This window comes from Podarcis liolepis, assembly GCF_965112155.1.
Source record: "Podarcis liolepis genome assembly, chromosome: 2".
NCBI classification, from domain to species: Eukaryota; Metazoa; Chordata; class Lepidosauria; order Squamata; family Lacertidae; genus Podarcis; species Podarcis liolepis.
In genome coordinates this window covers 10,190,739-10,262,827 of record NC_139555.1, presented here as the reverse complement: position 1 = coordinate 10,262,827, position 72,089 = coordinate 10,190,739, and positions in this window count along the sequence as shown.

Genomic DNA, 72,089 nt, shown 5'->3' with positions numbered 1-72,089 from the left:
CATTTCAGGGGATCACTTGCAACAGTTTGCCAACATTTTTGAGTGAATTGCAGAACGTCAGATTTTGAGCAGAACTCGTGACCGCGCGGCTTAGGGATTTTTTCAAAAAAAGTTGTTCAGACGTCGAGGGCTAATTCTCTTTCCGATGATAAAAACCCATCTGTTTCCACTGAAAAACATTTCAGGGGATCACTTGCAACAGGTTGCCAACATTTTTGAGTGAATTGCAGAACGTCAGATTTTGAGCAGAACTCGTGACCGCGCGGCTTAGGGATTTTTTCAAAAAAAGTTGTTCAGACGTCGAGGGCTAATTCTGTTTCCGATGATAAAAACCCATCTGTTTCCACCGAAAAACTTTTCATGGGATCACTTGCAACAGTTTGCCAACATTTTTGAGTGAATTGCAGAACGTCAGATTTTGAGCAGAACTCGTGACCATGCGGCTTAGGGATTTTTTTTAAAAAAATGTTCAGACGTCGAGGGCTAATTCTGTTTCCGATGATAAAAACCCATATGTTTCCACCGAAAAACATTTCAGGGGATCACTTGCAACAGTTTACCAACATTTTTGAGTGAAATGCAGAACGTCAGATTTTGAGCAGAAATTGTGACCGCGCGGCTTAGGGATTTTTTCAAAAAAAGTTGTTCAGAGGTCGAGGGCTAATTCTGTTTCCGATGATAAAAACCCATCTGTTTCCACCGAAAAACATTTCAGGGGATCACTTGCAACAGTTTGCCAACATTTTTGAGTGAATTGCAGAACGTCAGATTTTGAGCAGAACTCGTGACCATGCGGCTTAGGGATTTTTTCAAAAAAAGTTGTTCAGAGGTCGAGGGCTAATTCTGTTTCCGATGATAAAAACCCATCTGTTTCCACCGAAAAACATTTCAGGGGATCACTTGCAACAGTTTGCCAACATTTTTGAGTGAATTGCAGAACGTCAGATTTTGAGCAGAACTCGTGACCGCGCGGCTTAGGGATTTTTTCAAAAAAAGTTGTTCAGACGTCGAGGGCTAATTCTCTTTCCGATGATAAAAACCCATCTGTTTCCACTGAAAAACATTTCAGGGGATCACTTGCAACAGTTTGCCAACATTTTTGAGTGAATTGCAGAACGTCAGATTTTGAGCAGAACTCGTGACCGCGCGGCTTAGGGATTTTTTCAAAAAAAGTTGTTCAGACGTCGAGGGCTAATTCTGTTTCCAATGATAAAAACCCATCTGTTTCCACCGAAAAACATTTCACGGGATCACTCGCAACAGTTTGCCAACATTTTTGAGTGAATTGCAGAACGTCAGATTTTTAGCAGAAATTGTGACCGCGCGGCTTAGGGATTTTTTCAAAAAAAGTTGTTCAGACGTCGAGGGCTAATTCTGTTCCGATGATAAAAACCCATCTGTTTCCACCGAAAAACCTTTCAGGGGATCACTTGCAACAGTTTCCCAACATTTTTGAGTGAACTGCAGAATGTCAGATTTTTAGCAGAAATCCTGACCGCGTGGCTTAGGGATTTTTTCAAAAAAAGTTGTTCAGACGTCAAGGACTAATTCTGTTTCCGATGATAAAAACCCATCTGTTTCCACCGAAAAACATTTCAGGGGATCACTTGCAACAGTTTGCCAACATTTTTGAGTGAATTGCAGAACGTCAGATTTTATGCAGAAATTGTGACCGCGCGGCTTAGGGATTTTTTCAAAAAAAGTTGTTCAGACGTCGAGGGCTAATTCTGTTTCCGATGATAAAAACCCATCTGTTTCCACCGAAAAACCTTTCAGGGGACCACTCGCAACAGTTTGCCAACATTTTGGAGTGAATTGCAGAACGTCACATTTTTAGCAGAAATTGTGACCGCGCGGCTTAGGGATTTTTTCAAAAAAAGTTGTTCAGACGTCAAGGACTAATTCTGTTTCCGATGATAAAAACCCATCTGTTTCCACCGAAAAACATTTCAGGGGATCACTTGCAACAGTTTGCCAACATTTTTGAGTGAATTGCAGAACGTCACATTTTTAGCAGAAATTGTGACCGCGCGGCTTAGGGATTTTTTCAAAAAAAGTTGTTCAGACGTCGAGGGCTAATTCTGTTTCCGATGATAAAAACCCATCTGTTTCTACCGAAAAACATTTCAGAGGATCACTTGCAACAGTTTGCCAACATTTTTGAGTGAATTGCAGAACGTCACATTTTTAGCAGAAATTGTGACCGCGCGGCTTAGGGATTTTTTCAAAAAAAGTTGTTCAGACGTCGAGGGCTAATTCTGTTTCCGATGATAAAAACCCATCTGTTTCCACCGAAAAACATTTCAGGGGATCACTTGCAACAGTTTGCCAACATTTTTGAGTGAATTGCAGAACGTCAGATTTTGAGCAGAAATTGTGACCGCGCGGCTTAGGGATTTTTTCAAAAAAAGTTGTTCAGACGTCAAGGACTAATTCTGTTTCCGATGATAAAAACCCATCTGTTTCCACCGAAAAACATTTCAGGGGATCACTTGCAACAGTTTGCCAACATTTTTGAGTGAATTGCAGAACGTCACATTTTTAGCAGAAATTGTGACCGCGCGGCTTAGGGATTTTTTCAAAAAAAGTTGTTCAGACGTCGAGGGCTAATTCTGTTTCCGATGATAAAAACCCATCTGTTTCTACCGAAAAACATTTCAGAGGATCACTTGCAACAGTTTGCCAACATTTTGGAGTGAATTGCAGAACGTCACATTTTTAGCAGAAATTGTGACCGCGCGGCTTAGGGATTTTTTCAAAAAAAGTTGTTCAGACGTCGAGGGCTAATTCTGTTTCCGATGATAAAAACCCATCTGTTTCCACCGAAAAACATTTCAGGGGATCACTTGCAACAGTTTGCCAACATTTTTGAGTGAATTGCAGAACGTCAGATTTCTGGCAGAAATTGTGACCGCGCGGCTTAGGGATTTTTTCAAAAAAAGTTGTTCAGAGGTCGAGGGCTAATTCTGTTTCCGATGATAAAAACCCATCTGTTTCCACCGAAAAACATTTCAGGGGATCACTTGCAACAGTTTGCCAACATTTTTGAGTGAATTGCAGAACGTCAGATTTTGAGCAGAACTCGTGACCATGCGGCTTAGGGATTTTTTCAAAAAAAGTTGTTCAGACGTCGAGGGCTAATTCTGTTTCCGATGATAAAAACCCATCTGTTTCCACCAAAAAACATTTCAGGGGATCACTTGCAACAGTTTGCCAACATTTTTGAGTGAATTGCAGAACGTCAGATTTTGAGCAGAAATTGTGACCGCGCGGCTTAGGGATTTTTTCAAAAAAAGTTTTTCTGAGGTCGAGGGCTAATTCTGTTTCCGATGATAAAAACCCATCTGTTTCCACCGAAAAACATTTCAGGGGATCACTTGCAACAGTTTGCCAACATTTTTGAGTGAATTGCAGAACGTCAGATTTTGAGCAGAACTCGTGACCGCGCGGCTTAGGGATTTTTTCAAAAAAAGTTGTTCAGACGTCGAGGGCTAATTCTGTTTCCGATGATAAAAACCCATCTGTTTCCACCGAAAAACATTTCAGGGGATCACTTGCAACAGTTTGCCAACATTTCTGAGTGAATTGCAGAACGTCAGATTTTATGCAGAAATTGTGACCGCGCGGCTTAGGGATTTTTTCAAAAAAAGTTGTTCAGACGTCGAGGGCTAATTCTGTTTCCGATGATAAAAACCCATCTGTTTCCACCGAAAAACCTTTCAGGGGACCACTCGCAACAGTTTGCCAACATTTTGGAGTGAATTGCAGAACGTCACATTTTTAGCAGAAATTGTGACTGCGCGGCTTAGGGATTTTTTCAAAAAAAGTTGTTCAGACGTCGAGGGCTAATTCTGTTTCCGATGATAAAAACCCATCTGTTTCCACCGAAAAACATTTCAGGGGATCACTTGCAACAGTTTGCCAACATTTTTGAGTGAATTGCAGAACGTCAGATTTCTGGCAGAAATTGTGACCGCGCGGCTTAGGGATTTTTTCAAAAAAAGTTGTTCAGACGTCGAGGGCTAATTCATTTTCCGATGATAAAAACCCATATGTTTCCACCGAAAAACATTTCAGGGGATCACCTGCAACAGTTTGCCAACATTTTTGAGTGAATTGCAGAACGTCAGATTTTGAGCAGAAATTTTGACTGCGCGGCTTAGGGATTTTTTCAAAAAAAGTTGTTCAGAGGTCGAGGGCTAATTCTGTTTCCGATGATAAAAACCCATCTGTTTCCACCGAAAAACATTTCAGGGGATCACTTGCAACAGTTTGCCAACATTTTTGAGTGAATTGCAGAACGTCAGATTTTGAGCAGAACTCGTGACCATGCGGCTTAGGGATTTTTTCAAAAAAAGTTGTTCAGACGTCGAGGGCTAATTCTGTTTCCGATGATAAAAACCCATCTGTTTCCACCAAAAAACATTTCAGGGGATCACTTGCAACAGTTTGCCAACATTTTTGAGTGAATTGCAGAACGTCAGATTTTGAGCAGAAATTGTGACCGCGCGGCTTAGGGATTTTTTCAAAAAAAGTTGTTCTGAGGTCGAGGGCTAATTCTGTTTCCGATGATAAAAACCCATCTGTTTCCACCGAAAAACATTTCAGGGGATCACTTGCAACAGTTTGCCAACATTTTTGAGTGAATTGCAGAACGTCAGATTTTGAGCAGAACTCGTGACCGCGCGGCTTAGGGATTTTTTCAAAAAAAGTTGTTCAGACGTCGAGGGCTAATTCTGTTTCCGATGATAAAAACCCATCTGTTTCCACTGAACAACATTTCAGGGGATCACTTGCAACAGTTTGCCAACATTTCTGAGTGAATTGCAGAACGTCAGATTTTGAGCAGAAATTGTGACCGCGCGGCTTAGGGATTTTTTCAAAAAAAATTGTTCAGAGGTCGAGGGCTAATTCTGTTTCCGATGATAAAAACCCATCTGTTTCCACCGAAAAACATTGCAGGCGATCTCTTGCAACAGTTTGCCAACATTTTTGAGTGAATTGCAGAACGTCAGATTTTGAGCAGAAATCGTGACCGCGCGGCTTAGGGATTTTTTCAAAAAAAGTTGTTCAGACGTCAGGCCTAATTCTGTTTCCGATGATAAAAACCCATCTGTTTCCACCGAAAAACATTTCAGGGGATCACTTGCAACAGGTTGCCAACATTTTTGAGTGAATTGCAGAACGTCAGATTTTATGCAGAAATTGTGACCGCGCGGCTTAGGGATTTTTTCAAAAAAAGTTGTTCAGACGTCGAGGGCTAATTCTGTTTCCGATGATAAAAACCCATCTGTTTCCACCGAAAAACCTTTCAGGGGACCACTCGCAACAGTTTGCCAACATTTTGGAGTGAATTGCAGAACGTCACATTTTTAGCAGAAATTGTGACTGCGCGGCTTAGGGATTTTTTCAAAAAAAGTTGTTCAGACGTCAAGGACTAATTCTGTTTCCGATGATAAAAACGCATCTGTTTCCACCGAAAAACATTTCAGGGGATCACTTGCAACAGTTTGCCAACATTTTTGAGTGAATTGCAGAACGTCACATTTTTAGCAGAAATTGTGACCGCGCGGCTTAGGGATTTTTTCAAAAAAAGTTGTTCAGACGTCGAGGGCTAATTCTGTTTCCGATGATAAAAACCCATCTGTTTCTACCGAAAAACATTTCAGAGGATCACTTGCAACAGTTTGCCAACATTTTGGAGTGAATTGCAGAACGTCACATTTTTAGCAGAAATTGTGACCGCGCGGCTTAGGGATTTTTTCAAAAAAAGTTGTTCAGACGTCGAGGGCTAATTCTGTTTCCGATGATAAAAACCCATCTGTTTCCACCGAAAAACATTTCAGGGGATCACTTGCAACAGTTTGCCAACATTTTTGAGTGAATTGCAGAACGTCAGATTTCTGGCAGAAATTGTGACCGCGCGGCTTAGGGATTTTTTCAAAAAAAGTTGTTCAGACGTCGAGGGCTAATTCATTTTCCGATGATAAAAACCCATATGTTTCCACCGAAAAACATTTCAGGGGATCACTTGCAACAGTTTGCCAACATTTTTGAGTGAATTGCAGAACGTCAGATTTTGAGCAGAAATTTTGACTGCGCGGCTTAGGGATTTTTTCAAAAAAAGTTGTTCAGAGGTCGAGGGCTAATTCTGTTTCCGATGATAAAAACCCATCTGTTTCCACCGAAAAACATTTCAGGGGATCACTTGCAACAGTTTGCCAACATTTTTGAGTGAATTGCAGAACGTCAGATTTTGAGTAGAACTCGTGACCATGCGGCTTAGGGATTTTTTCAAAAAAAGTTGTTCAGACGTCGAGGGCTAATTCTGTTTCCGATGATAAAAACCCATCTGTTTCCACCAAAAAACATTTCAGGGGATCACTTGCAACAGTTTGCCAACATTTTTGAGTGAATTGCAGAACGTCAGATTTTGAGCAGAAATTGTGACCGCGCGGCTTAGGGATTTTTTCAAAAAAAGTTGTTCTGAGGTCGAGGGCTAATTCTGTTTCCGATGATAAAAACCCATCTGTTTCCACCGAAAAACATTTCAGGGGATCACTTGCAACAGTTTGCCAACATTTTTGAGTGAATTGCAGAACGTCAGATTTTGAGCAGAACTCGTGACCGCGCGGCTTAGGGATTTTTTCAAAAAAAGTTGTTCAGACGTCGAGGGCTAATTCTGTTTCCGATGATAAAAACCCATCTGTTTCCACTGAACAACATTTCAGGGGATCACTTGCAACAGTTTGCCAACATTTCTGAGTGAATTGCAGAACGTCAGATTTTGAGCAGAAATTGTGACCGCGCGGCTTAGGGATTTTTTCAAAAAAAATTGTTCAGAGGTCGAGGGCTAATTCTGTTTCCGATGATAAAAACCCATCTGTTTCCACCGAAAAACATTGCAGGCGATCTCTTGCAACAGTTTGCCAACATTTTTGAGTGAATTGCAGAACGTCAGATTTTGAGCAGAAATCGTGACCGCGCGGCTTAGGGATTTTTTCAAAAAAAGTTGTTCAGACGTCAGGCCTAATTCTGTTTCCGATGATAAAAACCCATCTGTTTCCACCGAAAAACATTTCAGGGGATCACTTGCAACAGTTTGCCAACATTTTTGAGTGAATTGCAGAACGTCAGATTTTATGCAGAAATTGTGACCGCGCGGCTTAGGGATTTTTTCAAAAAAAGTTGTTCAGACGTCGAGGGCTAATTCTGTTTCCGATGATAAAAACCCATCTGTTTCCACCGAAAAACCTTTCAGGGGACCACTCGCAACAGTTTGCCAACATTTTGGAGTGAATTGCAGAACGTCACATTTTTAGCAGAAATTGTGACTGCGCGGCTTAGGGATTTTTTCAAAAAAAGTTGTTCAGACGTCAAGGACTAATTCTGTTTCCGATGATAAAAACGCATCTGTTTCCACCGAAAAACATTTCAGGGGATCACTTGCAACAGTTTGCCAACATTTTTGAGTGAATTGCAGAACGTCACATTTTTAGCAGAAATTGTGACCGCGCGGCTTAGGGATTTTTTCAAAAAAAGTTGTTCAGACGTCGAGGGCTAATTCTGTTTCCGATGATAAAAACCCATCTGTTTCTACCGAAAAACATTTCAGAGGATCACTTGCAACAGTTTGCCAACATTTTGGAGTGCATTGCAGAACGTCACATTTTTAGCAGAAATTGTGACCGCGCGGCTTAGGGATTTTTTCAAAAAAAGTTGTTCAGACGTCGAGGGCTAATTCTGTTTCCGATGATAAAAACCCATCTGTTTCCACCGAAAAACATTTCAGGGGATCACTTGCAACAGTTTGCCAACATTTTTGAGTGAATTGCAGAACGTCAGATTTCTGGCAGAAATTGTGACCGCGCGGCTTAGGGATTTTTTCAAAAAAAGTTGTTCAGACGTCGAGGGCTAATTCTGTTTCCGATGATAAAAACCCATCTTTTTCCACCGAAAAACATTTCAGGGGATCACTTGCAACAGTTTGCCAACTTTTTTGAGTGAATTGCAGAACGTCAGATTTTGAGCAGAAATTTTGACCGCGCGGCTTAGGGATTTTTTCAAAAAAAGTTGTTCAGAGGTCGAGGGCTAATTCTGTTTCCGATGATAAAAACCCATCTGTTTCCACCGAAAAACATTTCAGGGGATCACTTGCAACAGTTTGCCAACATTTTTGAGTGAATTGCAGAACGTCAGATTTTGAGCAGAACTCGTGACCATGCGGCTTAGGGATTTTTTCAAAAAAAGTTGTTCAAACGTCGAGGGCTAATTCTGTTTCCGATGATAAAAACCCATCTGTTTCCACCGAAAAACATTTCAGGGGATCACTTGCAACAGTTTGCCAACATTTTTGAGTGAATTGCAGAACGTCAGATTTTGAGCAGAAATTGTGACCGCGCGGCTTAGGGATTTTTTCAAAAAAAATTGTTTAGAGGTCGAGGGCTAATTCTGTTTCCGATGATAAAAACCCATCTGTTTCCACCGAAAAACATTGCAGGCGATCTCTTGCAACAGTTTGCCAACATTTTTGAGTGAATTGCAGAACGTCAGATTTTGAGCAGAAATTGTGACTGCGCGGCTTAGGGATTTTTTCAAAAAAAGTTGTTCAGACGTCGAGGGCTAATTCTGTTTCCGATGATAAAAACTCATCTGTTTCCACCGAAAAACATTGCAGGGGATCACTCGCAACAGTTTGCCAACATTTTTGAGTGAATTGCAGAACGTCAGATTTTTAGCAGAAATTGTGACTGCGCGGCTTAGGGATTTTTTCAAAAAAAGTTGTTCAGACGTCAAGGACTAATTCTGTTTCCGATGATAAAAACGCATCTGTTTCCACCGAAAAACATTTCAGGGGATCACTTGCAACAGTTTGCCAACATTTTTGAGTGAATTGCAGAACGTCACATTTTTAGCAGAAATTGTGACCGCGCGGCTTAGGGATTTTTTCAAAAAAAGTTGTTCAGACGTCGAGGGCTAATTCTGTTTCCGATGATAAAAACCCATCTGTTTCTACCGAAAAACATTTCAGAGGATCACTTGCAACAGTTTGCCAACATTTTGGAGTGAATTGCAGAACGTCACATTTTTAGCAGAAATTGTGACCGCGCGGCTTAGGGATTTTTTCAAAAAAAGTTGTTCAGACGTCGAGGGCTAATTCATTTTCCGATGATAAAAACCCATATGTTTCCACCGAAAAACATTTCAGGGGATCACTTGCAACAGTTTGCCAACATTTTTGAGTGAATTGCAGAACGTCAGATTTTGAGCAGAAATTTTGACCGCGCGGCTTAGGGATTTTTTCAAAAAAAGTTGTTCAGACGTCGAGGGCTAATTCTGTTTCCGATGATAAAAACCCATCTGTTTCCACCGAAAAACATTTCAGGGGATCACTTGCAACAGTTTGCCAACATTTTTGAGTGAATTGCAGAACGTCAGATTTTGAGCAGAAATTGTGACCGCGCGGCTTAGGGATTTTTTCAAAAAAAATTGTTTAGAGGTCGAGGGCTAATTCTGTTTCCGATGATAAAAACCCATCTGTTTCCACCGAAAAACATTGCAGGCGATCTCTTGCAACAGTTTGCCAACATTTTTGAGTGAATTGCAGAACGTCAGATTTTGAGCAGAAATCGTGACCGCGCGGCTTAGGGATTTTTTCAAAAAAAGTTGTTCAGACGTCGAGGGCTAATTCTGTTTCCGATGATAAAAACCCATCTGTTTCCACCAAAAAACCTTTCAGGGGATCACTTGCAACAGTTTGCCAATATTTTTGAGTGAATTGCAGAACGTCAGATTTTGAGCAGAAATTGTGACCGCGCGGCTTAGGGATTTTTTCAAAAAAAGTTGTTCAGACGTCGAGGGCTAATTCTGTTTCCGATGATAAAAACCCATCTGTTTCCACCGAAAAACATTTCAGGGGATCACTTGCAACAGTTTGCCAACATTTTTGAGTGAATTGCAGAACGTCAGATTTTGAGCAGAACTCGTGACCATGCGGCTTAGGGATTTTTTCAAAAAAAGTTGTTCAGACGTCGAGGGCTAATTCTGTTTCCGATGATAAAAACCCATCTGTTTCCACCGAAAAACCTTTCAGGGGATCACTTGCAACAGTTTGCCAACATTTTTGAGTGAATTGCAGAACGTCAGATTTCTGGCAGAAATTGTGACCGCGCGGCTTAGGGATTTTTTCAAAAAAAGTTGTTCAGACGTCGAGGGCTAATTCTGTTTCCGATGATAAAAACCCATCTTTTTCCACCGAAAAACATTTCAGGGGATCACTTGCAACAGTTTGCCAACTTTTTTGAGTGAATTGCAGAACGTCAGATTTTGAGCAGAAATTTTGACCGCGCGGCTTAGGGATTTTTTCAAAAAAAGTTGTTCAGAGGTCGAGGGCTAATTCTGTTTCCGATGATAAAAACCCATCTGTTTCCACCGAAAAACATTTCAGGGGATCACTTGCAACAGTTTGCCAACATTTTTGAGTGAATTGCAGAACGTCAGATTTTGAGCAGAACTCGTGACCATGCGGCTTAGGGATTTTTTCAAAAAAAGTTGTTCAAACGTCGAGGGCTAATTCTGTTTCCGATGATAAAAACCCATCTGTTTCCACCGAAAAACATTTCAGGGGATCACTTGCAACAGTTTGCCAACATTTTTGAGTGAATTGCAGAACGTCAGATTTTGAGCAGAAATTGTGACCGCGCGGCTTAGGGATTTTTTCAAAAAAAATTGTTTAGAGGTCGAGGGCTAATTCTGTTTCCGATGATAAAAACCCATCTGTTTCCACCGAAAAACATTGCAGGCGATCTCTTGCAACAGTTTGCCAACATTTTTGAGTGAATTGCAGAACGTCAGATTTTGAGCAGAAATTGTGACTGCGCGGCTTAGGGATTTTTTCAAAAAAAGTTGTTCAGACGTCGAGGGCTAATTCTGTTTCCGATGATAAAAACTCATCTGTTTCCACCGAAAAACATTGCAGGGGATCACTCGCAACAGTTTGCCAACATTTTTGAGTGAATTGCAGAACGTCAGATTTTTAGCAGAAATTGTGACTGCGCGGCTTAGGGATTTTTTCAAAAAAAGTTGTTCAGACGTCAAGGACTAATTCTGTTTTCGATGATAAAAACGCATCTGTTTCCACCGAAAAACATTTCAGGGGATCACTTGCAACAGTTTGCCAACATTTTTGAGTGAATTGCAGAACGTCACATTTTTAGCAGAAATTGTGACCGCGCGGCTTAGGGATTTTTTCAAAAAAAGTTGTTCAGACGTCGAGGGCTAATTCTGTTTCCGATGATAAAAACCCATCTGTTTCTACCGAAAAACATTTCAGAGGATCACTTGCAACAGTTTGCCAACATTTTGGAGTGAATTGCAGAACGTCACATTTTTAGCAGAAATTGTGACCGCGCGGCTTAGGGATTTTTTCAAAAAAAGTTGTTCAGACGTCGAGGGCTAATTCATTTTCCGATGAGAAAAACCCATATGTTTCCACCGAAAAACATTTCAGGGGATCACTTGCAACAGTTTGCCAACATTTTTGAGTGAATTGCAGAACGTCAGATTTTGAGCAGAAATTTTGACCGCGCGGCTTAGGGATTTTTTCAAAAAAAGTTGTTCAGACGTCGAGGGCTAATTCTGTTTCCGATGATAAAAACCCATCTGTTTCCACCGAAAAACATTTCAGGGGATCACTTGCAACAGTTTGCCAACATTTTTGAGTGAATTGCAGAACGTCAGATTTTGAGCAGAAATTGTGACCGCGCGGCTTAGGGATTTTTTCAAAAAAAATTTTTAGAGGTCGAGGGCTAATTCTGTTTCCGATGATAAAAACCCATCTGTTTCCACCGAAAAACATTGCAGGCGATCTCTTGCAACAGTTTGCCAACATTTTTGAGTGAATTGCAGAACGTCAGATTTTGAGCAGAAATCGTGACCGCGCGGCTTAGGGATTTTTTCAAAAAAAGTTGTTCAGACGTCGAGGGCTAATTCTGTTTCCGATGATAAAAACCCATCTGTTTCCACCGAAAAACCTTTCAGGGGATCACTTGCAACAGTTTGCCAATATTTTTGAGTGAATTGCAGAACGTCAGATTTTGAGCAGAAATTGTGACCGCGCGGCTTAGGGATTTTTTCAAAAAAAGTTGTTCAGACGTCGAGGGCTAATTCTGTTTCCGATGATAAAAACCCATCTGTTTCCACCGAAAAACATTTCAGGGGATCACTTGCAACAGTTTGCCAACATTTTTGAGTGAATTGCAGAACGTCAGATTTTGAGCAGAACTCGTGACCATGCGGCTTAGGGATTTTTTCAAAAAAAGTTGTTCAGACGTCGAGGGCTAATTCTGTTTCCGATGATAAAAACCCATCTGTTTCCACCGAAAAACCTTTCAGGGGATCACTTGCAACAGTTTGCCAACATTTTTGAGTGAATTGCAGAACGTCAGATTTTGAGCAGAAATTGTGACGGCGCGGCTTAGGGATTTTTTCAAAAAAAGTTGTTCAGACGTCGAGGGCTAATTCTGTTTCCGATGATAAAAACCCATCTGTTTCTACCGAAAAACATTTCAGGCGATCACTTGCAACAGTTTGCCAACATTTTTGAGTGAATTGCAGAACGTCAGATTTTGAGCAGAAATTGTGACCGCGCGGCTTAGGGATTTTTTCAAAAAAAGTTGTTCAGACGTCGAGGGCTAATTCTGTTTCCGATGATAAAAACCCATCTGTTTCCACCGAAAAACATTGCAGGGGATCACTCGCAACAGTTTGTCAACATTTTTGAGTGAATTGCAGAACGTCAGATTTTTAGCAGAAATTGTGACCGCGCGGCTTAGGGATTTTTTCAAAAAAAGGTGTTCAGACGTCAAGGGCTAATTCTGTTTCCGATGATAAAAACCCATCTGTTTCCACTGAAAAACATTTCACGGGATCACTCGCAACAGTTTGCCAACATTTTTGAGTGAATTGCAGAACGTCAGATTTTGAGCAGAACTCGTGACCACGCGGCTTAGGGATTTTTTCAAAAAAAGTTGTTCAGACGTCGAGGGCTAATTCTGTTTCCGATGATAAAAACCCATCTGTTTCCACCGAAAAACCTTTCAGGGGATCACTTGCAACAGTTTGCCAACATTTTTGAGTGAATTGCAGAACGTCAGATTTTGAGCAGAAATTGTGACCGCGCGGCTTAGGGATTTTTTCAAAAAAAGTTGTTCAGACGTCGAGGGCTAATTCTGTTTCCGATGATAAAAACCCATCTGTTTCTACCGAAAAACATTTCAGGCGATCACTTGCAACAGTTTGCCAACATTTTTGAGTGAATTGCAGAACGTCAGATTTTGAGCAGAAATTGTGACCGCGCGGCTTAGGGATTTTTTCAAAAAAAGTTGTTCAGACGTCGAGGGCTAATTCTGTTTCCGATGATAAAAACCCATCTGTTTCCACCGAAAAACATTGCAGGGGATCACTCGCAACAGTTTGTCAACATTTTTGAGTGAATTGCAGAACGTCAGATTTTTAGCAGAAATTGTGACCGCGCGGCTTAGGGATTTTTTCAAAAAAAGGTGTTCAGACGTCAAGGGCTAATTCTGTTTCCGATGATAAAAACCCATCTGTTTCCACTGAAAAACATTTCACGGGATCACTCGCAACAGTTTGCCAACATTTTTGAGTGAATTGCAGAACGTCAGATTTTGAGCAGAAATTGTGACCGCACGGCTTAGGGATTTTTTCAAAAAAAGTTGTTCAGACGTCGAGGGCTAATTCTGTTTCCGATGATAAAAACCCATCTGTTTCCACTGAAAAACATTTCACGGGATCACTCGCAACAGTTTGCCAACATTTTTGAGTGAATTGCAGAACGTCAGATTTTATGCAGAAATTGTGACCGCGCGGCTTAGGGATTTTTTCAAAAAAAGTTGTTCAGACGTCGAGGGCTAATTCTGTTTCCGATGATAAATACCCATCTGTTTCCACCGAAAAACATTTCAGGGGATCACTTGCAACAGTTTGCCAACATTTTGGAGTGAATTGCAGAACGTCACATTTTTAGCAGAAATTGTGACCGCGCGGCTTAGGGATTTTTTCAAAAAAACTTGTTCAGACGTCGAGTGCTAATTCTGTTTCCGATGATAAAAACCCATCTGTTTCCACTGAAAAACATTTCACGGGATCACTCGCAACAGTTTGCCAACATTTTTGAGTGAATTGCAGAACGTCAGATTTTTAGCAGAAATTGTGACCGCGCGGCTTAGGGATTTTTTCAAAAAAAGTTGTTCAGACGTCGAGGGCTAATTCTGTTTCCGATGATAAATACCCATCTGTTTCCACCGAAAAACATTTCAGGGGATCACTTGCAACAGTTTGCCAACATTTTTGAGTGAACTGCAGAACGTCAGATTTTTAGCAGAAATCCTGACCGCGCGGCTTAGGGATTTTTTCAAAAACAGTTGTTCAGACGTCAAGGACTAATTCTGTTTCCGATGATAAAAACCCATCTGTTTCCACCGAAAAACATTTCAGGGGATCACTTGCAACAGTTTGCCAACATTTTTGAGTGAATTGCAGAACGTCAGATTTTAAGCAGAAATTGTGACCGCGCGGCTTCGGGATTTCTTCAAAAAAAGTTGTTCAGACGTCAAGGGCTAATTCTGTTTCCGATGATAAAAACCCATCTTTTTCTACCGAAAAACATTTCAGAGGATCACTTGCAACAGTTTGTCAACATTTTGGAGTGAATTGCAGAACGTCACATTTTTAGCAGAAATTGTGACCGCGCGGCTTAGGGATTTTTTCAAAAAAAATTGTTCAGAGGTCGAGGGCTAATTCTGTTTCCGATGATAAAAACCCATCTGTTTCCACCGAAAAACATTGCAGGCGATCTCTTGCAACAGTTTGCCAACATTTTTGAGTGAATTGCAGAACGTCAGATTTTGAGCAGAAATCGTGACCGCGCGGCTTAGGGATTTTTTCAAAAAAAGTTGTTCAGACGTCGAGGGCTAATTCTGTTTCCGATGATAAAAACCCATCTGTTTCCACCGAAAAACATTTCAGGGGATCACTTGCAACAGTTTGCCAACCTTTTTGAGTGAATTGCAGAACGTCAGATTTTGAGCAGAACTCGTGACCGCGCGGCTTAGGGATTTTTTCAAAAAAAGTTGTTCAGACGTCGAGGGCTAATTCTGTTTCCGATGATAAAAACCCATCTGTTTCCACCGAAAAACCTTTCAGGGGATCACTTGCAACAGTTTGCCAACATTTTTGAGTGAATTGCAGAACGTCAGATTTTGAGCAGAAATCGTGACCGCGCGGCTTAGGGATTTTTTCAAAAAAAGTTATTCAGAGGTCGAGGGCTAATTCTGTTTCCGATGATAAAAACCCATCTGTTTCCACCGAAAAACATTTCAGGCGATCACTTGCAACAGTTTGCCAACATTTTTGAGTGAATTGCAGAACGTCAGATTTTGAGCAGAAATTGTGACCATGCGGCTTACGGATTTTTTCAAAAAAACTTGTTCAGACGTCGAGTGCTAATTCTGTTTCCGATGATAAAAACCCATCTGTTTCCACTGAAAAACATTTCACGGGATCACTCGCAACAGTTTGCCAACATTTTTGAGTGAATTGCAGAACGTCAGATTTTTAGCAGAAATTGTGACCGCGCGGCTTAGGGATTTTTTCAAAAAAAGTTGTTCAGACGTCGAGGGCTAATTCTGTTTCCGATGATAAATACCCATCTGTTTCCACCGAAAAACATTTCAGGGGATCACTTGCAACAGTTTGCCAACATTTTTGAGTGAACCGCAGAACGTCAGATTTTTAGCAGAAATCCTGACCGCGCGGCTTAGGGATTTTTTCAAAAACAGTTGTTCAGACGTCAAGGACTAATTCTGTTTCCGATGATAAAAACCCATCTGTTTCCACCGAAAAACATTTCAGGGGATCACTTGCAACAGTTTGCCAACATTTTTGAGTGAATTGCAGAACGTCAGATTTTAAGCAGAAATTGTGACCGCGCGGCTTAGGGATTTCTTCAAAAAAAGTTCTTCAGACGTCAAGGGCTAATTCTGTTTCCGATGATAAAAACCCATCTTTTTCTACCGAAAAACATTTCAGAGGATCACTTGCAACAGTTTGTCAACATTTTGGAGTGAATTGCAGAACGTCACATTTTTAGCAGAAATTGTGACCGCGCGGCTTAGGGATTTTTTCAAAAAAAATTGTTCAGAGGTCGAGGGCTAATTCTGTTTCCGATGATAAAAACCCATCTGTTTCCACCGAAAAACATTGCAGGCGATCTCTTGCAACAGTTTGCCAACATTTTTGAGTGAATTGCAGAACGTCAGATTTTGAGCAGAAATCGTGACCGCGCGGCTTAGGGATTTTTTCAAAAAAAGTTGTTCAGACGTCGAGGGCTAATTCTGTTTCCGATGATAAAAACCCATCTGTTTCCACCGAAAAACATTTCAGGGGATCACTTGCAACAGTTTGCCAACCTTTTTGAGTGAATTGCAGAACGTCAGATTTTGAGCAGAACTCGTGACCGCGCGGCTTAGGGATTTTTTCAAAAAAAGTTGTTCAGACGTCGAGGGCTAATTCTGTTTCCGATGATAAAAACCCATCTGTTTCCACCGAAAAACCTTTCAGGGGATCACTTGCAACAGTTTGCCAACATTTTTGAGTGAATTGCAGAACGTCAGATTTTGAGCAGAAATCGTGACCGCGCGGCTTAGGGATTTTTTCAAAAAAAGTTATTCAGAGGTCGAGGGCTAATTCTGTTTCCGATGATAAAAACCCATCTGTTTCCACCGAAAAACATTTCAGGCGATCACTTGCAACAGTTTGCCAACATTTTTGAGTGAATTGCAGAACGTCAGATTTTGAGCAGAAATTGTGACCGCGCGGCTTAGGGATTTTTTCAAAAAAAGTTGTTCAGACGTCGAGGGCTAATTCTGTTTCCGATGATAAAAACCCATCTGTTTCCACCGAAAAACTTTTCATGGGATCACTTGCAACAGTTTGCCAACATTTTTGAGTGAATTGCAGAACGTCAGATTTTGAGCAGAACTCGTGACCATGCGGCTTAGGGATTTTTTTTAAAAAAATGTTCAGACGTCGAGGGCTAATTCTGTTACCGATGATAAAAACCCATCTGTTTCCACCGAAAAACATTTCAGGGGATCACTTGCAACAGTTTGCCAACATTTTTGAGTGAATTGCAGAACGTCAGATTTTGAGCAGAACTCGTGACCATGCGGCTTAGGGATTTTTTCAAAAAAAGTTGTTCAGACGTCGAGGGCTAATTCTGTTTCCGATGATAAAAACCCATATGTTTCCACCGAAAAACATTTCTGGGGATCACTTGCAACAGTTTGCCAACCTTTTTGAGTGAATTGCAGAACGTCAGATTTTGAGCAGAAATTGTGACCGCGCGGCTTAGGGATTTTTTCAAAAAAAGTTGTTCAGAGGTCGAGGGCTAATTCTGTTTCCGATGATAAAAACCCATCTGTTTCCACCGAAAAACATTTCAGGGGATCACTTGCAACAGTTTGCCAACATTTTTGAGTGAATTGCAGAACGTCAGATTTTGAGCAGAACTCGTGACCGCGCGGCTTAGGGATTTTTTCAAAAAAAGTTGTTCAGACGTCGAGGGCTAATTCTCTTTCCGATGATAAAAACCCATCTGTTTCCACTGAAAAACATTTCAGGGGATCACTTGCAACAGGTTGCCAACATTTTTGAGTGAATTGCAGAACGTCAGATTTTGAGCAGAACTCGTGACCGCGCGGCTTAGGGATTTTTTCAAAAAAAGTTGTTCAGACGTCGAGGGCTAATTCTGTTTCCGATGATAAAAACCCATCTGTTTCCACCGAAAAACTTTTCATGGGATCACTTGCAACAGTTTGCCAACATTTTTGAGTGAATTGCAGAACGTCAGATTTTGAGCAGAACTCGTGACCATGCGGCTTAGGGATTTTTTTTAAAAAAATGTTCAGACGTCGAGGGCTAATTCTGTTTCCGATGATAAAAACCCATATGTTTCCACCGAAAAACATTTCAGGGGATCACTTGCAACAGTTTACCAACATTTTTGAGTGAATTGCAGAACGTCAGATTTTGAGCAGAAATTGTGACCGCGCGGCTTAGGGATTTTTTCAAAAAAAGTTGTTCAGAGGTCGAGGGCTAATTCTGTTTCCGATGATAAAAACCCATCTGTTTCCACCGAAAAACATTTCAGGGGATCACTTGCAACAGTTTGCCAACATTTTTGAGTGAATTGCAGAACGTCAGATTTTGAGCAGAACTCGTGACCATGCGGCTTAGGGATTTTTTCAAAAAAAGTTGTTCAGAGGTCGAGGGCTAATTCTGTTTCCGATGATAAAAACCCATCTGTTTCCACCGAAAAACATTTCAGGGGATCACTTGCAACAGTTTGCCAACATTTTTGAGTGAATTGCAGAACGTCAGATTTTGAGCAGAACTCGTGACCGCGCGGCTTAGGGATTTTTTCAAAAAAAGTTGTTCAGACGTCGAGGGCTAATTCTCTTTCCGATGATAAAAACCCATCTGTTTCCACTGAAAAACATTTCAGGGGATCACTTGCAACAGTTTGCCAACATTTTTGAGTGAATTGCAGAACGTCAGATTTTGAGCAGAACTCGTGACCGCGCGGCTTAGGGATTTTTTCAAAAAAAGTTGTTCAGACGTCGAGGGCTAATTCTGTTTCCAATGATAAAAACCCATCTGTTTCCACCGAAAAACATTTCACGGGATCACTCGCAACAGTTTGCCAACATTTTTGAGTGAATTGCAGAACGTCAGATTTTTAGCAGAAATTGTGACCGCGCGGCTTAGGGATTTTTTCAAAAAAAGTTGTTCAGACGTCGAGGGCTAATTCTGTTCCGATGATAAAAACCCATCTGTTTCCACCGAAAAACCTTTCAGGGGATCACTTGCAACAGTTTCCCAACATTTTTGAGTGAACTGCAGAATGTCAGATTTTTAGCAGAAATCCTGACCGCGTGGCTTAGGGATTTTTTCAAAAAAAGTTGTTCAGACGTCAAGGACTAATTCTGTTTCCGATGATAAAAACCCATCTGTTTCCACCGAAAAACATTTCAGGGGATCACTTGCAACAGTTTGCCAACATTTTTGAGTGAATTGCAGAACGTCAGATTTTATGCAGAAATTGTGACCGCGCGGCTTAGGGATTTTTTCAAAAAAAGTTGTTCAGACGTCGAGGGCTAATTCTGTTTCCGATGATAAAAACCCATCTGTTTCCACTGAAAAACCTTTCAGGGGACCACTCGCAACAGTTTGCCAACATTTTGGAGTGAATTGCAGAACGTCACATTTTTAGCAGAAATTGTGACCGCGCGGCTTAGGGATTTTTTCAAAAAAAGTTGTTCAGACGTCAAGGACTAATTCTGTTTCCGATGATAAAAACCCATCTGTTTCCACCGAAAAACATTTCAGGGGATCACTTGCAACAGTTTGCCAACATTTTTGAGTGAATTGCAGAACGTCACATTTTTAGCAGAAATTGTGACCGCGCGGCTTAGGGATTTTTTCAAAAAAAGTTGTTCAGACGTCGAGGGCTAATTCTGTTTCCGATGATAAAAACCCATCTGTTTCTACCGAAAAACATTTCAGAGGATCACTTGCAACAGTTTGCCAACATTTTTGAGTGAATTGCAGAACGTCACATTTTTAGCAGAAATTGTGACCGCGCGGCTTAGGGATTTTTTCAAAAAAAGTTGTTCAGACGTCGAGGGCTAATTCTGTTTCCGATGATAAAAACCCATCTGTTTCCACCGAAAAACATTTCAGGGGATCACTTGCAACAGTTTGCCAACATTTTTGAGTGAATTGCAGAACGTCAGATTTTGAGCAGAAATTGTGACCGCGCGGCTTAGGGATTTTTTCAAAAAAAGTTGTTCAGAGGTCGAGGGCTAATTCTGTTTCCGATGATAAAAACCCATCTGTTTCCACCGAAAAACATTTCAGGGGATCACTTGCAACAGTTTGCCAACATTTTTGAGTGAATTGCAGAACGTCAGATTTTGAGCAGAACTCGTGACCGCGCGGCTTAGGGATTTTTTCAAAAAAAGTTGTTCAGACGTCGAGGGCTAATTCTCTTTCCGATGATAAAAACCCATCTGTTTCCACTGAAAAACATTTCAGGGGATCACTTGCAACAGTTTGCCAACATTTTTGAGTGAATTGCAGAACGTCAGATTTTGAGCAGAACTCGTGACCGCGCGGCTTAGGGATTTTTTCAAAAAAAGTTGTTCAGACGTCGAGGGCTAATTCTGTTCCGATGATAAAAACCCATCTGTTTCCACCGAAAAACCTTTCAGGGGATCACTTGCAACAGTTTCCCAACATTTTTGAGTGAACTGCAGAATGTCAGATTTTTAGCAGAAATCCTGACCGCGTGGCTTAGGGATTTTTTCAAAAAAAGTTGTTCAGACGTCAAGGACTAATTCTGTTTCCGATGATAAAAACCCATCTGTTTCCACCGAAAAACATTTCAGGGGATCACTTGCAACAGTTTGCCAACATTTTTGAGTGAATTGCAGAACGTCAGATTTTATGCAGAAATTGTGACCGCGCGTCTTAGGGATTTTTTCAAAAAAAGTTGTTCAGACGTCGAGGGCTAATTCTGTTTCCGATGATAAAAACCCATCTGTTTCCACCGAAAAACCTTTCAGGGGACCACTCGCAACAGTTTGCCAACATTTTGGAGTGAATTGCAGAACGTCACATTTTTAGCAGAAATTGTGACCGCGCGGCTTAGGGATTTTTTCAAAAAAAGTTGTTCAGACGTCAAGGACTAATTCTGTTTCCGATGATAAAAACCCATCTGTTTCCACCGAAAAACATTTCAGGGGATCACTTGCAACAGTTTGCCAACATTTTTGAGTGAATTGCAGAACGTCACATTTTTAGCAGAAATTGTGACCGCGCGGCTTAGGGATTTTTTCAAAAAAAGTTGTTCAGACGTCGAGGGCTAATTCTGTTTCCGATGATAAAAACCCATCTGTTTCTACCGAAAAACATTTCAGAGGATCACTTGCAACAGTTTGCCAACATTTTGGAGTGAATTGCAGAACGTCACATTTTTAGCAGAAATTGTGACCGCGCGGCTTAGGGATTTTTTCAAAAAAAGTTGTTCAGACGTCGAGGGCTAATTCTGTTTCCGATGATAAAAACCCATCTGTTTCCACCGAAAAACATTTCAGGGGATCACTTGCAACAGTTTGCCAACATTTTTGAGTGAATTGCAGAACGTCAGATTTCTGGCAGAAATTGTGACCGCGCGGCTTAGGGATTTTTTCAAAAAAAGTTGTTCAGACGTCGAGGGCTAATTCATTTTCCGATGATAAAAACCCATATGTTTCCACCGAAAAACATTTCAGGGGATCACTTGCAACAGTTTGCCAACATTTTTGAGTGAATTGCAGAACGTCAGATTTTGAGCAGAAATTTTGACTGCGCGGCTTAGGGATTTTTTCAAAAAAAGTTGTTCAGAGGTCGAGGGCTAATTCTGTTTCCGATGATAAAAACCCATCTGTTTCCACCGAAAAACATTTCACGGGATCACTCGCAACAGTTTGCCAACATTTTTGAGTGAATTGCAGAACGTCAGATTTTTAGCAGAAATTGTGACCGCGCGGCTTAGGGATTTTTTCAAAAAAAGTTGTTCAGACGTCGAGGGCTAATTCTGTTCCGATGATAAAAACCCATCTGTTTCCACCGAAAAACCTTTCAGGGGATCACTTGCAACAGTTTCCCAACATTTTTGAGTGAACTGCAGAATGTCAGATTTTTAGCAGAAATCCTGACCGCGTGGCTTAGGGATTTTTTCAAAAAAAGTTGTTCAGACGTCAAGGACTAATTCTGTTTCCGATGATAAAAACCCATCTGTTTCCACCGAAAAACATTTCAGGGGATCACTTGCAACAGTTTGCCAACATTTTTGAGTGAATTGCAGAACGTCAGATTTTATGCAGAAATTGTGACCGCGCGGCTTAGGGATTTTTTCAAAAAAAGTTGTTCAGACGTCGAGGGCTAATTCTGTTTCCGATGATAAAAACCCATCTGTTTCCACTGAAAAACCTTTCAGGGGACCACTCGCAACAGTTTGCCAACATTTTGGAGTGAATTGCAGAACGTCACATTTTTAGCAGAAATTGTGACCGCGCGGCTTAGGGATTTTTTCAAAAAAAGTTGTTCAGACGTCAAGGACTAATTCTGTTTCCGATGATAAAAACCCATCTGTTTCCACCGAAAAACATTTCAGGGGATCACTTGCAACAGTTTGCCAACATTTTTGAGTGAATTGCAGAACGTCACATTTTTAGCAGAAATTGTGACCGCGCGGCTTAGGGATTTTTTCAAAAAAAGTTGTTCAGACGTCGAGGGCTAATTCTGTTTCCGATGATAAAAACCCATCTGTTTCTACCGAAAAACATTTCAGAGGATCACTTGCAACAGTTTGCCAACATTTTTGAGTGAATTGCAGAACGTCACATTTTTAGCAGAAATTGTGACCGCGCGGCTTAGGGATTTTTTCAAAAAAAGTTGTTCAGACGTCGAGGGCTAATTCTGTTTCCGATGATAAAAACCCATCTGTTTCCACCGAAAAACATTTCAGGGGATCACTTGCAACAGTTTGCCAACATTTTTGAGTGAATTGCAGAACGTCAGATTTTGAGCAGAAATTGTGACCGCGCGGCTTAGGGATTTTTTCAAAAAAAGTTGTTCAGAGGTCGAGGGCTAATTCTGTTTCCGATGATAAAAACCCATCTGTTTCCACCGAAAAACATTTCAGGGGATCACTTGCAACAGTTTGCCAACATTTTTGAGTGAATTGCAGAACGTCAGATTTTGAGCAGAACTCGTGACCGCGCGGCTTAGGGATTTTTTCAAAAAAAGTTGTTCAGACGTCGAGGGCTAATTCTCTTTCCGATGATAAAAACCCATCTGTTTCCACTGAAAAACATTTCAGGGGATCACTTGCAACAGTTTGCCAACATTTTTGAGTGAATTGCAGAACGTCAGATTTTGAGCAGAACTCGTGACCGCGCGGCTTAGGGATTTTTTCAAAAAAAGTTGTTCAGACGTCGAGGGCTAATTCTGTTCCGATGATAAAAACCCATCTGTTTCCACCGAAAAACCTTTCAGGGGATCACTTGCAACAGTTTCCCAACATTTTTGAGTGAACTGCAGAATGTCAGATTTTTAGCAGAAATCCTGACCGCGTGGCTTAGGGATTTTTTCAAAAAAAGTTGTTCAGACGTCAAGGACTAATTCTGTTTCCGATGATAAAAACCCATCTGTTTCCACCGAAAAACATTTCAGGGGATCACTTGCAACAGTTTGCCAACATTTTTGAGTGAATTGCAGAACGTCAGATTTTATGCAGAAATTGTGACCGCGCGGCTTAGGGATTTTTTCAAAAAAAGTTGTTCAGACGTCGAGGGCTAATTCTGTTTCCGATGATAAAAACCCATCTGTTTCCACCGAAAAACCTTTCAGGGGACCACTCGCAACAGTTTGCCAACATTTTGGAGTGAATTGCAGAACGTCACATTTTTAGCAGAAATTGTGACCGCGCGGCTTAGGGATTTTTTCAAAAAAAGTTGTTCAGACGTCAAGGACTAATTCTGTTTCCGATGATAAAAACCCATCTGTTTCCACCGAAAAACATTTCAGGGGATCACTTGCAACAGTTTGCCAACATTTTTGAGTGAATTGCAGAACGTCACATTTTTAGCAGAAATTGTGACCGCGCGGCTTAGGGATTTTTTCAAAAAAAGTTGTTCAGACGTCGAGGGCTAATTCTGTTTCCGATGATAAAAACCCATCTGTTTCTACCGAAAAACATTTCAGAGGATCACTTGCAACAGTTTGCCAACATTTTGGAGTGAATTGCAGAACGTCACATTTTTAGCAGAAATTGTGACCGCGCGGCTTAGGGATTTTTTCAAAAAAAGTTGTTCAGACGTCGAGGGCTAATTCTGTTTCCGATGATAAAAACCCATCTGTTTCCACCGAAAAACATTTCAGGGGATCACTTGCAACAGTTTGCCAACATTTTTGAGTGAATTGCAGAACGTCAGATTTCTGGCAGAAATTGTGACCGCGCGGCTTAGGGATTTTTTCAAAAAAAGTTGTTCAGACGTCGAGGGCTAATTCATTTTCCGATGATAAAAACCCATATGTTTCCACCGAAAAACATTTCAGGGGATCACTTGCAACAGTTTGCCAACATTTTTGAGTGAATTGCAGAACGTCAGATTTTGAGCAGAAATTTTGACTGCGCGGCTTAGGGATTTTTTCAAAAAAAGTTGTTCAGAGGTCGAGGGCTAATTCTGTTTCCGATGATAAAAACCCATCTGTTTCCACCGAAAAACATTTCAGGGGATCACTTGCAACAGTTTGCCAACATTTTTGAGTGAATTGCAGAACGTCAGATTTTGAGCAGAACTCGTGACCATGCGGCTTAGGGATTTTTTCAAAAAAAGTTGTTCAGACGTCGAGGGCTAATTCTGTTTCCGATGATAAAAACCCATCTGTTTCCACCAAAAAACATTTCAGGGGATCACTTGCAACAGTTTGCCAACATTTTTGAGTGAATTGCAGAACGTCAGATTTTGAGCAGAAATTGTGACCGCGCGGCTTAGGGATTTTTTCAAAAAAAGTTGTTCTGAGGTCGAGGGCTAATTCTGTTTCCGATGATAAAAACCCATCTGTTTCCACCGAAAAACATTTCAGGGGATCACTTGCAACAGTTTGCCAACATTTTTGAGTGAATTGCAGAACGTCAGATTTTGAGCAGAACTCGTGACCGCGCGGCTTAGGGATTTTTTCAAAAAAAGTTGTTCAGACGTCGAGGGCTAATTCTGTTTCCGATGATAAAAACCCATCTGTTTCCACTGAACAACATTTCAGGGGATCACTTGCAACAGTTTGCCAACATTTCTGAGTGAATTGCAGAACGTCAGATTTTGAGCAGAAATTGTGACCGCGCGGCTTAGGGATTTTTTCAAAAAAAATTGTTCAGAGGTCGAGGGCTAATTCTGTTTCCGATGATAAAAACCCATCTGTTTCCACCGAAAAACATTGCAGGCGATCTCTTGCAACAGTTTGCCAACATTTTTGAGTGAATTGCAGAACGTCAGATTTTGAGCAGAAATCGTGACCGCGCGGCTTAGGGATTTTTTCAAAAAAAGTTGTTCAGACGTCAGGCCTAATTCTGTTTCCGATGATAAAAACCCATCTGTTTCCACCGAAAAACATTTCAGGGGATCACTTGCAACAGTTTGCCAACATTTTTGAGTGAATTGCAGAACGTCAGATTTTATGCAGAAATTGTGACCGCGCGGCTTAGGGATTTTTTCAAAAAAAGTTGTTCAGACGTCGAGGGCTAATTCTGTTTCCGATGATAAAAACCCATCTGTTTCCACCGAAAAACCTTTCAGGGGACCACTCGCAACAGTTTGCCAACATTTTGGAGTGAATTGCAGAACGTCACATTTTTAGCAGAAATTGTGACTGCGCGGCTTAGGGATTTTTTCAAAAAAAGTTGTTCAGACGTCGAGGGCTAATTCTGTTTCCGATGATAAAAACCCATCTGTTTCCACCGAAAAACATTTCAGGGGATCACTTGCAACAGTTTGCCAACATTTTTGAGTGAATTGCAGAACGTCAGATTTCTGGCAGAAATTGTGACCGCGCGGCTTAGGGATTTTTTCAAAAAAAGTTGTTCAGACGTCGAGGGCTAATTCATTTTCCGATGATAAAAACCCATATGTTTCCACCGAAAAACATTTCAGGGGATCACCTGCAACAGTTTGCCAACATTTTTGAGTGAATTGCAGAACGTCAGATTTTGAGCAGAAATTTTGACTGCGCGGCTTAGGGATTTTTTCAAAAAAAGTTGTTCAGAGGTCGAGGGCTAATTCTGTTTCCGATGATAAAAACCCATCTGTTTCCACCGAAAAACATTTCAGGGGATCACTTGCAACAGTTTGCCAACATTTTTGAGTGAATTGCAGAACGTCAGATTTTGAGCAGAACTCGTGACCATGCGGCTTAGGGATTTTTTCAAAAAAAGTTGTTCAGACGTCGAGGGCTAATTCTGTTTCCGATGATAAAAACCCATCTGTTTCCACCAAAAAACATTTCAGGGGATCACTTGCAACAGTTTGCCAACATTTTTGAGTGAATTGCAGAACGTCAGATTTTGAGCAGAAATTGTGACCGCGCGGCTTAGGGATTTTTTCAAAAAAAGTTGTTCTGAGGTCGAGGGCTAATTCTGTTTCCGATGATAAAAACCCATCTGTTTCCACCGAAAAACATTTCAGGGGATCACTTGCAACAGTTTGCCAACATTTTTGAGTGAATTGCAGAACGTCAGATTTTGAGCAGAAATTTTGACTGCGCGGCTTAGGGATTTTTTCAAAAAAAGTTGTTCAGAGGTCGAGGGCTAATTCTGTTTCCGATGATAAAAACCCATCTGTTTCCACCGAAAAACATTTCAGGGGATCACTTGCAACAGTTTGCCAACATTTTTGAGTGAATTGCAGAACGTCAGATTTTGAGTAGAACTCGTGACCATGCGGCTTAGGGATTTTTTCAAAAAAAGTTGTTCAGACGTCGAGGGCTAATTCTGTTTCCGATGATAAAAACCCATCTGTTTCCACCAAAAAACATTTCAGGGGATCACTTGCAACAGTTTGCCAACATTTTTGAGTGAATTGCAGAACGTCAGATTTTGAGCAGAAATTGTGACCGCGCGGCTTAGGGATTTTTTCAAAAAAAGTTGTTCTGAGGTCGAGGGCTAATTCTGTTTCCGATGATAAAAACCCATCTGTTTCCACCAAAAAACATTTCAGGGGATCACTTGCAACAGTTTGCCAACATTTTTGAGTGAATTGCAGAACGTCAGATTTTGAGCAGAAATTGTGACCGCGCGGCTTAGGGATTTTTTCAAAAAAAGTTGTTCTGAGGTCGAGGGCTAATTCTGTTTCCGATGATAAAAACCCATCTGTTTCCACCGAAAAACATTTCAGGGGATCACTTGCAACAGTTTGCCAACATTTTTGAGTGAATTGCAGAACGTCAGATTTTGAGCAGAAATTTTGACTGCGCGGCTTAGGGATTTTTTCAAAAAAAGTTGTTCAGAGGTCGAGGGCTAATTCTGTTTCCGATGATAAAAACCCATCTGTTTCCACCGAAAAACATTTCAGGGGATCACTTGCAACAGTTTGCCAACATTTTTGAGTGAATTGCAGAACGTCAGATTTTGAGTAGAACTCGTGACCATGCGGCTTAGGGATTTTTTCAAAAAAAGTTGTTCAGACGTCGAGGGCTAATTCTGTTTCCGATGATAAAAACCCATCTGTTTCCACCAAAAAACATTTCAGGGGATCACTTGCAACAGTTTGCCAACATTTTTGAGTGAATTGCAGAACGTCAGATTTTGAGCAGAAATTGTGACCGCGCGGCTTAGGGATTTTTTCAAAAAAAGTTGTTCTGAGGTCGAGGGCTAATTCTGTTTCCGATGATAAAAACCCATCTGTTTCCACCGAAAAACATTTCAGGGGATCACTTGCAACAGTTTGCCAACATTTTTGAGTGAATTGCAGAACGTCAGATTTTGAGCAGAACTCGTGACCGCGCGGCTTAGGGATTTTTTCAAAAAAAGTTGTTCAGACGTCGAGGGCTAATTCTGTTTCCGATGATAAAAACCCATCTGTTTCCACTGAACAACATTTCAGGGGATCACTTGCAACAGTTTGCCAACATTTCTGAGTGAATTGCAGAACGTCAGATTTTGAGCAGAAATTGTGACCGCGCGGCTTAGGGATTTTTTCAAAAAAAATTGTTCAGAGGTCGAGGGCTAATTCTGTTTCCGATGATAAAAACCCATCTGTTTCCACCGAAAAACATTGCAGGCGATCTCTTGCAACAGTTTGCCAACATTTTTGAGTGAATTGCAGAACGTCAGATTTTGAGCAGAAATCGTGACCGCGCGGCTTAGGGATTTTTTCAAAAAAAGTTGTTCAGACGTCAGGCCTAATTCTGTTTCCGATGATAAAAACCCATCTGTTTCCACCGAAAAACATTTCAGGGGATCACTTGCAACAGTTTGCCAACATTTTTGAGTGAATTGCAGAACGTCAGATTTTTAGCAGAAATTGTGACTGCGCGGCTTAGGGATTTTTTCAAAAAAAGTTGTTCAGACGTCGAGGGCTAATTCTGTTTCCGATGATAAAAACCCATCTGTTTCCACCGAAAAACATTTCAGGGGATCACTTGCAACAGTTTGCCAACATTTTTGAGTGAATTGCAGAACGTCAGATTTCTGGCAGAAATTGTGACCGCGCGGCTTAGGGATTTTTTCAAAAAAAGTTGTTCAGACGTCGAGGGCTAATTCATTTTCCGATGATAAAAACCCATATGTTTCCACCGAAAAACATTTCAGGGGATCACCTGCAACAGTTTGCCAACATTTTTGAGTGAATTGCAGAACGTCAGATTTTGAGCAGAAATTTTGACTGCGCGGCTTAGGGATTTTTTCAAAAAAAGTTGTTCAGAGGTCGAGGGCTAATTCTGTTTCCGATGATAAAAACCCATCTGTTTCCACCGAAAAACATTTCAGGGGATCACTTGCAACAGTTTGCCAACATTTTTGAGTGAATTGCAGAACGTCAGATTTTGAGCAGAACTCGTGACCATGCGGCTTAGGGATTTTTTCAAAAAAAGTTGTTCAGACGTCGAGGGCTAATTCTGTTTCCGATGATAAAAACCCATCTGTTTCCACCAAAAAACATTTCAGGGGATCACGTGCAACAGTTTGCCAACATTTTTGAGTGAATTGCAGAACGTCAGATTTTGAGCAGAAATTGTGACCGCGCGGCTTAGGGATTTTTTCAAAAAAAGTTGTTCTGAGGTCGAGGGCTAATTCTGTTTCCGATGATAAAAACCCATCTGTTTCCACCGAAAAACATTTCAGGGGATCACTTGCAACAGTTTGCCAACATTTTTGAGTGAATTGCAGAACGTCAGATTTTGAGCAGAAATTTTGACTGCGCGGCTTAGGGATTTTTTCAAAAAAAGTTGTTCAGAGGTCGAGGGCTAATTCTGTTTCCGATGATAAAAACCCATCTGTTTCCACCGAAAAACATTTCAGGGGATCACTTGCAACAGTTTGCCAACATTTTTGAGTGAATTGCAGAACGTCAGATTTTGAGTAGAACTCGTGACCATGCGGCTTAGGGATTTTTTCAAAAAAAGTTGTTCAGACGTCGAGGGCTAATTCTGTTTCCGATGATAAAAACCCATCTGTTTCCACCAAAAAACATTTCAGGGGATCACTTGCAACAGTTTGCCAACATTTTTGAGTGAATTGCAGAACGTCAGATTTTGAGCAGAAATTGTGACCGCGCGGCTTAGGGATTTTTTCAAAAAAAATTGTTTAGAGGTCGAGGGCTAATTCTGTTTCCGATGATAAAAACCCATCTGTTTCCACCGAAAAACATTGCAGGCGATCTCTTGCAACAGTTTGCCAACATTTTTGAGTGAATTGCAGAACGTCAGATTTTGAGCAGAAATTGTGACTGCGCGGCTTAGGGATTTTTTCAAAAAAAGTTGTTCAGACGTCGAGGGCTAATTCTGTTTCCGATGATAAAAACTCATCTGTTTCCACCGAAAAACATTGCAGGGGATCACTCGCAACAGTTTGCCAACATTTTTGAGTGAATTGCAGAACGTCAGATTTTTAGCAGAAATTGTGACTGCGCGGCTTAGGGATTTTTTCAAAAAAAGTTGTTCAGACGTCAAGGACTAATTCTGTTTCCGATGATAAAAACGCATCTGTTTCCACCGAAAAACATTTCAGGGGATCACTTGCAACAGTTTGCCAACATTTTTGAGTGAATTGCAGAACGTCACATTTTTAGCAGAAATTGTGACCGCGCGGCTTAGGGATTTTTTCAAAAAAAGTTGTTCAGACGTCGAGGGCTAATTCTGTTTCCGATGATAAAAACCCATCTGTTTCTACCGAAAAACATTTCAGAGGATCACTTGCAACAGTTTGCCAACATTTTGGAGTGAATTGCAGAACGTCACATTTTTAGCAGAAATTGTGACCGCGCGGCTTAGGGATTTTTTCAAAAAAAGTTGTTCAGACGTCGAGGGCTAATTCTGTTTCCGATGATAAAAACCCATCTGTTTCCACCGAAAAACATTTCAGGGGATCACTTGCAACAGTTTGCCAACATTTTTGAGTGAATTGCAGAACGTCAGATTTCTGGCAGAAATTGTGACCGCGCGGCTTAGGGATTTTTTCAAAAAAAGTTGTTCAGACGTCGAGGGCTAATTCATTTTCCGATGATAAAAACCCATATGTTTCCACCGAAAAACATTTCAGGGGATCACTTGCAACAGTTTGCCAACATTTTTGAGTGAATTGCAGAACGTCAGATTTTGAGCAGAAATTTTGACCGCGCGGCTTAGGGATTTTTTCAAAAAAAGTTGTTCAGACGTCGAGGGCTAATTCTGTTTCCGATGATAAAAACCCATCTGTTTCCACCGAAAAACATTTCAGGGGATCACTTGCAACAGTTTGCCAACATTTTTGAGTGAATTGCAGAACGTCAGATTTTGAGCAGAAATTGTGACCGCGCGGCTTAGGGATTTTTTCAAAAAAAATTGTTTAGAGGTCGAGGGCTAATTCTGTTTCCGATGATAAAAACCCATCTGTTTCCACCGAAAAACATTGCAGGCGATCTCTTGCAACAGTTTGCCAACATTTTTGAGTGAATTGCAGAACGTCAGATTTTGAGCAGAAATCGTGACCGCGCGGCTTAGGGATTTTTTCAAAAAAAGTTGTTCAGACGTCGAGGGCTAATTCTGTTTCCGATGATAAAAACCCATCTGTTTCCACCGAAAAACCTTTCAGGGGATCACTTGCAACAGTTTGCCAATATTTTTGAGTGAATTGCAGAACGTCAGATTTTGAGCAGAAATTGTGACCGCGCGGCTTAGGGATTTTTTCAAAAAAAGTTGTTCAGACGTCGAGGGCTAATTCTGTTTCCGATGATAAAAACCCATCTGTTTCCACCGAAAAACATTTCAGGGGATCACTTGCAACAGTTTGCCAACATTTTTGAGTGAATTGCAGAACGTCAGATTTTGAGCAGAACTCGTGACCATGCGGCTTAGGGATTTTTTCAAAAAAAGTTGTTCAGACGTCGAGGGCTAATTCTGTTTCCGATGATAAAAACCCATCTGTTTCCACCGAAAAACCTTTCAGGGGATCACTTGCAACAGTTTGCCAACATTTTTGAGTGAATTGCAGAACGTCAGATTTTGAGCAGAAATTGTGACCGCGCGGCTTAGGGATTTTTTCAAAAAAAGTTGTTCAGACGTCGAGGGCTAATTCTGTTTCCGATGATAAAAACCCATCTGTTTCCACCGAAAAACATTGCAGGCGATCTCTTGCAACAGTTTGCCAACATTTTTGAGTGAATTGCAGAACGTCAGATTTTGAGCAGAAATCGTGACCGCGCGGCTTAGGGATTTTTTCAAAAAAAGTTGTTCAGACGTCGAGGGCTAATTCTGTTTCCGATGATAAAAACCCATCTGTTTCCACCGAAAAACCTTTCAGGGGATCACTTGCAACAGTTTGCCAATATTTTTGAGTGAATTGCAGAACGTCAGATTTTGAGCAGAAATTGTGACCGCGCGGCTTAGGGATTTTTTCAAAAAAAGTTGTTCAGACGTCGAGGGCTAATTCTGTTTCCGATGATAAAAACCCATCTGTTTCCACCGAAAAACATTTCAGGGGATCACTTGCAACAGTTTGCCAACATTTTTGAGTGAATTGCAGAACGTCAGATTTTGAGCAGAACTCGTGACCATGCGGCTTAGGGATTTTTTCAAAAAAAGTTGTTCAGACGTCGAGGGCTAATTCTGTTTCCGATGATAAAAACCCATCTGTTTCCACCGAAAAACCTTTCAGGGGATCACTTGCAACAGTTTGCCAACATTTTTGAGTGAATTGCAGAACGTCAGATTTTGAGCAGAAATTGTGACCGCGCGGCTTAGGGATTTTTTCAAAAAAAGTTGTTCAGACGTCGAGGGCTAATTCTGTTTCCGATGATAAAAACCCATCTGTTTCTACCGAAAAACATTTCAGGCGATCACTTGCAACAGTTTGCCAACATTTTTGAGTGAATTGCAGAACGTCAGATTTTGAGCAGAAATTGTGACCGCGCGGCTTAGGGATTTTTTCAAAAAAAGTTGTTCAGACGTCGAGGGCTAATTCTGTTTCCGATGATAAAAACCCATCTGTTTCCACCGAAAAACATTGCAGGGGATCACTCGCAACAGTTTGTCAACATTTTTGAGTGAATTGCAGAACGTCAGATTTTTAGCAGAAATTGTGACCGCGCGGCTTAGGGATTTTTTCAAAAAAAGGTGTTCAGACGTCAAGGGCTAATTCTGTTTCCGATGATAAAAACCCATCTGTTTCCACTGAAAAACATTTCACGGGATCACTCGCAACAGTTTGCCAACATTTTTGAGTGAATTGCAGAACGTCAGATTTTGAGCAGAACTCGTGACCACGCGGCTTAGGGATTTTTTCAAAAAAAGTTGTTCAGACGTCGAGGGCTAATTCTGTTTCCGATGATAAAAACCCATCTGTTTCCACCGAAAAACCTTTCAGGGGATCACTTGCAACAGTTTGCCAACATTTTTGAGTGAATTGCAGAACGTCAGATTTTGAGCAGAAATTGTGACCGCGCGGCTTAGGGATTTTTTCAAAAAAAGTTGTTCAGACGTCGAGGGCTAATTCTGTTTCCGATGATAAAAACCCATCTGTTTCTACCGAAAAACATTTCAGGCGATCACTTGCAACAGTTTGCCAACATTTTTGAGTGAATTGCAGAACGTCAGATTTTGAGCAGAAATTGTGACCGCGCGGCTTAGGGATTTTTTCAAAAAAAGTTGTTCAGACGTCGAGGGCTAATTCTGTTTCCGATGATAAAAACCCATCTGTTTCCACCGAAAAACATTGCAGGGGATCACTCGCAACAGTTTGTCAACATTTTTGAGTGAATTGCAGAACGTCAGATTTTTAGCAGAAATTGTGACCGCGCGGCTTAGGGATTTTTTCAAAAAAAGGTGTTCAGACGTCAAGGGCTAATTCTGTTTCCGATGATAAAAACCCATCTGTTTCCACTGAAAAACATTTCACGGGATCACTCGCAACAGTTTGCCAACATTTTTGAGTGAATTGCAGAACGTCAGATTTTGAGCAGAAATTGTGACCGCACGGCTTAGGGATTTTTTCAAAAAAAGTTGTTCAGACGTCGAGGGCTAATTCTGTTTCCGATGATAAAAACCCATCTGTTTCCACTGAAAAACATTTCACGGGATCACTCACAACAGTTTGCCAACATTTTTGAGTGAATTGCAGAACGTCAGATTTTATGCAGAAATTGTGACCGCGCGGCTTAGGGATTTTTTCAAAAAAAGTTGTTCAGACGTCGAGGGCTAATTCTGTTTCCGATGATAAATACCCATCTGTTTCCACCGAAAAACATTTCAGGGGATCACTTGCAACAGTTTGCCAACATTTTGGAGTGAATTGCAGAACGTCACATTTTTAGCAGAAATTGTGACCGCGCGGCTTAGGGATTTTTTCAAAAAAACTTGTTCAGACGTCGAGTGCTAATTCTGTTTCCGATGATAAAAACCCATCTGTTTCCACTGAAAAACATTTCACGGGATCACTCGCAACAGTTTGCCAACATTTTTGAGTGAATTGCAGAACGTCAGATTTTTAGCAGAAATTGTGACCGCGCGGCTTAGGGATTTTTTCAAAAAAAGTTGTTCAGACGTCGAGGGCTAATTCTGTTTCCGATGATAAATACCCATCTGTTTCCACCGAAAAACATTTCAGGGGATCACTTGCAACAGTTTGCCAACATTTTTGAGTGAACTGCAGAACGTCAGATTTTTAGCAGAAATCCTGACCGCGCGGCTTAGGGATTTTTTCAAAAACAGTTGTTCAGACGTCAAGGACTAATTCTGTTTCCGATGATAAAAACCCATCTGTTTCCACCGAAAAACATTTCAGGGGATCACTTGCAACAGTTTGCCAACATTTTTGAGTGAATTGCAGAACGTCAGATTTTAAGCAGAAATTGTGACCGCGCGGCTTAGGGATTTCTTCAAAAAAAGTTGTTCAGACGTCAAGGGCTAATTCTGTTTCCGATGATAAAAACCCATCTTTTTCTACCGAAAAACATTTCAGAGGATCACTTGCAACAGTTTGTCAACATTTTGGAGTGAATTGCAGAACGTCACATTTTTAGCAGAAATTGTGACCGCGCGGCTTAGGGATTTTTTCAAAAAAAATTGTTCAGAGGTCGAGGGCTAATTCTGTTTCCGATGATAAAAACCCATCTGTTTCCACCGAAAAACATTGCAGGCGATCTCTTGCAACAGTTTGCCAACATTTTTGAGTGAATTGCAGAACGTCAGATTTTGAGCAGAAATCGTGACCGCGCGGCTTAGGGATTTTTTCAAAAAAAGTTGTTCAGACGTCAGGCCTAATTCTGTTTCCGATGATAAAAACCCATCTGTTTCCACCGAAAAACATTGCAGGCGATCTCTTGCAACAGTTTGCCAACATTTTTGAGTGAATTGCAGAACGTCAGATTTTGAGCAGAACTCGTGACCACGCGGCTTAGGGATTTTTTCAAAAAAAGTTGTTCAGACGTCGAGGGCTAATTCTGTTTCCGATGATAAAAACCCATCTGTTTCCACCGAAAAACCTTTCAGGGGATCACTTGCAACAGTTTGCCAACATTTTTGAGTGAATTGCAGAACGTCAGATTTTGAGCAGAAATTGTGACCGCGCGGCTTAGGGATTTTTTCAAAAAAAGTTGTTCAGACGTCGAGGGGTAATTCTGTTTCCGATGATAAAAACTCATCTGTTTCCACCGAAAAACATTGCAGGGGATCACTCGCAACAGTTTGCCAACATTTTTGAGTGAATTGCAGAACGTCAGATTTTTAGCAGAAATTGTGACCGCGCGGCTTAGGGATTTTTTCAAAAAAAGGTGTTCAGACGTCAAGGGCTAATTCTGTTTCCGATGATAAAAACCCATCTGTTTCCACTGAAAAACATTTCACGGGATCACTCGCAACAGTTTGCCAACATTTTTGAGTGAATTGCAGAACGTCAGATTTTTAGCAGAAATTGTGACCGCGCGGCTTAGGGATTTTTTCAAAAAAAGTTGTTCAGAGGTCGAGGGCTAATTCTGTTTCCGATGATAAAAACCCATCTGTTTCCACCGAAAAACATTTCAGGGGATCACTTGCAACAGTTTGCCAACATTTTTGAGTGAATTGCAGAACGTCAGATTTTGAGCAGAACTCGTGACCATGCGGCTTAGGGATTTTTTCAAAAAAAGTTGTTCAGACGTCGAGGGCTAATTCTGTTTCCGATGATAAAAACCCATCTGTTTCCACTGAACAACATTTCAGGGGATCACTTGCAACAGTTTGCCAACATTTTTGAGTGAATTGCAGAACGTCAGATTTTGAGCAGAAATTGTGACCGCGCGGCTTAGGGATTTTTTCAAAAAAAATTGTTCAGAGGTCGAGGGCTAATTCTGTTTCCGATGATAAAAACCCATCTGTTTCCACCGAAAAACATTGCAGGCGATCTCTTGCAACAGTTTGCCAACATTTTTGAGTGAATTGCAGAACGTCAGATTTTGAGCAGAAATCGTGACCGCGCGGCTTAGGGATTTTTTCAAAAAAAGTTGTTCAGACGTCGAGGGCTAATTCTGTTTCCGATGATAAAAACCCATCTGTTTCTACCGAAAAACATTTCAGAGGATCACTTGCAACAGTTTGCCAACATTTTTGAGTGAATTGCAGAACGTCAGATTTTGAGCAGAAATTGTGACCGCGCGGCTTAGGGATTTTTTCAAAAAAAGTTGTTCAGACGTCGAGGGCTAATTTTGTTTCCGATGATAAAAACCCATCTGTTTCCACCGAAAAACATTGCAGGGGATCACTTGCAACAGTTTCCCAACATTTTTGAGTGAATTGCAGAACGTCACATTTTTAGCAGAAATTGTGACCGCGCGGCTTAGGGATTTTTTCAAAAAAAGTTGTTCAGACGTCGAGGGCTAATTCTGTTTCCGATGATAAAAACCCATCTGTTTCCACCGAAAAACATTGCAGGGGATCACTCGCAACAGTTTGTCAACATTTTTGAGTGAATTGCAGAACGTCAGATTTTTAGCAGAAATTGTGACCGCGCGGCTTAGGGATTTTTTCAAAAAAAGGTGTTCAGACGTCAAGGGCTAATTCTGTTTCCGATGATAAAAACCCATCTGTTTCCACTGAAAAACATTTCACGGGATCACTCGCAACAGTTTGCCAACATTTTTGAGTGAATTGCAGAACGTCAGATTTTTAGCAGAAATTGTGACCGCGCGGCTTAGGGATTTTTTCAAAAAAAGTTGTTCAGACGTCGAGGGCTAATTCTGTTCCGATGATAAAAACCTATCTGTTTCCACCGAAAAACATTTCAGGGGATCACTTGCAACAGTTTGCCAACATTTTTGAGTGAATTGCAGAACGTCAGATTTTATGCAGAAATTGTGACCGCGCGGCTTAGGGATTTTTTCAAAAAAAGTTGTTCAGACGTCGAGGGCTAATTCTGTTTCCGATGATAAAAACCCATCTGTTTCCACCAAAAAACCTTTCAGGGGATCACTCGCAACAGTTTGCCAACATTTTGGAGTGAATTGCAGAACGTCAGATTTTTAGCAGAAATTGTGACCGCGCGGCTTAGGGATTTTTTCAAAAAAAGGTGTTCAGACGTCAAGGGCTAATTCTGTTTCCGATGATAAAAACCCATCTGTTTCTACCGAAAAACATTTCAGAGGATCACTTGCAACAGTTTGCCAACATTTTGGAGTGAATTGCAGAACGTCACATTTTTAGCAGAAATTGTGACCGCGCGGCTTAGGGATTTTTTCAAAAAAAGTTGTTCAGACGTCGAGGGCTAATTCTGTTTCCGATGATAAAAACCCATCTGTTTCCACTGAAAAACATTTCACGGGATCACTCGCAACAGTTTGCCAACATTTTTGAGTGAATTGCAGAACGTCAGATTTTTAGCAGAAATTGTGACCGCGCGGCTTAGGGATTTTTTCAAAAAAAGTTGTTCAGACGTCGAGGGCTAATTCTGTTTCCGATGATAAATACCCATCTGTTTCCACCGAAAAACATTTCAGGGGATCACTTGCAACAGTTTGCCAACATTTTGGAGTGAATTGCAGAACGTCACATTTTTAGCAGAAATTGTGACCGCGCGGCTTAGGGATTTTTTCAAAAAAAGTTGTTCAGACGTCGAGTGCTAATTCTGTTTCCGATGATAAAAACCCATCTGTTTCCACTGAAAAACATTTCACGGGATCACTCGCAACAGTTTGCCAACATTTTTGAGTGAATTGCAGAACGTCAGATTTTTAGCAGAAATTGTGACCGCGCGGCTTAGGGATTTTTTCAAAAAAAGTTGTTCAGACGTCGAGGGCTAATTCTGTTTCCGATGATAAATACCCATCTGTTTCCACCGACAAACATTTCAGGGGATCACTTGCAACAGTTTGCCAACATTTTTGAGTGAACTGCAGAACGTCAGATTTTTAGCAGAAATCCTGACCGCGCGGCTTAGGGATTTTTTCAAAAACAGTTGTTCAGACGTCAAGGACTAATTCTGTTTCCGATGATAAAAACCCATCTGTTTCCACCGAAAAACATTTCAGGGGATCACTTGCAACAGTTTGCCAACATTTTTGAGTGAATTGCAGAACGTCAGATTTTGAGCAGAACTCGTGACCACGCGGCTTAGGGATTTTTTCAAAAAAAGTTGTTCAGACGTCGAGGGCTAATTCTGTTTCCGATGATAAAAACCCATCTGTTTCCACCGAAAAACCTTTCAGGGGATCACTTGCAACAGTTTGCCAACATTTTTGAGTGAATTGCAGAACGTCAGATTTTGAGCAGAAATTGTGACCGCGCGGCTTAGGGATTTTTTCAAAAAAAGTTGTTCAGACGTCGAGGGGTAATTCTGTTTCCGATGATAAAAACTCATCTGTTTCCACCGAAAAACATTGCAGGGGATCACTCGCAACAGTTTGCCAACATTTTTGAGTGAATTGCAGAACGTCAGATTTTTAGCAGAAATTGTGACCGCGCGGCTTAGGGATTTTTTCAAAAAAAGGTGTTCAGACGTCAAGGGCTAATTCTGTTTCCGATGATAAAAACCCATCTGTTTCCACTGAAAAACATTTCACGGGATCACTCGCAACAGTTTGCCAACATTTTTGAGTGAATTGCAGAACGTCAGATTTTTAGCAGAAATTGTGACCGCGCGGCTTAGGGATTTTTTCAAAAAAAGTTGTTCAGAGGTCGAGGGCTAATTCTGTTTCCGATGATAAAAACCCATCTGTTTCCACCGAAAAACATTTCAGGGGATCACTTGCAACAGTTTGCCAACATTTTTGAGTGAATTGCAGAACGTCAGATTTTGAGCAGAACTCGTGACCATGCGGCTTAGGGATTTTTTCAAAAAAAGTTGTTCAGACGTCGAGGGCTAATTCTGTTTCCGATGATAAAAACCCATCTGTTTCCACTGAACAACATTTCAGGGGATCACTTGCAACAGTTTGCCAACATTTTTGAGTGAATTGCAGAACGTCAGATTTTGAGCAGAAATTGTGACCGCGCGGCTTAGGGATTTTTTCAAAAAAAATTGTTCAGAGGTCGAGGGCTAATTCTGTTTCCGATGATAAAAACCCATCTGTTTCCACCGAAAAACATTGCAGGCGATCTCTTGCAACAGTTTGCCAACATTTTTGAGTGAATTGCAGAACGTCAGATTTTGAGCAGAAATCGTGACCGCGCGGCTTAGGGATTTTTTCAAAAAAAGTTGTTCAGACGTCGAGGGCTAATTCTGTTTCCGATGATAAAAACCCATCTGTTTCTACCGAAAAACATTTCAGAGGATCACTTGCAACAGTTTGCCAACATTTTTGAGTGAATTGCAGAACGTCAGATTTTGAGCAGAAATTGTGACCGCGCGGCTTAGGGATTTTTTCAAAAAAAGTTGTTCAGACGTCGAGGGCTAATTTTGTTTCCGATGATAAAAACCCATCTGTTTCCACCGAAAAACATTGCAGGGGATCACTTGCAACAGTTTCCCAACATTTTTGAGTGAATTGCAGAACGTCACATTTTTAGCAGAAATTGTGACCGCGCGGCTTAGGGATTTTTTCAAAAAAAGTTGTTCAGACGTCGAGGGCTAATTCTGTTTCCGATGATAAAAACCCATCTGTTTCCACCGAAAAACATTGCAGGGGATCACTCGCAACAGTTTGTCAACATTTTTGAGTGAATTGCAGAACGTCAGATTTTTAGCAGAAATTGTGACCGCGCGGCTTAGGGATTTTTTCAAAAAAAGGTGTTCAGACGTCAAGGGCTAATTCTGTTTCCGATGATAAAAACCCATCTGTTTCCACTGAAAAACATTTCACGGGATCACTCGCAACAGTTTGCCAACATTTTTGAGTGAATTGCAGAACGTCAGATTTTTAGCAGAAATTGTGACCGCGCGGCTTAGGGATTTTTTCAAAAAAAGTTGTTCAGACGTCGAGGGCTAATTCTGTTCCGATGATAAAAACCTATCTGTTTCCACCGAAAAACATTTCAGGGGATCACTTGCAACAGTTTGCCAACATTTTTGAGTGAATTGCAGAACGTCAGATTTTATGCAGAAATTGTGACCGCGCGGCTTAGGGATTTTTTCAAAAAAAGTTGTTCAGACGTCGAGGGCTAATTCTGCTTCCGATGATAAAAACCCATCTGTTTCCACCAAAAAACCTTTCAGGGGATCACTCGCAACAGTTTGCCAACATTTTGGAGTGAATTGCAGAACGTCAGATTTTTAGCAGAAATTGTGACCGCGCGGCTTAGGGATTTTTTCAAAAAAAGGTGTTCAGACGTCAAGGGCTAATTCTGTTTCCGATGATAAAAACCCATCTGTTTCTACCGAAAAACATTTCAGAGGATCACTTGCAACAGTTTGCCAACATTTTGGAGTGAATTGCAGAACGTCACATTTTTAGCAGAAATTGTGACCGCGCGGCTTAGGGATTTTTTCAAAAAAAGTTGTTCAGACGTCGAGGGCTAATTCTGTTTCCGATGATAAAAACCCATCTGTTTCCACTGAAAAACATTTCACGGGATCACTCGCAACAGTTTGCCAACATTTTTGAGTGAATTGCAGAACGTCAGATTTTTAGCAGAAATTGTGACCGCGCGGCTTAGGGATTTTTTCAAAAAAAGTTGTTCAGACGTCGAGGGCTAATTCTGTTTCCGATGATAAATACCCATCTGTTTCCACCGAAAAACATTTCAGGGGATCACTTGCAACAGTTTGCCAACATTTTGGAGTGAATTGCAGAACGTCACATTTTTAGCAGAAATTGTGACCGCGCGGCTTAGGGATTTTTTCAAAAAAAGTTGTTCAGACGTCGAGTGCTAATTCTGTTTCCGATGATAAAAACCCATCTGTTTCCACTGAAAAACATTTCACGGGATCACTCGCAACAGTTTGCCAACATTTTTGAGTGAATTGCAGAACGTCAGATTTTTAGCAGAAATTGTGACCGCGCGGCTTAGGGATTTTTTCAAAAAAAGTTGTTCAGACGTCGAGGGCTAATTCTGTTTCCGATGATAAATACCCATCTGTTTCCACCGACAAACATTTCAGGGGATCACTTGCAACAGTTTGCCAACATTTTTGAGTGAACTGCAGAACGTCAGATTTTTAGCAGAAATCCTGACCGCGCGGCTTAGGGATTTTTTCAAAAACAGTTGTTCAGACGTCAAGGACTAATTCTGTTTCCGATGATAAAAACCCACCTGTTTCCACCGAAAAACATTTCAGGGGATCACTTGCAACAGTTTGCCAACATTTTTGAGTGAATTGCAGAACGTCACATTTTTAGCAGAAATTGTGACCGCGCGGCTTAGGGATTTCTTCAAAAAAAGTTGTTCAGACGTCAAGGGCTAATTCTGTTTCCGATGATAAAAACCCATCTTTTTCTACCGAAAAACATTTCAGAGGATCACTTGCAACAGTTTGCCAACATTTTTGAGTGAATTGCAGAACGTCACATTTTTAGCAGAAATTGTGACCGCGCGGCTTAGGGATTTTTTCAAAAAAAGTTGTTCAGACGTCGAGGGCTAATTCTGTTTCCGATGATAAAAACCCATCTGTTTCTACCGAAAAACATTTCAGAGGATCACTTCTAACAGTTTGCCAACATTTTGGAGTGAATTGCAGAACGTCAGATTTTTAGCAGAAATTGTGACCGCGCGGCTTAGGGATTTTTTCAAAAAAAGTTGTTCAGACGTCGAGGGCTAATTCTGTTTCCGATGATAAAAACCCATCTTTTTCTACCGAAAAACATTTCAGAGGATCACTTGCAACAGTTTGTCAACATTTTGGAGTGAATTGCAGAACGTCACATTTTTAGCAGAAATTGTGACCGCGCGGCTTAGGGATTTTTTCAAAAAAAGTTGTTCAGACGTCGAGGGCTAATTCTGTTTCCGATGATAAAAACCCATCTGTTTCCTCCGAAAAACATTTCAGGGGATCACTTGCAACAGTTTGCCAACATTTTTGAGTGAATTGCAGAACGTCAGATTTCTGGCAGAAATTGTGACCGCGCGGCTTAGGGATTTTTTCAAAAAAAGTTGTTCAGACGTCGAGGGCTAATTCTGTTTCCGATGATAAAAACCCATCTGTTTCCACCGAAAAACATTGCAGGGGATCACTCGCAACAGTTTGCCAACATTTTTGAGTGAACTGCAGAACGTCAGATTTTTAGCAGAAATCCTGACCGCGCGGCTTAGGGATTTTTTCAAAAACAGTTGTTCAGACGTCAAGGACTAATTCTGTTTCCGATGATAAAAACCCACCTGTTTCCACCGAAAAACATTTCAGGGGATCACTTGCAACAGTTTGCCAACATTTTTGAGTGAATTGCAGAACGTCACATTTTTAGCAGAAATTGTGACCGCGCGGCTTAGGGATTTCTTCAAAAAAAGTTGTTCAGACGTCAAGGGCTAATTCTGTTTCCGATGATAAAAACCCATCTTTTTCTACCGAAAAACATTTCAGAGGATCACTTGCAACAGTTTGCCAACATTTTTGAGTGAATTGCAGAACGTCACATTTTTAGCAGAAATTGTGACCGCGCGGCTTAGGGATTTTTTCAAAAAAAGTTGTTCAGACGTCGAGGGCTAATTCTGTTTCCGATGATAAAAACCCATCTGTTTCTACCGAAAAACATTTCAGAGGATCACTTCTAACAGTTTGCCAACATTTTGGAGTGAATTGCAGAACGTCAGATTTTTAGCAGAAATTGTGACCGCGCGGCTTAGGGATTTTTTCAAAAAAAGTTGTTCAGACGTCGAGGGCTAATTCTGTTTCCGATGATAAAAACCCATCTTTTTCTACCGAAAAACATTTCAGAGGATCACTTGCAACAGTTTGTCAACATTTTGGAGTGAATTGCAGAACGTCACATTTTTAGCAGAAATTGTGACCGCGCGGCTTAGGGATTTTTTCAAAAAAAGTTGTTCAGACGTCGAGGGCTAATTCTGTTTCCGATGATAAAAACCCATCTGTTTCCTCCGAAAAACATTTCAGGGGATCACTTGCAACAGTTTGCCAACATTTTTGAGTGAATTGCAGAACGTCAGATTTCTGGCAGAAATTGTGACCGCGCGGCTTAGGGATTTTTTCAAAAAAAGTTGTTCAGACGTCGAGGGCTAATTCTGTTTCCGATGATAAAAACCCATCTGTTTCCACCGAAAAACATTGCAGGGGATCACTCGCAACAGTTTGCCAACATTTTTGAGTGAATTGCAGAACGTCAGATTTTGAGCAGAAATCGTGACCGCGCGGCTTAGGGATTTTTTCAAAAAAAGTTATTCAGAGGTCGAGGGCTAATTCTGTTTCCGATGATAAAAACCCATCTGTTTCCACCGAAAAACATTTCAGGCGATCACTTGCAACTGTTTGCCAACATTTTTGAGTGAATTGCAGAACGTCAGATTTTGAGCAGAAATTGTGACCGCACGGCTTAGGGATTTTTTCAAAAAAATTGTTCAGACTTCGAGGGCTAATTCTGTTTCCTATGAAAAAAACCCATATGTTTCCACCGAAAAACATTTCAGGGGATCACTTGCAACAGTTTGCCAACATTTTTGAGAAATTGCAGAACGTCAGATTTTGAGCAGAAATTTTGACCGCGCGGCTTAGGGATTTTTTCAAAAAAAGTTGTTCAGAGGTCGAGGGCTAATTCTGTTTCCGATGATAAAAACCCATCTGTTTCCACCGAAAAACATTTCAGGGGATCACTTGCAACAGTTTGCCAACATTTTTGAGTGAATTGCAGAACGTCAGATTTTGAGCAGAACTCGTGACCATGCGGCTTAGGGATTTTTTCAAAAAAAGTTGTTCAGACGTCGAGGGCTAATTCTGTTTCCGATGATAAAAACCCATATGTTTCCACCGAAAAACATTTCAGGGGATCACTTGCAACAGTTTGCCAACATTTTTGAGTGAATTGCAGAACGTCAGATTTTGAGCAGAAATTGTGACCGCGCGGCTTAGGGATTTTTTCAAAAAAAGTTGTTCAGACGTCGAGGGCTAATTCTGTTTCCGATGATAAAAACCCATCTGTTTCCACCGAAAAACATTGCAGGGGATCACTCGCAACAGTTTGTCAACATTTTTGAGTGAATTGCAGAACGTCAGATTTTTAGCAGAAATTGTGACCGCGCGGCTTAGGAATTTTTTCAAAAAAAGGTGTTCAGACGTCAAGGGCTAATTCTGTTTCCGATGATAAAAACCCATCTGTTTCCACTGAAAAACATTTCACGGGATCACTCGCAACAGTTTGCCAACATTTTTGAGTGAATTGCAGAACGTCAGATTTTTAGCAGAAATTGTGACCGCGCGGCTTAGGGATTTTTTCAAAAAAAGTTGTTCAGACGTCGAGGGCTAATTCTGTTCCGATGATAAAAACCTATCTGTTTCCACCGAAAAACATTTCAGGGGATCACTTGCAACAGTTTGCCAACATTTTTGAGTGAATTGCAGAACGTCAGATTTTATGCAGAAATTGTGACCGCGCGGCTTAGGGATTTTTTTAAAAAAAGTTGTTCAGACGTCGAGGGCTAATTCTGTTTCCGATGATAAAAACCCATCTGTTTCCACCCAAAAACCTTTCAGGGGATCACTCGCAACAGTTTGCCAACATTTTGGAGTGAATTGCAGAACGTCAGATTTTTAGCAGAAATTGTGACCGCGCGGCTTAGGGATTTTTTCAAAAAAAGTTGTTCAGACGTCGAGGGCTAATTCTGTTTCCGATGATAAAAACCCATCTGTTTCCACCGAAAAACATTGCAGGGGATCACTCGCAACAGTTTGTCAACATTTTTGAGTGAATTGCAGAACGTCAGATTTTTAGCAGAAATTGTGATCGCGCGGCTTAGGAATTTTTTCAAAAAAAGGTGTTCAGACGTCAAGGGCTAATTCTGTTTCCGATGATAAAAACCCATCTGTTTCCACTGAAAAACATTTCACGGGATCACTCGCAACAGTTTGCCAACATTTTTGAGTGAATTGCAGAACGTCAGATTTTTAGCAGAAATTGTGACCGCGCGGCTTAGGGATTTTTTCAAAAAAAGTTGTTCAGACGTCGAGGGCTAATTCTGTTCCGATGATAAAAACCCATCTGTTTCCACCGAAAAACATTTCAGGGGATCACTTGCAACAGTTTGCCAACATTTTGGAGTGAATTGCAGAACGTCACATTTTTAGCAGAAATTGTGACCGCGCGGCTTAGGGATTTTTTCAAAAAAAGTTGTTCAGACGTCGAGTGCTAATTCTGTTTCCGATGATAAAAACCCATCTGTTTCCACCGAAAAACATTTCAGGGGATCACTTGCAACAGTTTGCCAACATTTTTGAGTGAACTGCAGAACGTCAGATTTTTAGCAGAAATCCTGACCGCGCGGCTTAGGGATTTTTTCAAAAACAGTTGTTCAGACGTCAAGGACTAATTCTGTTTCCGATGATAAAAACCCATCTGTTTCCACCGAAAAACATTTCAGGGGATCACTTGCAACAGTTTGCCAACATTTTTGAGTGAATTGCAGAACGTCAGATTTTGAGCAGAAATTGTGACCGCGCGGCTTAGGGATTTTTTCAAAAAAAGTTGTTCAGACGTCGAGGGCTAATTCTGTTCCGATGATAAAAACCTTTCTGTTTCCACCGAAAAACATTTCAGGGGATCACTTGCAACAGTTTGCCAACATTTTTGAGTGAATTGCAGAACGTCAGATTTTATGCAGAAATTGTGACCGCGCGGCTTAGGGATTTTTTCAAAAAAAGTTGTTCAGACGTCGAGGGCTAATTCTGTTTCCGATGATAAAAACCCATCTGTTTCCACTGAAAAACATTTCACGGGATCACTCGCAACAGTTTGCCAACATTTTTGAGTGAATTGCAGAACGTCACATTTTTAGCAGAAATTGTGACCGCGCGGCTTAGGGATTTTTTCAAAAAAGTTGTTCAGACGTCGAGTGCTAATTCTGTTTCCGATGATAAAAACCCATCTGTTTCCACTGAAAAACATTTCACGGGATCACTCGCAACAGTTTGCCAACATTTTTGAGTGAATTGCAGAACGTCAGATTTTTAGCAGAAATTGTGACCGCGCGGCTTAGGGATTTTTTCAAAAAAAGTTGTTCAGACGTCGAGGGCTAATTCTCTTTCCGATGATAAATACCCATCTGTTTCCACCGAAAAACATTTCAGGGGATCACTTGCAACAGTTTGCCAACATTTTTGAGTGAACTGCAGAACGTCAGATTTTTAGCAGAAATCCTGACCGCGCGGCTTAGGGATTTTTTCAAAAACAGTTGTTCAGACGTCAAGGACTAATTCTGTTTCCGATGATAAAAACCCATCTGTTTCCACCGAAAAACATTTCAGGGGATCACTTGCAACAGTTTGCCAACATTTTTGAGTGAATTGCAGAACGTCAGATTTTAAGCAGAAATTGTGACCGCGCGGCTTAGGGATTTCTTCAAAAAAAGTTGTTCAGACGTCAAGGGCTAATTCTGTTTCCGATGATAAAAACCCATCTTTTTCTACCGAAAAACATTTCAGAGGATCACTTGCAACAGTTTGTCAACATTTTGGAGTGAATTGCAGAACGTCACATTTTTAGCAGAAATTGTGACCGCGCGGCTTAGGGATTTTTTCAAAAAAAGTTGTTCAGACGTCGAGGGCTAATTCTGTTTCCGATGATAAAAACCCATCTGTTTCTACCGAAAAACATTTCAGAGGATCACTTGCAACAGTTTGCCAACATTTTGGAGTGAATTGCAGAACGTCACATTTTTAGCAGAAATTGTGACCGCGCGGCTTAGGGATTTTTTCAAAAAAAGTTGTTCAGACGTCGAGGGCTAATTCTGTTTCCGATGATAAAAACCCATCTGTTTCCACCGAAAAACATTTCAGGGGATCACTTGCAACAGTTTGCCAACATTTTTGAGTGAATTGCAGAACGTCAGATTTCTGGCAGAAATTGTGACCGCGCGGCTTAGGGATTTTTTCAAAAAAAGTTGTTCAGACGTCGAGGGCTAATTCTGTTTCCGATGATAAAAACCCATCTGTTTCCACCGAAAAACATTGCAGGGGATCACTCGCAACAGTTTGCCAACATTTTTGAGAAATTGCAGAACGTCAGATTTTGAGCAGAAATTTTGACCGCGCGGCTTAGGGATTTTTTCAAAAAAAGTTGTTCAGAGGTCGAGGGCTAATTCTGTTTCCGATGATAAAAACCCATCTGTTTCCACCGAAAAACATTTCAGGGGATCACTTGCAACAGTTTGCCAACATTTTTGAGTGAATTGCAGAACGTCAGATTTTGAGCAGAACTCGTGACCATGCGGCTTAGGGATTTTTTCAAAAAAAGTTGTTCAGACGTCGAGGGCTAATTCTGTTTCCGATGATAAAAACCCATATGTTTCCACCGAAAAACATTTCAGGGGATCACTTGCAACAGTTTGCCAACATTTTTGAGTGAATTGCAGAACGTCAGATTTTTAGCAGAAATTGTGACCGCGCGGCTTAGGGATTTTTTCAAAAAAAGTTGTTCAGACGTCGAGGGCTAATTCTGTTTCCGATGATAAAAACCCATCTGTTTCCACCGAAAAACATTGCAGGGGATCACTCGCAACAGTTTGTCAACATTTTTGAGTGAATTGCAGAACGTCAGATTTTTAGCAGAAATTGTGATCGCGCGGCTTAGGAATTTTTTCAAAAAAAGGTGTTCAGACGTCAAGGGCTAATTCTGTTTCCGATGATAAAAACCCATCTGTTTCCACTGAAAAACATTTCACGGGATCACTCGCAACAGTTTGCCAACATTTTTGAGTGAATTGCAGAACGTCAGATTTTTAGCAGAAATTGTGACCGCGCGGCTTAGGGATTTTTTCAAAAAAAGTTGTTCAGACGTCGAGGGCTAATTCTGTTCCGATGATAAAAACCTATCTGTTTCCACCGAAAAACATTTCAGGGGATCACTTGCAACAGTTTGCCAACATTTTTGAGTGAATTGCAGAACGTCAGATTTTATGCAGAAATTGTGACCGCGCGGCTTAGGGATTTTTTCAAAAAAAGTTGTTCAGACGTCGAGGGCTAATTCTGTTTCCGATGATAAAAACCCATCTGTTTCCACCGAAAAACCTTTCAGGGGATCACTCGCAACAGTTTGCCAACATTTTGGAGTGAATTGCAGAACGTCAGATTTTTAGCAGAAATTGTGACCGCGCGGCTTAGGGATTTTTTCAAAAAAAGTTGTTCAGACGTCGAGGGCTCATTCTGTTTCCGATGATAAATACCCATCTGTTTCCACCAAAAAACATTTCAGGGGATCACTTGCAACAGTTTGCCAACATTTTTGAGTGAATTGCAGAACGTCAGATTTTTAGCAGAAATTGTGACCGCGCGGCTTAGGGATTTTTTCAAAAAAAGTTGTTCAGACGTCGAGGGCTAATTCTGTTTCCGATGATAAAAACCCATCTGTTTCCACTGAAAAACATTTCACGGGATCACTCGCAACAGTTTGCCAACATTTTTGAGTGAATTGCAGAACGTCAGATTTTTAGCAGAAATTGTGACCGCGCGGCTTAGGGATTTTTTCAAAAAAAGTTGTTCAGACGTCGAGGGCTAATTCTGTTTCCGATGATAAATACCCATCTGTTTCCACCGAAAAACATTTCAGGGGATCACTTGCAACAGTTTGCCAACATTTTGGAGTGTATTGCAGAACGTCACATTTTTAGCAGAAATTGTGACCGCGCGGCTTAGGGATTTTTTCAAAAAAAGTTGTTCAGACGTCGAGTGCTAATTCTGTTTCCGATGATAAAAACCCATCTGTTTCCACCGAAAAACATTTCAGGGGATCACTTGCAACAGTTTGCCAACATTTTTGAGTGAACTGCAGAACGTCAGATTTTTAGCAGAAATCCTGACCGCGCGGCTTAGGGATTTTTTCAAAAACAGTTGTTCAGATGTCAAGGACTAATTCTGTTTCCGATGATAAAAACCCATCTGTTTCCACCGAAAAACATTTCAGGGGATCACTTGCAACAGTTTGCCAACATTTTTGAGTGAATTGCAGAACGTCCGATTTTTAGCAGAAATTGTGACCGCGCGGCTTAGGGATTTTTTCAAAAAAAGTTGTTCAGACGTCGAGGGCTAATTCTGTTCCGATGATAAAAACCTATCTGTTTCCACCGAAAAACATTTCAGGGGATCACTTGCAACAGTTTGCCAACATTTTTGAGTGAATTGCAGAACGTCAGATTTTATGCAGAAATTGTGACCGCGCGGCTTAGGGATTTTTTCAAAAAAAGTTGTTCAGACGTCGAGGGCTAATTCTGTTTCCGATGATAAAAACCCATCTGTTTCCACCGAAAAACCTTTCAGGGGATCACTCGCAACAGTTTGCCAACATTTTGGAGTGAATTGCAGAACGTCAGATTTTTAGCAGAAATTGTGACCGCGCGGCTTAGGGATTTTTTCAAAAAAAGGTGTTCAGACGTCAAGGGCTAATTCTGTTTCCGATGATAAAAACCCATCTGTTTCTACCGAAAAACATTTCAGAGGATCACTTGCAACAGTTTGCCAACATTTTGGAGTGAATTGCAGAACGTCACATTTTTAGCAGAAATTGTGACCGCGCGGCTTAGGGATTTTTTCAAAAAAAGTTGTTCAGAGGTCGAGGGCTAATTCTGTTTCCGATGATAAAAACCCATCTGTTTCCACTGAAAAACATTTCACGGGATCACTCGCAACAGTTTGCCAACATTTTTGAGTGAATTGCAGAACGTCAGATTTTTAGCAGAAATTGTGACCGCGCGGCTTAGGGATTTTTTCAAAAAAAGTTGTTCAGACGTCGAGGGCTAATTCTGTTTCCGATGATAAATACCCATCTGTTTCCACCGAAAAACATTTCAGGGGATCACTTGCAACAGTTTGCCAACATTTTGGAGTGAATTGCAGAACGTCACATTTTTAGCAGAAATTGTGACCGCGCGGCTTAGGGATTTTTTCAAAAAAAGTTGTTCAGACTTCGAGTGCTAATTCTGTTTCCGATGATAAAAACCCATCTGTTTCCACTGAAAAACATTTCACGGGATCACTCGCAACAGTTTGCCAACATTTTTGAGTGAATTGCAGAACGTCAGATTTTTAGCAGAAATTGTGACCGCGCGGCTTAGGGATTTTTTCAAAAAAAGTTGTTCAGACGTCGAGGGCTAATTCTGTTTCCGATGATAAATACCCATCTGTTTCCACCGAAAAACATTTCAGGGGATCACTTGCAACAGTTTGCCAACATTTTTGAGTGAACTGCAGAACGTCAGATTTTTAGCAGAAATCCTGACCGCGCGGCTTAGGGATTTTTTCAAAAACAGTTGTTCAGACGTCAAGGACTAATTCTGTTTCCGATGATAAAAACCCATCTGTTTCCACCGAAAAACATTTCAGGGGATCACTTGCAACAGTTTGCCAACATTTTTGAGTGAATTGCAGAACGTCAGATTTTTAGCAGAAATTGTGACCGCGCGGCTTAGGGATTTTTTCAAAAAAAGTTGTTCAGACGTCGAGGGCTAATTCTGTTCCGATGATAAAAACCTATCTGTTTCAACCGAAAAACATTTCAGGGGATCACTTGCAACAGTTTGCCAACATTTTTGAGTGAATTGCAGAACGTCAGATTTTATGCAGAAATTATGACCGCGCGGCTTAGGGATTTTTTCAAAAAAAGTTGTTCAGACGTCGAGGGCTAATTCTGTTTCCGATGATAAAAACCCATCTGTTTCCACCGAAAAACCTTTCAGGGGATCACTCGCAACAGTTTGCCAACATTTTGGAGTGAATTGCAGAACGTCAGATTTTTAGCAGAAATTGTGACCGCGCGGCTTAGGGATTTTTTCAAAAAAAGGTGTTCAGACGTCAAGGGCTAATTCTGTTTCCGATGATAAAAACCCATCTGTTTCTACCGAAAAACATTTCAGAGGATCACTTGCAACAGTTTGCCAACATTTTGGAGTGAATTGCAGAACGTCACATTTTTAGCAGAAATTGTGACCGCGCGGCTTAGGGATTTTTTCAAAAAAAGTTGTTCAGACGTCGAGGGCTAATTCTGTTTCCGATGATAAAAACCCATCTGTTTCCACTGAAAAACATTTCACGGGATCACTCGCAACAGTTTGCCAACATTTTTGAGTGAATTGCAGAACGTCAGATTTTTAGCAGAAATTGTGACCGCGCGGCTTAGGGATTTTTTCAAAAAAAGTTGTTCAGACGTCGAGGGCTAATTCTGTTTCCGATGATAAATACCCATCTGTTTCCACCGAAAAACATTTCAGGGGATCACTTGCAACAGTTTGCCAACATTTTGGAGTGAATTGCAGAACGTCACATTTTTAGCAGAAATTGTGACCGCGCGGCTTAGGGATTTTTTCAAAAAAAGTTGTTCAGACGTCGAGTGCTAATTCTGTTTCCGATGATAAAAACCCATCTGTTTCCACTGAAAAACATTTCACGGGATCACTCGCAACAGTTTGCCAACATTTTTGAGTGAATTGCAGAACGTCAGATTTTTAGCAGAAATTGTGACCGCGCGGCTTAGGGATTTTTTCAAAAAAAGTTGTTCAGACGTCGAGGGCTAATTCTGTTTCCGATGATAAATACCCATCTGTTTCCACCGAAAAACATTTCAGGGGATCACTTGCAACAGTTTGCCAACATTTTTGAGTGAACTGCAGAACGTCAGATTTTTAGCAGAAATCCTGACCGCGCGGCTTAGGGATTTTTTCAAAAACAGTTGTTCAGACGTCAAGGACTAATTCTGTTTCTGATGATAAAAACCCATCTGTTTCCACCGAAAAACATTTCAGGGGATCACTTGCAACAGTTTGCCAACATTTTTGAGTGAATTGCAGAACGTCAGATTTTAAGCAGAAATTGTGACCGCGCGGCTTAGGGATTTCTTCAAAAAAAGTTGTTCAGACGTCAAGGGCTAATTCTGTTTCCGATGATAAAAACCCATCTTTTTCTACCGAAAAACATTTCAGAGGATCACTTGCAACAGTTTGCCAACATTTTGGAGTGAATTGCAGAACGTCAGATTTTTAGCAGAAATTGTGACCGCGCGGCTTAGGGATTTTTTCAAAAAAAGTTGTTCAGACGTCGAGGGCTAATTCTGTTTCCGATGATAAATACCCATCTGTTTCCACCGAAAAACATTTCAGGGGATCACTTGCAACAGTTTGCCAACATTTTGGAGTGAATTGCAGAACGTCACATTTTTAGCAGAAATTGTGACCGCGCGGCTTAGGGATTTTTTCAAAAAAAGTTGTTCAGACGTCGAGTGCTAATTCTGTTTCCGATGATAAAAACCCATCTGTTTCCACCGAAAAACATTTCAGGGATCACTTGCAACAGTTTGCCAACATTTTTGAGTGAACTGCAGAACGTCAGATTTTTAGCAGAAATCCTGACCGCGCGGCTTAGGGATTTTTTCAAAAACAGTTGTTCAGACGTCAAGGACTAATTCTGTTTCCGATGATAAAAACCCATCTGTTTCCACCGAAAAACATTTCAGGGGATCACTTGCAACAGTTTGCCAACATTTTTGAGTGAATTGCAGAACGTCAGATTTTTAGCAGAAATTGTGACCGCGCGGCTTAGGGATTTTTTCAAAAAAAGTTGTTCAGACATCGAGGGCTAATTCTGTTCCGATGATAAAAACCTATCTGTTTCCACCGAAAAACATTTCAGGGGATCACTTGCAACAGTTTGCCAACATTTTTGAGTGAATTGCAGAACGTCAGATTTTATGCAGAAATTGTGACCGCGCGGCTTAGGGATTTTTTCAAAAAAAGTTGTTCAGACGTCGAGGGCTAATTCTGTTTCCGATGATAAAAACCCATCTGTTTCCACCGAAAAACCTTTCAGGGGATCACTCGCAACAGTTTGCCAACATTTTGGAGTGAATTGCAGAACGTCAGATTTTTAGCAGAAATTGTGACCGCGCGGCTTAGGGATTTTTTCAAAAAAAGGTGTTCAGACGTCAAGGGCTAATTCTGTTTCCGATGATAAAAACCCATCTGTTTCTACCGAAAAACATTTCAGAGCATCACTTGCAACAGTTTGCCAACATTTTGGAGTGAATTGCAGAACGTCACATTTTTAGCAGAAATTGTGACCGCGCGGCTTAGGGATTTTTTCAAAAAAAGTTGTTCAGACGTCGAGGGCTAATTCTGTTTCCGATGATAAAAACCCATCTGTTTCCACCGAAAAACATTTCACGGGATCACTCGCAACAGTTTGCCAACATTTTTGAGTGAATTGCAGAACGTCAGATTTTTAGCAGAAATTGTGACCGCGCGGCTTAGGGATTTTTTCAAAAAAAGTTGTTCAGACGTCGAGGGCTAATTCTGTTTCCGATGATAAATACCCATCTGTTTCCACCGAAAAACATTTCAGGGGATCACTTGCAACAGTTTGCCAACATTTTGGAGTGAATTGCAGAACGTCACATTTTTAGCAGAAATTGTGACCGCGCGGCTTAGGGATTTTTTCAAAAAAAGTTGTTCAGACGTCGAGGGCTAATTCTGTTTCCGATGATAAAAACCCATCTGTTTCCACTGAAAAACATTTCAGGGGATCACTCGCAACAGTTTGCCAACATTTTTGAGTGAATTGCAGAACGTCAGATTTTTAGCAGAAATTGTGACCGCGCGGCTTAGGGATTTTTTCAAAAACAGTTGTTCAGACGTCGAGGGCTAATTCTGTTCCGATGATAAAAACCTATCTGTTTCCACCGAAAAACATTTCAGGGGATCACTTGCAACAGTTTGCCAACATTTTTGAGTGAATTGCAGAACGTCAGATTTTATGCAGAAATTGTGACCGCGCGGCTTAGGGATTTTTTCAAAAAAAGTTGTTCAGACGTCGAGGGCTAATTCTGTTTCCGATGATAAAAACCCATCTGTTTCCACCGAAAAACCTTTCAGGGGATCACTCGCAACAGTTTGCCAACATTTTGGAGTGAATTGCAGAACGTCAGATTTTTAGCAGAAATTGTGACCGCGCGGCTTAGGGATTTTTTCAAAAAAAGGTGTTCAGACGTCAAGGGCTAATTCTGTTTCCGATGATAAAAACCCATCTGTTTCTACCGAAAAACATTTCAGAGGATCACTTGCAACAGTTTGCCAACATTTTGGAGTGAATTGCAGAACATCACATTTTTAGCAGAAATTGTGACCGCGCGGCTTAGGGATTTTTTCAAAAAAAGTTGTTCAGACGTCGAGGGCTAATTCTGTTTCCGATGATAAAAACCCATCTGTTTCCACTGAAAAACATTTCACGGGATCACTCGCAACAGTTTGCCAACATTTTTGAGTGAATTGCAGAACGTCAGATTTTTAGCAGAAATTGTGACCGCGCGGCTTAGGGATTTTTTCAAAAAAAGTTGTTCAGACGTCGAGGGCTAATTCTGTTTCCGATGATAAATACCCATCTGTTTCCACCGAAAAACATTTCAGGGGATCACTTGCAACAGTTTGCCAACATTTTGGAGTGAATTGCAGAACGTCACATTTTTAGCAGAAATTGTGACCGCGCGGCTTAGGGATTTTTTCAAAAAAAGTTGTTCAGACGTCGAGTGCTAATTCTGTTTCCGATGATAAAAACCCATCTGTTTCCACTGAAAAACATTTCACGGGATCACTCGCAACAGTTTGCCAACATTTTTGAGTGAATTGCAGAACGTCAGATTTTTAGCAGAAATTGTGACCGCGCGGCTTAGGGATTTTTTCAAAAAAAGTTGTTCAGACGTCGAGGGCTAATTCTGTTTCCGATGATAAATACCCATCTGTTTCCACCGAAAAACATTTCAGGGGATCACTTGCAACAGTTTGCCAACATTTTTGAGTGAACTGCAGAACGTCAGATTTTTAGCAGAAATCCTGACCGCGCGGCTTAGGGATTTTTTCAAAAACAGTTGTTCAGACGTCAAGGACTAATTCTGTTTCTGATGATAAAAACCCATCTGTTTCCACCGAAAAACATTTCAGGGGATCACTTGCAACAGTTTGCCAACATTTTTGAGTGAATTGCAGAACGTCAGATTTTAAGCAGAAATTGTGACCGCGCGGCTTAGGGATTTCTTCAAAAAAAGTTGTTCAGACGACAAGGGCTAATTCTGTTTCCGATGATAAAAACCCATCTTTTTCTACCGAAAAACATTTCAGAGGATCACTTGCAACAGTTTGTCAACATTTTGGAGTGAATTGCAGAACGTCACATTTTTAGCAGAAATTGTGACCGCGCGGCTTAGGGATTTTTTCAAAAAAAGTTGTTCAGACGTCGAGGGCCAATTCTGTTTCCGATGATAAAAACCCATCTGTTTCTACCGAAAAACATTTCAGAGGATCACTTGCAACAGTTTGCCAAAGCGTGTTCTCCCTAGCAGAGAGCACGTGTTGCGGTTGGGAACAGGCCACCCTCCAGTGACTAGGCAAATTTAGTTGAATCCCGACCATTTAAATGGTTAAACTGGGTTGCTGGGGTGTTTTGATTGTTGCCAATTCGGAGGAGGGGTCAGAGTCTATATATACAGGGGCCAGACGTTGGCACGGCCTCTTGGCCGTTTTGCATCGGATCACATGGAGCACTGGGACAATCTTCTCATTGTCTGGTTACATTTCTTTATTTCTTTATTTCCCCTTTCTTTTAATCCTCTCTAGTCCCTTAAATAATTTAATTCCCCCCTTTTTCCTGTTCAATTTCCCACCCCACCCCTTACCCTGCCCTGTAGGAAGATTCTCCCTGTATCTGTGGCTTGCCTTTCCCAATAGTGAGAGAGCCCCCGTTAGGGGCTTTCTTTCGCAAAAAGGTTTCCCCCATTTCTCTTGTTGAAATTGTGGGGCTAGTCAGGGCTGCTCCCAGCTTAGCTGGTATCACTTTCGTTTATAGTATCCCCGTAGGTTGGCTTTATGGCTCCCTGTGCCTCCAAGGACTATGAGCACTCTGTATATGCTCTTGAACTATGCTGTTTCTGAACAAGTTTATTTTCTTTAAGTTTGTTTTGCCCTGATAGAGGCGACTGCCATTTTGAGATGAGCCATTGTGGCTTAGTGGCTAAAGTGCAGGACTAGGACCTGGGAGTTCATATCCCCCTCTTAGCCATTGTTATAACAAAACAAAACAAACTGCTCCTTATGGGCTATTCTGTTGCTGGGCAGTTCGGCCCATTTGTGATAAAAGAACTTTGGGTTTCTTGAAGGGGTGCTTCCCTCTAAAAGGGCAAGCAGGGGTACCTGGACAAGCTGTGGGCTACCTCAACTCTGCTATTTCACTGGAAACATTTATGCCTGGCCTAGCAGGTGATCCTAGGGCTTTGCCCTAGAATTCGATGGCATGGAAGCGTTTCCGGCCTGAATAGTGTCCCCATGTGGTCCATGAAGCATTGGTTTCACTGGGTCAGCGCATAGTGCCGGTAATGCCTAGGTTGCAGGATTGGTCCCTGTATGGGACAGCTGCATGCTCCCCCATTGCTCTACCTGGACACTTAAGTCCTTTTGGTGGTTACCTCACTGCGAGGGATGTAATGGGCGCCATGTTTGCAATATGCAACTGGGGGAAAGCACCTTTGCGTGCCTGCATTGCAGTTTGCTCTGTGCGTTGCAGAGCACGGCGCTGCACGGGCTGCAATTGCATTGCATTGCTAGGAGATTTGCAGTTGCATTGCACGGAGGGTGTGTAGTTGCATTGCACGGAGTGTGTTGTTGCATTGCACGGAGTGTGTAGTTGCATTGCACGGAGGGTGTAGTTGCATTGCACGGAGTTTGTTGTTGCATTGAACAGAGGGTGTGCAGTGCACGGAGTGTGTAGTTGCATTGCATGGAGTGTCGTTGCATTGCATGAAGGGTGTGTGCATTGCAGGGAGTGTGTAGTTGCATTGCATGGAGTGCGTGTGCATTGCAGGGAGGGTGTAGTTGTATTGCACAGAGTGTTTTTTGTTTTGCTTTGGTTTTTTGCATTGCACGGAGTGTGTGTGCATTGCACGGAGTATGTAGTTGCATTGAACAGAGGGTGCAGTGCACGGAGTGTGTAGTTGCATGGCATGAAAGGTGTGTGCATTGCAGAGAGTGTGTTTTGCATTGCACGGAGTGTGTAGTTGCATTGCACAGAGGTTTTGTGTGTGCATTGCACGGAGTGTGTAGTTGCATTGCACAGAGCGTGCTTTTTGCATTGCACGGAGTGTGTAGTTGCATTGCATTGAGAGTGTGTGCACTGCACGGAGTGTGTGTTGTTGTTTTTTTTTTTTTTTGCATTGCACAGAGTGTGTGTCTGAAAAGGAAGCTGGCTTGGCGGCAGCTTGGTTGGGACTTCTTTAGGGGTTCTGGCCAGCGTCGGCCCTGTAAATTTACATATCATGATGGCTGCACAAGATGCCCCCTGCCCAAGCGGGGGCTGGAAGCTGGCAAGCAATAGCTCAATACCTTTTGCCCATATTCCCATTTTATTTAGGGATCCAGTTGGATATCGTTGCTAAAACATACCACTTGGCTATGGAGAAGCTGTCTGCCTTGAAGGAAGTTATTTTGTAATACTTCCTCTGTAGCAAGTGATGCTTCACCAGATCCGATCTTGCTGGGTCACTTAACTAATCTTCCCACTAGGCCAGGCTGCCTAGATTTCACCCCTCCCATATTCTAGAATCTCCTGAGGAGTCTGCTGATTCTCCAGAGAGGAGGAGGCGTGTTCTGGTCTCTACTTATTCTGCTCCAGCACCAAGTCAGTCAGTCAGTCAGTGTCGGAGAGGGAGAGAGACTGAGTGTTAGAGATCATGTGTAGAGATAAGGTTGCTGCTAAGGGCAGCTGCAGATACTCTGTGCAGTGCAGCATTTATTTATGCTTAGACCTATTAAGCTCTGTATATAGTTTGTATAGTTGTAGATAGAATAAAGAAGATATTCTACAGAGCTGCTCTCTGAGTTGTTTATATACTCAGACTCTGCTGTACTCTGCTGTGCGACGACTGTCTTTTTGTCCGGTGCTCACAACTCTAAGCTGTGAGTCCACAGCACTTTGACCTGTTCCTGTGCAGAAGGTGGTCTCTGGAAGTGCTACCCAGCTCGCCTAGCCCAGTTGGGGCTGAAGTGGATGAGTCCAGTTGGTGGCACTGGCTCAAGGGCGATGCTGACAGAGGTCCCCTTACCTTTGTGTATGCCTACCAAATGTGGTGAAGGCAGATATCAGGCGATGGTAGCAATTCCTGAATGTATGCAATAGTAGTTCGCCATGGCAGGATACCTTGAACCCGCTCAGGGATTTTCAGGTTCATGCTGGTGCTGCTGGATCTTTGCCCTTTGGTTTTTATTTCAAGGGCTGCTGGTGTGCAAAGCTATGGCCTCAAGCCTGGTGTGGTGAGGCAATCATGTGACATAACTTTTCTTGAGTTTTCCCCATTGTAGTAGCAGTTCACATGTGGCCCGAGGAGTTCAGTGACCATCGGATCTGCTTTTGGTCTGATAACCAGGTGGTGGTGAGCGTCTTGGCAAAACAGTCCTCATGCTGTAGCACAGTCTCTGCCCCTCCGCTCATGCTTTCGAGCTGCGCCACTTAAGGTTTAATATTGTGCTTTCTACTCTCCAAATTACGCTGACACTATCCGATTTTCAGATGAAGCGCTTCAGATCCTGGGCTCCAGACTCAGCTATTGCCAGACTTTTCCAGTCTTGTGGCATTTTGACAACAATTAGTAATTTCAGAGAGCGGCAGCTTCCATTTCCCCTTCTGCTTTTACCTCTTATGGGAAGGCCTGGATGGATTTCTTGGCCTTAAGCTGGCAGTTCTTGGCCATTCGGAAGAATTTGCCCCCATCCTCTGAGCAGATCCTGCAGTATTTGGTCCACCTGCTGCAGATTGGGCATGCGGTTATAACTATCCGAATTCAGTCCGCTGCAATGTCTGTTTCATTGAAGCTTTATTTTTTCAGAGACCCTTGTATAAAGTTTGCAGTGCGCAGGGCCTTGGAAGGTTGGAATAGGCTCCAACCTCATAGGACAGTGGGCAGGAAGTCGGTCAATTTTTACCTATGCAGTATCTGCAACAAGTTAAAACTTGTCTGCGGGTTAAAGATCAAGGTGAGACTCCTTTCAGTAGTCCATTGCATTTTCGCACTGAGGGTTGGGAAAATGGTTGTTGGAGCCAGCACGGGGCTGAGAGTCTGGAGGCTTATTGCTTCAGGACTTTTCCTTATCCTTTGGAGCTTGTCATTAGAGCTGGTAACTCTAAAACAGACTTAGTGGGCAGGAGTGCCACAATCAGGCTTCCCGCCACAGGTGAGGAGGGCCCTTGCCCGGTTATGGATAACAGAATATTTGGCTTTTTATTCCCTGGGGGCTTGCCCGCTCCTAGTGCATTAAAATGGGTTCCCGTTAGCCCGGCATCAATGTGCTTACGTCGTGCACCAGTTATTAGAGCCTGCGGCTTGCTTACCGCTGAACACTCCTCATTCCTTACGATTAGGTGCTGCTGCAAAGGCTGCACACTGGGGGCCTGTCAGTAGACAGGATTGTGAATACGGGTCATTGGAAGTCTGACGCTGACAAGGATTATATCAGGAAGTGTCACAGTGATGTCTGTGCTGATACTTGTCTGTTGTTTCCTTTTTTCATAGGAGCAGCTGTGCACATTTGGGCCACAGCATTGTACACTAGGCTGGCAAGCATGTTGACGGGTTTGGACTGGGGCGCCATCTCAGTCTTCCTGCCCATGTGAACATATACTGGATGTCTAGATGGGGAATGCTTTGGGAGGAGATCCTTCCTTTGGTGCGGTCGAGTGTGACCTGTGCAGGTCCTCCCGCAGTGCTGGTGGTACAGCTGGGCGAGAATGTTTGCTGTCCTCCTCCAGCATAAGTTTGCATTCCTGCATGCAAGAGGGCTTGGATTGAGTTGATGGCAGCTCTCCCTGGACTCAAAATAATTTAAGGCATTGGTTCAAGGTGGTTTGGAGGGGGGTTGGAGCACCTGTCCCCTCCAATGCGCAAAGATGTTCCATTAAGGGAATCCAAGGATTTGCCATGCTTTTGTCGACCCCTTTTGAGGGGTAGGGCCATGCCAGAGTCCCTGGGAGCATTTGGGATGAGCTTGAGTCTGATCCTGGTTCATTCCTCCCCCATGCTGTTTATTGGAACTGACGATATGGTGGGGCCCAGTCGTCAGTGCTGCCCTGCTGAGGTCAGGTGCAGCTAGTCTGGAACCAATGCCTAGACAAACTACCACCGAGCAGGCCAGAAAGCATGTTAATAAGGCGGTGGATAATAGAATAAAATAAATAAAGTAAATAAAATAACAAATAAAATAAAATAGGTCCTTGCTTTAGGTGGTTCTGTGATATTGCACCCTCCTAATTTTCTTCAAGGCTATTGCCCTCTTTAGGGCAGATGGGGTGCATCTTTCCCCTATGGGGAACGACACCTGGCGGGATGCGATTGCCTTGGGATTCATTGCTCCCCCACAATGTTTGCTGGTACTGACGATATGGTGGGGCCCAGTCGTCAGTGCTGCCCTGCTGAGGTCAGGTGCAGCTAGTCGGGAACCTATGCCTAGACAAACGTACCACCAAGAAGGCCGGAAAGCATGTTAATAAGGCAGTGGAAATAAAATACAGGTCGTTGGAAATCGAATGCATTCAAAGATTATGTTCGTTAACATTATTGGTGTCTTACAATTTTTGCTTGTTTCATCTTATTTATCAGGTTTAGCGGTGACCCGTGTTTGGATTGTGGGGCACAGTATCGTCCATTGGGCTGGCGTCGCAGCACGGCAATCTGGATTGGGTCCAGATTTCGGCTTTCCTCCACATATTCGCTTGTCTTGGCTGTCCAGACGTGGGATGTGCTGGTCGGAGTTCCTGCCAAGTATCCGGAGGCAGTTGCTCTTGGAGGGGCCGCCAGCTGCTATTGTGGTGCAGCTTGGTGAGAACGACCTGGTGCCCATGGACTGTTTGTCACTACGTGCTGCAATTTTGGGTGACCTGGAGACGCTGCGTGCAATGGTGCCGACAGCAAAAAAAAAAAAAAAAATTTTTGGTCAAAGCTTTTGCAACGCTGCGTTTGGAAGGGCAGTCGTTGCCCGGCTGCCACTGAAAGGGCCCGAAAACGCATCAATTCTGCTGTGGTCAAAAAAGTTTTGGAGCTGGTGGCGATGCAATTTCCCACCCCGAGATTCTTTTTGAGAGGCCATCCTTTTTCCAAGCTGATGGCATGCACCTTTCCGCTTCAGGGAATGAGGCTTGGATTGGTGCGGTGGTGACCAAGCTGAGGTCTTGGTTGGGGCTGTGAGTGGTTTGGCGGTGAGCTGAGGGCTCCATGGCGGTTAGGCACTGGTTAAATTGGTGCTTGGAGGGGTAAGTGCCTACCCCTCCAAATGATGCGAATGGGAATTCCGTTAAAGGAAATCCAGGGGCTTGCCATTCTTTCGTCCTTGTCCCCGGAGTCGGACTTGGGCCGTGCAAGCCCCACAGGAACATGAGGGTGAGAAGTAATGGTCTGGTGCCCAGCTTTATTTCTCACCCAATACTTGTTTCCCACGCTGGCTTCCGCTGGTATCCGGAAGGCCAGCCCTGTCCCTGAGGGCAAGGACAGATAGTCGGAACCAGTGCCTAAGCAACCACTCACATTTTTGTATTTGAATAAAGTTGTGGCCAAAATTATGCCAAAAACCTTAAACAAAAATTGATGTGTGAAGTGTGAATTATTGGGGGGCTACTGTGACTCAACACGCAAAGCGTGTTCTCCCTAGCAGAGAGCACGTGTTGCGGTTGGGAACAGGCCACCCTCCAGTGACTAGGCAAATTTAGTTGAATCCCGACCATTTAAATGGTTAAACTGGGTTGCTGGGGTGTTTTGATTGTTGCCAATTCGGAGGAGGGGTCAGAGTCTATATATACAGGGGCCAGACGTTGGCACGGCCTCTTGGCCGTTTTGCATCGGATCACCCGCCCTCCCTCCCTTTAATAGGGGGGTTTTTTATTTAAGCTGATCGCTTGACCTTGCTATGCCTGTCATGGTGTCGTTCGCCTTGGTGCGGGGGCACGGTAGGAATTTTGCCATCTGGCTGATTGGCTGGTGCCATTTGGTTTTTGCCTACTGCGTAGCAAATCGTCACAACTTGTAAGGTTGGCGGTTAGGCACTGGTTAAATTGGTGCTTGGAGGGGTAAGTGCCTACCCCTCCAAATGATGCGAATGGGAATTCCGTTAAAGGAAATCCAGGGGCTTGCCATTCTTTCGTCCTTGTCCCCGGAGTCGGACTTGGGCCGTGCAAGCCCCACAGGAACATGAGGGTGAGAAGTAATGGTCTGGTGCCCAGCTTTATTTCTCACCCAATACTTGTTTCCCACGCTGGCTTCCGCTGGTATCCGGAAGGCCAGCCCTGTCCCTGAGGGCAAGGACAGATAGTCGGAACCAGTGCCTAAGCAACCACTCACATTTTTGTATTTGAATAAAGTTGTGGCCAAAATTATGCCAAAAACCTTAAACAAAAATTGATGTGTGAAGTGTGAATTATTGGGGGGCTACTGTGACTCAACACGCAACATTTTGGAGTGAATTGCAGAACGTCACATTTTTAGCAGAAATTGTGACCGCGCGGCTTAGGGATTTTTTCAAAAAAAGTTGTTCAGACGTCGAGGGCTAATTCTGTTTCCGATGATAAAAACCCATCTGTTTCCACCGAAAAACCTTTCAGGGGATCACTCACAACAGTTTGCCAACATTTTGGAGTGAATTGCAGAACGTCAGATTTTTAGCAGAAATTGTGACCGCGCGGCTTAGGGATTTTTTCAAAAAAAGGTGTTCAGACGTCAAGGGCTAATTCTGTTTCCGATGATAAAAACCCATCTGTTTCTACCGAAAAACATTTCAGAGGATCACTTGCAACAGTTTGCCAACATTTTGGAGTGAATTGCAGAACGTCACATTTTTAGCAGAAATTGTGACCGCGCGGCTTAGGGATTTTTTCAAAAAAAGTTGTTCAGACGTCGAGGGCTAATTCTGTTTCCGATGATAAAAACCCATCTGTTTCCACTGAAAAACATTTCACGGGATCACTCGCAACAGTTTGCCAACATTTTTGAGTGAATTGCAGAACGTCAGATTTTTAGCAGAAATTGTGACCGCGCGGCTTAGGGATTTTTTCAAAAAAAGTTGTTCAGACGTCGAGGGCTAATTCTGTTTCCGATGATAAATACCCATCTGTTTCCACCGAAAAACATTTCAGGGGATCACTTGCAACAGTTTGCCAACATTTTGGAGTGAATTGCAGAACGTCACATTTTTAGCAGAAATTGTGACCGCGCGGCTTAGGGATTTTTTCAAAAAAAGTTGTTCAGACGTCGAGTGCTAATTCTGTTTCCGATGATAAAAACCCATCTGTTTCCACTGAAAAACATTTCACGGGATCACTCGCAACAGTTTGCCAACATTTTTGAGTGAATTGCAGAACGTCAGATTTTTAGCAGAAATTGTGACCGCGCGGCTTAGGGATTTTTTCAAAAAAAGTTGTTCAGACGTCGAGGGCTAATTCTGTTTCCGATGATAAATACCCATCTGTTTCCACCGAAAAACATTTCAGGGGATCACTTGCAACAGTTTGCCAACATTTTTGAGTGAACTGCAGAACGTCAGATTTTTAGCAGAAATCCTGACCGCGCGGCTTAGGGATTTTTTCAAAAACAGTTGTTCAGACGTCAAGGACTAATTCTGTTTCTGATGATAAAAACCCATCTGTTTCCACCGAAAAACAATTCAGGGGATCACTTGCAACAGTTTGCCAACATTTTTGAGTGAATTGCAGAACGTCAGATTTTAAGCAGAAATTGTGACCGCGCGGCTTAGGGATTTCTTCAAAAAAAGTTGTTCAGACGTCAAGGGCTAATTCTGTTTCCGATGATAAAAACCCATCTTTTTCTACCGAAAAACATTTCAGAGGATCACTTGCAACAGTTTGTCAACATTTTGGAGTGAATTGCAGAACGTCACATTTTTAGCAGAAATTGTGACCGCGCGGCTTAGGGATTTTTTCAAAAAAAGTTGTTCAGACGTCGAGGGCTAATTCTGTTTCCGATGATAAAAACCCATCTGTTTCTACCGAAAAACATTTCAGAGGATCACTTGCAACAGTTTGCCAACATTTTGGAGTGAATTGCAGAACGTCAGATTTCTGGCAGAAATTGTGACCGCGCGGCTTAGGGATTTTTTCAAAAAAAGTTGTTCAGACGTCGAGGGCTAATTCTGTTTCCGATGATAAAAACCCATCTGTTTCCACCGAAAAACATTTCAGGGGATCACTTGCAACAGTTTGCCAACATTTTTGAGTGAATTGCAGAACGTCAGATTTCTGGCAGAAATTGTGACCGCGCGGCTTAGGGATTTTTTCAAAAAAAGTTGTTCAGACGTCGAGGGCTAATTCTGTTTCCGATGATAAAAACCCATCTGTTTCCACCGAAAAACATTGCAGGGGATCACTCGCAACAGTTTGCCAACATTTTTGAGAAATTGCAGAACGTCAGATTTTGAGCAGAAATTTTGACCGCGCGGCTTAGGGATTTTTTCAAAAAAAGTTGTTCAGAGGTCGAGGGCTAATTCTGTTTCCGATGATAAAAACCCATCTGTTTCCACCGAAAAACATTTCAGGGGATCACTTGCAACAGTTTGCCAACATTTTTGAGTGAATTGCAGAACGTCAGATTTTGAGCAGAACTCGTGACCATGCGGCTTAGGGATTTTTTCAAAAAAAGTTGTTCAGACGTCGAGGGCTAATTCTGTTTCCGATGATAAAAACCCATATGTTTCCACCGAAAAACATTTCAGGGGATCACTTGCAACAGTTTGCCAACATTTTTGAGTGAATTGCAGAACGTCAGATTTTGAGCAGAACTCGTGACCATGCGGCTTAGGGATTTTTTCAAAAAAAGTTGTTCAGACGTCGAGGGCTAATTCTGTTTCCGATGATAAAAACCCATCTGTTTCCACCGAAAAACATTGCAGGGGATCACTCGCAACAGTTTGTCAACATTTTTGAGTGAATTGCAGAACGTCAGATTTTTAGCAGAAATTGTGACCGCGCGGCTTAGGAATTTTTTCAAAAAAAGGTGTTCAGACGTCAAGGGCTAATTCTGTTTCCGATGATAAAAACCCATCTGTTTCCACTGAAAAACATTTCACGGGATCACTCGCAACAGTTTGCCAACATTTTTGAGTGAATTGCAGAACGTCAGATTTTTAGCAGAAATTGTGACCGCGCGGCTTAGGGATTTTTTCAAAAAAAGTTGTTCAGACGTCGAGGGCTAATTCTGTTCCGATGATAAAAACCTATCTGTTTCCACCGAAAAACATTGCAGGGGATCACTCGCAACAGTTTGCCAACATTTTTGAGTGAATTGCAGAACGTCAGATTTTGAGCAGAAATCGTGACCGCGCGGCTTAGGGATTTTTTCAAAAAAAGTTATTCAGAGGTCAAGGGCTAATTCTGTTTCCGATGATAAAAACCCATCTGTTTCCACCGAAAAACATTTCAGGCGATCACTTGCAACTGTTTGCCAACATTTTTGAGTGAATTGCAGAACGTCAGATTTTGAGCAGAAATTGTGACCGCACGGCTTAGGGATTTTTTCAAAAAAATTGTTCAGACTTCGAGGGCTCATTCTGTTTCCTATGAAAAAAACCCATATGTTTCCACCGAAAAACATTTCAGGGGATCACTTGCAACAGTTTGCCAACATTTTTGAGAAATTGCAGAACGTCAGATTTTGAGCAGAAATTTTGACCGCGCGGCTTAGGGATTTTTTCAAAAAAAGTTGTTCAGAGGTCGAGGGCTAATTCTGTTTCCCTTGATAAAAACCCATCTGTTTCCACCGAAAAACATTTCAGGGGATCACTTGCAACAGTTTGTCAACATTTTGGAGTGAATTGCAGAACGTCACATTTTTAGCAGAAATTGTGACCGCGCGGCTTAGGGATTTTTTCAAAAAAAGTTGTTCAGACGTCGAGGGCTAATTCTGTTTCCGATGATAAAAACCCATCTGTTTCTACCGAAAAACATTTCAGAGGATCACTTGCAACAGTTTGCCAACATTTTGGAGTGAATTGCAGAACGTCACATTTTTAGCAGAAATTGTGACCGCGCGGCTTAGGGATTTTTTCAAAAAAAGTTGTTCAGACGTCGAGGGCTAATTCTGTTTCCGATGATAAAAACCCATCTGTTTCCACCGAAAAACATTTCAGGGGATCACTTGCAACAGTTTGCCAACATTTTTGAGTGAATTGCAGAACGTCAGATTTCTGGCAGAAATTGTGACCGCGCGGCTTAGGGATTTTTTCAAAAAAAGTTGTTCAGACGTCGAGGGCTAATTCTGTTTCCGATGATAAAAACCCATCTGTTTCCACCGAAAAACATTGCAGGGGATCACTCGCAACAGTTTGCCAACATTTTTGAGAAATTGCAGAACGTCAGATTTTGAGCAGAAATTTTGACCGCGCGGCTTAGGGATTTTTTCAAAAAAAGTTGTTCAGAGGTCGAGGGCTAATTCTGTTTCCGATGATAAAAACCCATCTGTTTCCACCGAAAAACATTTCAGGGGATCACTTGCAACAGTTTGCCAACATTTTTGAGTGAATTGCAGAACGTCAGATTTTGAGCAGAACTCGTGACCATGCGGCTTAGGGATTTTTTCAAAAAAAGTTGTTCAGACGTCGAGGGCTAATTCTGTTTCCGATGATAAAAACCCATATGTTTCCACCGAAAAACATTTCAGGGGATCACTTGCAACAGTTTGCCAACATTTTTGAGTGAATTGCAGAACGTCAGATTTTGAGCAGAACTCGTGACCATGCGGCTTAGGGATTTTTTCAAAAAAAGTTGTTCAGACGTCGAGGGCTAATTCTGTTTCCGATGATAAAAACCCATCTGTTTCCACCGAAAAACATTGCAGGGGATCACTCGCAACAGTTTGTCAACATTTTTGAGTGAATTGCAGAACGTCAGATTTTTAGCAGAAATTGTGACCGCGCGGCTTAGGAATTTTTTCAAAAAAAGGTGTTCAGACGTCAAGGGCTAATTCTGTTTCCGATGATAAAAACCCATCTGTTTCCACTGAAAAACATTTCACGGGATCACTCGCAACAGTTTGCCAACATTTTTGAGTGAATTGCAGAACGTCAGATTTTTAGCAGAAATTGTGACCGCGCGGCTTAGGGATTTTTTCAAAAAAAGTTGTTCAGACGTCGAGGGCTAATTCTGTTCCGATGATAAAAACCTATCTGTTTCCACCGAAAAACATTGCAGGGGATCACTCGCAACAGTTTGCCAACATTTTTGAGTGAATTGCAGAACGTCAGATTTTGAGCAGAAATCGTGACCGCGCGGCTTAGGGATTTTTTCAAAAAAAGTTATTCAGAGGTCAAGGGCTAATTCTGTTTCCGATGATAAAAACCCATCTGTTTCCACCGAAAAACATTTCAGGCGATCACTTGCAACTGTTTGCCAACATTTTTGAGTGAATTGCAGAACGTCAGATTTTGAGCAGAAATTGTGACCGCACGGCTTAGGGATTTTTTCAAAAAAATTGTTCAGACTTCGAGGGCTCATTCTGTTTCCTATGAAAAAAACCCATATGTTTCCACCGAAAAACATTTCAGGGGATCACTTGCAACAGTTTGCCAACATTTTTGAGAAATTGCAGAACGTCAGATTTTGAGCAGAAATTTTGACCGCGCGGCTTAGGGATTTTTTCAAAAAAAGTTGTTCAGAGGTCGAGGGCTAATTCTGTTTCCCTTGATAAAAACCCATCTGTTTCCACCGAAAAACATTTCAGGGGATCACTTGCAACAGTTTGCCAACATTTTTGAGTGAATTGCAGAACGTCAGATTTTGAGCAGAACTCGTGACCATGCGGCTTAGGGATTTTTTCAAAAAAAGTTGTTCAGACGTCGAGGGCTAATTCTGTTTCCGATGATAAAAACCCATATGTTTCCACCGAAAAACATTTCAGGGGATCACTTGCAACAGTTTGCCAACATTTTTGAGTGAATTGCAGAACGTCAGATTTTGAGCAGAAATTGTGACCGCGCGGCTTAGGGATTTTTTCAAAAAAAGTTGTTCAGACGTCGAGGGCTAATTCTGTTTCCGATGATAAAAACCCATCTGTTTCCACCGAAAAACATTGCAGGGGATCACTCGCAACAGTTTGTCAACATTTTTGAGTGAATTGCAGAACGTCAGATTTTTAGCAGAAATTGTGACCGCGCGGCTTAGGAATTTTTTCAAAAAAAGGTGTTCAGACGTCAAGGGCTAATTCTGTTTCCGATGATAAAAACCCATCTGTTTCCACTGAAAAACATTTCACGGGATCACTCGCAACAGTTTGCCAACATTTTTGAGTGAATTGCAGAACGTCAGATTTTTAGCAGAAATTGTGACCGCGCGGCTTAGGGATTTTTTCAAAAAAAGTTGTTCAGACGTCGAGGGCTAATTCTGTTCCGATGATAAAAACCTATCTGTTTCCACCGAAAAACATTTCATGGGATCACTTGCAACAGTTTGCCAACATTTTTGAGTGAATTGCAGAACGTCAGATTTTATGCAGAAATTGTGACCGCGCGGCTTAGGGATTTTTTCAAAAAAAGTTGTTCAGACGTCGAGGGCTAATTCTGTTTCCGATGATAAAAACCCATCTGTTTCCACCGAAAAACCTTTCAGGGGATCACTCGCAACAGTTTGCCAACATTTTGGAGTGAATTGCAGAACGTCAGATTTTTAGCAGAAATTGTGACCGCGCGGCTTAGGGATTTTTTCAAAAAAAGTTGTTCAGACGTCGAGGGCTCATTCTGTTTCCGATGATAAATACCCATCTGTTTCCACCAAAAAACATTTCAGGGGATCACTTGCAACAGTTTGCCAACATTTTTGAGAAATTGCAGAACGTCAGATTTTGAGCAGAAATTTTGACCGCGCGGCTTAGGGATTTTTTCAAAAAAAGTTGTTCAGAGGTCGAGGGCTAATTCTGTTTCCGATGATAAAAACCCATCTGTTTCCACCGAAAAACATTTCAGGGGATCACTTGCAACAGTTTGCCAACATTTTTGAGTGAATTGCAGAACGTCAGATTTTGAGCAGAACTCGTGACCATGCGGCTTAGGGATTTTTTCAAAAAAAGTTGTTCAGACGTCGAGGGCTAATTCTGTTTCCGATGATAAAAACCCATCTGTTTCCACCGAAAAACATTGCAGGGGATCACTCGCAACAGTTTGCCAACATTTTTGAGTGAATTGCAGAACGTCAGATTTTTAGCAGAAATTGTGACCGCGCGGCTTAGGGATTTTTTCAAAAAAAGTTGTTCAGACGTCGAGGGCTAATTCTGTTCCGATGATAAAAACCTATCTGTTTCCACCGAAAAACATTTCAGGGGATCACTTGCAACAGTTTGCCAACATTTTTGAGTGAATTGCAGAACGTCAGATTTTATGCAGAAATTGTGACCGCGCGGCTTAGGGATTTTTTCAAAAAAAGTTGTTCAGACGTCGAGGGCTAATTCTGTTTCCGATGATAAAAACCCATCTGTTTCCACCGAAAAACCTTTCAGGGGATCACTCGCAACAGTTTGCCAACATTTTGGAGTGAATTGCAGAACGTCAGATTTTTAGCAGAAATTGTGACCGCGCGGCTTAGGGATTTTTTCAAAAAAAGTTGTTCAGACGTCGAGGGCTCATTCTGTTTCCGATGATAAATACCCATCTGTTTCCACCGAAAAACATTGCAGGGGATCACTCGCAACAGTTTGCCAACATTTTTGAGAAATTGCAGAACGTCAGATTTTGAGCAGAACTCGTGACCATGCGGCTTAGGGATTTTTTCAAAAAAAGTTGTTCAGACGTCGAGGGCTAATTCTGTTTCCGATGATAAAAACCCATATGTTTCCACCGAAAAACATTTCAGGGGATCACTTGCAACAGTTTGCCAACATTTTTGAGTGAATTGCAGAACGTCAGATTTTGAGCAGAACTCGTGACCATGCGGCTTAGGGATTTTTTCAAAAAAAGTTGTTCAGACGTCGAGGGCTAATTCTGTTTCCGATGATAAAAACCCATCTGTTTCCACCGAAAAACATTGCAGGGGATCACTCGCAACAGTTTGTCAACATTTTTGAGTGAATTGCAGAACGTCAGATTTTTAGCAGAAATTGTGACCGCGCGGCTTAGGAATTTTTTCAAAAAAAGGTGTTCAGACGTCAAGGGCTAATTCTGTTTCCGATGATAAAAACCCATCTGTTTCCACTGAAAAACATTTCACGGGATCACTCGCAACAGTTTGCCAACATTTTTGAGTGAATTGCAGAACGTCAGATTTTTAGCAGAAATTGTGACCGCGCGGCTTAGGGATTTTTTCAAAAAAAGTTGTTCAGACGTCGAGGGCTAATTCTGTTCCGATGATAAAAACCTATCTGTTTCCACCGAAAAACATTTCAGGGGATCACTCGCAACAGTTTGCCAACATTTTTGAGTGAATTGCAGAACGTCAGATTTTGAGCAGAAATCGTGACCGCGCGGCTTAGGGATTTTTTCAAAAAAAGTTATTCAGAGGTCAAGGGCTAATTCTGTTTCCGATGATAAAAACCCATCTGTTTCCACCGAAAAACATTTCAGGCGATCACTTGCAACTGTTTGCCAACATTTTTGAGTGAATTGCAGAACGTCAGATTTTGAGCAGAAATTGTGACCGCACGGCTTAGGGATTTTTTCAAAAAAATTGTTCAGACTTCGAGGGCTCATTCTGTTTCCTATGAAAAAAACCCATATGTTTCCACCGAAAAACATTTCAGGGGATCACTTGCAACAGTTTGCCAACATTTTTGAGAAATTGCAGAACGTCAGATTTTGAGCAGAAATTTTGACCGCGCGGCTTAGGGATTTTTTCAAAAAAAGTTGTTCAGAGGTCGAGGGCTAATTCTGTTTCCCTTGATAAAAACCCATCTGTTTCCACCGAAAAACATTTCAGGGGATCACTTGCAACAGTTTGCCAACATTTTTGAGTGAATTGCAGAACGTCAGATTTTGAGCAGAACTCGTGACCATGCGGCTTAGGGATTTTTTCAAAAAAAGTTGTTCAGACGTCGAGGGCTAATTCTGTTTCCGATGATAAAAACCCATATGTTTCCACCGAAAAACATTTCAGGGGATCACTTGCAACAGTTTGCCAACATTTTTGAGTGAATTGCAGAACGTCAGATTTTGAGCAGAAATTGTGACCGCGCGGCTTAGGGATTTTTTCAAAAAAAGTTGTTCAGACGTCGAGGGCTAATTCTGTTTCCGATGATAAAAACCCATCTGTTTCCACCGAAAAACATTGCAGGGGATCACTCGCAACAGTTTGTCAACATTTTTGAGTGAATTGCAGAACGTCAGATTTTTAGCAGAAATTGTGACCGCGCGGCTTAGGAATTTTTTCAAAAAAAGGTGTTCAGACGTCAAGGGCTAATTCTGTTTCCGATGATAAAAACCCATCTGTTTCCACTGAAAAACATTTCACGGGATCACTCGCAACAGTTTGCCAACATTTTTGAGTGAATTGCAGAACGTCAGATTTTTAGCAGAAATTGTGACCGCGCGGCTTAGGGATTTTTTCAAAAAAAGTTGTTCAGACGTCGAGGGCTAATTCTGTTCCGATGATAAAAACCTATCTGTTTCCACCGAAAAACATTTCATGGGATCACTTGCAACAGTTTGCCAACATTTTTGAGTGAATTGCAGAACGTCAGATTTTATGCAGAAATTGTGACCGCGCGGCTTAGGGATTTTTTCAAAAAAAGTTGTTCAGACGTCGAGGGCTAATTCTGTTTCCGATGATAAAAACCCATCTGTTTCCACCGAAAAACCTTTCAGGGGATCACTCGCAACAGTTTGCCAACATTTTGGAGTGAATTGCAGAACGTCAGATTTTTAGCAGAAATTGTGACCGCGCGGCTTAGGGATTTTTTCAAAAAAAGTTGTTCAGACGTCGAGGGCTCATTCTGTTTCCGATGATAAATACCCATCTGTTTCCACCAAAAAACATTTCAGGGGATCACTTGCAACAGTTTGCCAACATTTTTGAGTGAATTGCAGAACGTCAGATTTTTAGCAGAAATTGTGACCGCGCGGCTTAGGGATTTTTTCAAAAAAAGTTGTTCAGACGTCGAGGGCTAATTCTGTTTCCGATGATAAAAACCCATTTGTTTCCACTGAAAAACATTTCACGGGATCACTCG